General features: G+C 44.3%; 2 protein-coding genes across 5 annotated transcripts; one reads left to right on the forward strand and one right to left on the reverse strand.

The window, feature by feature from the left end:
- The first annotated feature begins 13,741 nt into the window (after positions 1 to 13,741).
- On the forward strand, positions 13,742 to 18,420 carry LOC139839247 (uncharacterized). Its single transcript, XM_071829299.1, has 4 exons — positions 13,742 to 13,808; positions 15,147 to 15,898; positions 15,940 to 16,183; positions 17,516 to 18,420. Exons 1-4 carry the CDS (start codon positions 13,742 to 13,744, stop codon positions 18,418 to 18,420), a joined length of 1,968 nt encoding a protein of 655 aa, XP_071685400.1.
- A 17,787-nt stretch (positions 18,421 to 36,207) lies between these two features.
- LOC127295246 (uncharacterized) lies at positions 36,208 to 44,337 on the reverse strand. 4 transcript variants are annotated; one of them, XM_051325161.2, is made up of 12 exons: positions 42,640 to 44,337; positions 42,412 to 42,519; positions 42,221 to 42,315; positions 39,533 to 40,882; positions 39,251 to 39,460; positions 38,574 to 38,801; positions 38,395 to 38,470; positions 38,059 to 38,204; positions 37,303 to 37,957; positions 37,092 to 37,184; positions 36,704 to 36,803; positions 36,208 to 36,442 (listed from the first exon to the last, which is right to left on the reverse strand). In XM_051325161.2, the coding sequence occupies exons 1-4, from the start codon at positions 44,128 to 44,130 to the stop codon at positions 40,732 to 40,734; spliced, it is 1,845 nt and encodes a 614-aa protein (XP_051181121.1). In that variant the 5' UTR covers positions 44,131 to 44,337; the 3' UTR covers positions 36,208 to 36,442; positions 36,704 to 36,803; positions 37,092 to 37,184; positions 37,303 to 37,957; positions 38,059 to 38,204; positions 38,395 to 38,470; positions 38,574 to 38,801; positions 39,251 to 39,460; positions 39,533 to 40,731. The 4 variants fall into 4 exon arrangements, with proteins under 4 accessions (XP_051181121.1, XP_051181122.1, XP_051181120.1 ...); XM_051325162.2 differs by having other exon boundaries at positions 37,405 to 37,971; XM_051325160.2 differs by having other exon boundaries at positions 37,303 to 37,971.
- Positions 44,338 to 72,089: the final 27,752 nt, after the last annotated feature.

A 72,089-nucleotide genomic window follows, 5' to 3' on the forward strand; every position in this document is an offset into this window, starting at 1 on the left:
AGTCGCAGCTTTAAGCAGATTCGTCGCTAGGCTAGGAGAAAAGGCGTTGCCATTTTACGCTTTGATCAAACAAGGAGAGAAGTTCCAGTGGAACGAAGAAGCAGACAGAGCTTTCGAGGACCTTAAGCGCACAATCTCGACACCGCCAATCTTGGTGGCACCTAAGGAGAAAGAGCCTCTCCTGTTATACATCGCAGCCACGCCTCAGGTGGTCAGCACAGTCCTTGTGGTCGAAAGAGAAGAAGGAAAACTCCACAGAGTGCAGCGGCCGGTATACTTCGTCAGCGAAGTTTTATCACCCTCAAAACAGCGGTACCCGCAGTACTAGAAGTTAGCATATGGAGTGTTTACAACCGCAAGAAAACTGTGACACTATTTTTTGGCGCATCCGATAATAGTGGTCAATAAGGCGCCTTTATCCAACATATTAAATAATCCAGAAGCTACGGGTCGTGTCTCCCTTTGGGGAATAGAACTTTCCCCTCGGGACATCACATATGAGAAAAGAAAAGCAATAAAATCACAGATCTTACCAGACTTCATCGCAGAGTGGATGGAGCTACAAAATACGAGACCTCCAGATTTGTCGAGAACTTGGACTATGAACTTCGACGGGTCCAAGAGACTAGAAGGAGCTGGAGCTGGCGTGATACTAGTATCACCTCAAGGCGACAATTTGAAGTACGTGCTACAGATGACGTTACCAAACGCATCTAATAACGAAGCAGAGTATGAAGCACTTATACACGGGATGAAGATGGCGAAAGCTTGCGGCGCAACTCGATTAATAATATTTGGTGATTCACAGCTGGTGGCTCAACAGGTGATGAATCAATGCGATGCAGTCAATGATAGCATGGTAGCATACAAGGAAGTATATAATGAGCTTGAGAGGCTGTTCGACGGGTGCGAGATCATATCAGTAGGCTCAGCAACGATGAAGCCGATGTTCTCGCAAACATTGGGTCGCAATGTCTCGCAATACCACCTGGCGTGTTCTGGGAAGAAATAGCTGAAAGATCAACCAAGGCGAAGAAACAGCAGAAGAAGGAGAAGGATGAGAAAGCCTCGGGGGCTCCAGTAGCACCATCGGAAGGTGAGGAGGAACCACACGTGATAATGATGGTACAAATTCCTTGGATGCAGGCGTACATAGCATACATCTTGAGGAAAAAACTACCCGACGATCCAGTTGAAGCAAGGTGAGTTATCAGGCATTCTAAAGCCTTTACAGTGATCAAAGGATAGCTATACAAACGAAGTATTTCGGGAGTACTACAGAGATGCGTCTTACCCGAAGAAGGAAGGCTTATTCTGAAGGATGTACACGAAGGGGTGTGCGGACATCACGCAAGCAGTCGAGCTATAGCGGCCAAGGTTTTCAGAGCAGGATTCTATTGGCTAACAACAATCGAGGATGCAAAGGACATTGTGCGTACTTGCGATGCGTGCCAAAGGTTTTCCGCGAAACCTCATTCTCCGGCAGCAGAGTTGATGCCAATATCGCTGTCATGGCCCTTTGCTCAATGGGGTCTTGATATGGTGGGAAAATTGCACGAGGCTTGGCCAGGAGGATACGAGTATATGCTCGTAGCTGTCGACAAATTCACAAAGTGGATAGAAGCGAAGCCGATAAACTCACCAGATGCAGCATCCGCAATCAAGTTTGTTAAGAGTATCGTTTTTCTATTTGGAGTGCCTCATAGCATCGTCACAGACAACGGCAGCAATTTCACATCCAATGAGTTCAAGGCATATTGCGCAAAGGTAGGCATCAAATTACAATTTCCCTCAGTTGCGCATCCGCAAACCAACGGCCAGGTTGAGAAAGCAAACGGCATTATCTGCAACGGCATCAAAAAGCGCCTGTTAACACCATTGGAAAAATCTCGACACACTAATACGCGTACAGCACGCGACCGTTGGGAACCCCAAGAGGAAGGTGTGATGCGTACAGCGGCAAGTTTTCCCTCAGTAAGAAACCAAGGTTTATCGAACCAGTAGGAGCCAAGAAGCACGTTGAAGGTTGATGGCGGCGGAGTGTAGTGCGGCGCAACACCAGGGATTCCGGCGCCAACGTGGAACCTGCACAACACAACCAAAGTACTTTGTCCCAACGTAACAGTGAGGTTGTCAATCTCACCGGCTTGCTGTAACAAAGGATTAGATGTATAGTGTGGATGATGAAGTTTGCAGAAAACAGTAGAACGAGTATTGCAGTAGATTGTATTCGATGTAAAAGAATGGACCGGGGTCCACAGTTCACTAGAGGTGTCTCTCCCATAAGAATAAGCATGTTGGGTGAACAAATTACAGTTGGGAAATTGAAAAATAAAGAGGGCATGACCATGCACATATATGTTATGATGAGTATTGTGAGATTTAATTGGGCATTACGACAAAGTACATAGACCGCTATCCAGCATGCATCTATGCCTAAAAAGTCCACCTTCAGGTTATCATCCGAACCCCCTCCAGTATTAAGTTGCAAACAACAGACAATTGCATTAAGTATGGTGCGTAATGTAATCAACAAATACATCCTTAGACATAGCATTGATGTTTTATCCCTAGTGGCAACAACACATCCACAACCTTAGAGGTTTCTGTCACTCCCCCAGATTTAATGGAGACATGAACCCACTATCGAGCATAAATACTCCCTCTTGGAGTTACAAGCAAAAACTTGGCCAGAGCCTCTACTAGTAACGGAGAGCATGCAAGATCATAAACAACACATAGATAATAAATTGATAATCAACATAACATAGCATTCACTATTCATCGGATCCCAACAAACACAACATGTAGCATTACAGATAGATGATCTTGATCATGTTAGGCAGCTCACAAGATCCAACAATGATAGCACAATTAGGAGAAGACGACCATCTAGCTACTGCTATGGACCCATAGTCCAGGGGTGAACTACTCACACATCACTCCGGAGGCGACCATGGCGGTGAAGAGTCCTCCGGGAGATGATTCCCCTCTCCGGCAGGGTGCCGGAGGCGATCTCCTGAATCCCCCGAGATGGGATTGGCGGCGGCGGCGTCTCTGGAAGGTTTTCCGTGTCGTGGCTCTCGGTACTGGAGTTATTATCGACGAAGGCTTAAGTAGGCGGAGGAGGTAGGTTTAGGGGCGACGCGAGGGGCCCACACAACAGGGCCGCACGGCCAGGGGGTGGGCCGCGCCGCCCTGGCGTGTCGCCGCCTCGTCGCCCCACTTCGTTTCTCCCCCGGTGTTCTGGAAGCTTCGTGGAAAAATAAGATCCTGGGCGTTGATTTCGTCCAATTCCGAGAATATTTCCTTACTAGGATTTCTGAAACCAAAAACAGCAGAAAACAGCAACTGGCTCTTCGGCATCTTGTTAATAGGTTAGTGCCGGGAAATGCATAAATATGACATAAAGTATGCATAAAACATGTAGGTATCATCAATAAAGTAGCATGGAGCATAAGAAATTATCGATATGTTGGAGACGTATCAGCATCCCCAAGCTTAGTTCCTACTCGTCCCGAGTAGGTAAACGATAACAAAGATAATTTCTGAAGTGACATGCCATCATAATCTTGATCATACTATTGTAAGCACATGTAATGAATGCAGCGATTCGAAGCAATGGTAATACAATGAGTAAACAATTGAATCATATAGCAAAGACTTTTCATGAATAGTACTTTCAAGACAAGCATCAATAAGTCTTGCATAAGAGTTAACTCATAAAGCAATAAATTCATAGTAGAGGCATTGAAGCAACACAAAGGAAGATTAAGTTTCAGCGGTTGATTTCAACTTGTAACATGTATATCTCATGGATATTGTCAATGCAAAGTAATATAATAAGTGCAATATGCAAGTATGTAGGAATCAATGCACAGTTAACACAAGTGTTTGCTTCTTGAGATGGAGAGAAATAGGTGAACTGACTCAACATAAAAGTAAAAGAAAGGCCCTTCGCAGAGGGAAGCATTGATTGCTATGTTTGTGCTAGAGCTTTGGTTTTGAAAACAAGAAACAATTTTGTCAACGGTAGTAATAAAGCATATGTATTATGTAAATTATATCCAACAAGTTGCAAGCCTCATGCATAGTATACCAATAGTGCCCGCACCTTGTCCTAATTAGCTCGGATTACCTGGATTATCATCGCAATACATATGTTTTAACCAAGTGTCACAAAGGGGTACCTCTATGCCGCCTGTACAAAGGTCTAAGGAGAAAGCTCGCATTGGATTTCTCGCTTTTGATTATTCTCAACTTAGACATCCATACTGGGACAACATAGACAAAAGATAATGGACTCCTCTTTAATGCATAAGCATTTAGCAACAATTAATATTCTCATGTGAGATTGAGGATATTTGTCCAAAACTGAAACTTCCACCATGAATCATGGCTTTAGTTAGCGGCCCAATGTTCTTCTCTAACAGTATGCATGCTCTAACCATTCAACTCATGGTAAATCGCCCTTACTTCAGACAAGACGGACATGCATAGCAACTCACATGATATTCAACAAAGTGTAGTTGATGGCGTCCCCAGGAACATGGTTATCGCACAACAGGCAACTTAATAAGAGATAAAGTGCATAAGTACATATTCAATACCACTATAGTTTTTAGGCTATTTGTCCCATGAGCTATATATTGCAAAGATAAAGGATAGAAATTTTAAAGGTAGCACTCAACAATTTACTTTGGAATGGCGGAGAAATACCATGTAGTAGGTAGGTATGGTGGACACAAGTGGCATAGTGGTTGGCTCAAGGATTTTGGATGCATGAGAAGTATTCCCTCTCGATACAAGGTTTAGGATAGCAAGGTTATTTGAAACAAACACAAGTATGAACCGATGCAGCAAAACTCACATAAAAGACATATTGTAAGCATTATAAGACTCTACACCGTCTTCCTTGTTGTTCGACCCTTACTAGAAATTATCTAGACCTTAGAGAGACCAATTATGCAAACCAAATTTTAGCAAGCTCTATGTATTTCTTCATTAATAGGTACAAAGTATATGATGCAAGAGCTTAAACATGAGCACAATAATTGCCAAGTATCACATTATCCAAGACATTTTACCAATTACTACATGTAGCATTTCCTGTTTCCAACCATATAATAATTTAACGAAGCAGATTCAACCTTCGCCATGAACATTATGAGTAAAGCCTAAGGACATATTTGTCCATATGCAACAGCGGAGCGTGTCTCTCTCCCACACAATGAATGCTAGGATCCAACTTTATTCAAACAAAACAAAAACAAAAACAAACAGACGCTCCAAGCAAAGTGCATAAGATGTGATGGAATAAAAATATAGTTTCATTAGAGGAACCTGATAATGTTATCGATGAAGAAGGGGATGCCTTGGGCATCCCCAAGCTTAGACGCTTGAGTCTTCTTGAAATATGCAGGGGTGAACCACCGGGGCATCCCCAAGCTTAGAGCTTTCACTCTCCTTGATCATATTGTATCATCCTCCTCTCTTGATCCTTGAAAACTTTCTCCACACCAAACTCAAAACAACTCATTAGAGGGTTAGTGCATAATCAAAATTCACATGTTCAGAGGTGATATAATCATTCTTAACACTTCTGGACATTGCACAAAGCTACTGAAAGTTAATGGAATAGAAAAATCCATCAAGCATAGCAAAACAGGCAATGCGAAATAAAAGGCAGAATCTGTCAAAACAGAACAGTTCGTAAAGATGAATTTCTAAGAGGCACCAGACTTGCTCAAATGAAAATGCTCAAATTTATTGAAAGTTGCGTACATATCTGAGGATCACTCACGTAAATTTTCAGAATTTTCTGAGTTACCTACAGAGAATTCTGCCCAGATTCGTGACAGCAAGGAAATCTGTTTCTGCGCAGTAATCCAAATCTAGTATGAACCTTACTATCAAAGACTTTACTTGGCACAACAATGCAACAAAATAAGATAAGGATAGGTTGATAAAGTAGTAACAACTTCCAAGACTCAAATATAAAATAAAAGTACTGTAGTAAAATCAACACATGGGTTATCTCCCAAGAAGTGCTTTCTTTATAGCCATTAAGATGGACTCAGTAATTTTAATGATGCACTCCCAAGGAATAAGAGTTGAAGCAAAAGAGAGCATCAAAAAGCAAATTCATAACACATTTAAGTCTAACCCACTTCCTATGAAGAGGAATCTTGTAAATAAACAAGTTCATGAAGCATAATGCAACAAGCATAGAAAGACTAGACAAGCGCAACTTCAAGATTTTCAGCAAAAAGAGAGGTGTTTTACTAACATGAAAGTTTCTACAACCATATTTTCCTCTCTCATAATAATATCCAGTAGCATCATGAGCAAACTCAACAATATAACTATCAAATGAAACATTCTTATCATGAGTCTCATGCATAAAATTATTACTCTCCACATAAGCATAATCAATTTTATTAGTTGTAGTGGGAGCAAATTCAACAAAGTAGCTATCATTATTATTCTCATCAAGTGTAGGAGGCATAGTATAATCATAATAAAATTTACTCTCCATAGTAGGTGGCACCAAAAGACCACTATCATTATAATCATCATAAATAGGAGGCAAAGTATCATCAAAGAAAATTTTCTCCTCAATGCTTGGGGGACTAAAAATATCATGCTCATCAAAACCAGCTTCCCCAAGCTTAGATTCTTCCATAGCTTTAGAAATAATAGTGTTCATACTAATAACATTGCTACTAGCATGCAAATAAGGTTCAATAGGTTTTTTAATTTTCGCATCAAACAATCCATGTCTTAACTCAGGAAATAGCTTCAAAAGCTCACTGTTACTTTCCATTATGCTTAACTAGTGAAATAAAAACATGCATGATATTAAGTAAAGTAAAACAAGTAACTATTTTTTTGTGTTTTTAATATGGAGATTGCAAACAAGACAGCAAATAAAGTAAAGCTAGCAACTAATTTTTTTTTGTGTTTTGATATAATGCAGCAAACAAAGAAGTAAATAAAATAAAGCAAGACAAAAACAAAGTAAAGAGATTGGAAGTGGAGACTCCCCTTGCAGCGTGTCTTGATCTCCCCGGCAATGGCGCCAGAAAACAGTCTTGATACGCGTACAACACGCGACCGTTGGGAACCCCAAGAGGAAGGTGTGATGCGTACAGCGGCAAGTTTTCCCTCAGTAAGAAACCAAGGTTTATCGAACCAGTAGGAGCCAAGAAGCACGTTGAAGGTTGATGGCGGCGGAGTGTAGTGCGGCGCAACACCAGGGATTCCGGTGCCAACGTGGAACCTGCACAACACAACCAAAGTACTTTGTTCCAACGTAACAGTGAGGTTTTCAATCTCACCGGCTTGCTATAACAAAGGATTAGATGTATAGTGTGGATGATGAAGTTTGCAGAAAACAGTAGAACGAGTATTGCAGTAGATTGTATTCGATGTAAAAGAATGGACCGGGGTCCACAGTTCACTAGAGGTGTCTCTCCCATAAGAATAAGCATGTTGGGTGAACAAATTATAGTTGGGCAATTGACAAATAAAGAGGGCATGGCCATGCACATACATGTTATGATGAGTATTGTGAGATTTAATTGGGCATTACGACAAAGTACATAGACCGCTATCCAGCATGCATCTATGCCTAAAAAGTCCACCTTCAGGTTATCATCCGAACCCCCTCCAGTATTAAGTTGCAAACAACAGACAATTGCATTAAGTATGGTGCGTAATGTAATCAACAAATACATCCTTAGACATAGCATTGATGTTTTATCCCTAGTGGCAATAGCACATCCACAACCTTAGAGGTTTCTATCACTCCCCCAGATTTAATGGAGACATGAACCCACTATCGAGCATAAATACTCCCTCTTGGAGTTACAAGCAAAAACTTGGCCAGAGCCTCTACTAGTAACAGAGAGCATGCAAGATCATAAACAACACATAGATAATAAATTGATAATCAACATAACATAGCATTCACTATTCATCGGATCCCAACAAACACAACATGTAGCATTACAGATAGATGATCTTGATCATGTTAGGCAGCTCACAAGATCCAACAATGATAGCACAATTAGGAGAAGATGACCATCTAGCTACTGCTATGGACCCATAGTCCAGGGGTGAACTACTCACACATCACTCCGGAGGCGACCATGGCGGTGAAGAGTCCTCCGGGAGATGATTCCCCTCTCCGGCAGGGTGCCGGAGGCGATCTCCTGAATCCCCCGAGATGGGATTGGCGGCGGCGTCTCTGGAAGGTTTTCCGTGTCGTGGCTCTCGGTACTGGAGTTATTATCGACGAAGGCTTAAGTAGGCGGAGGAGGTAGGTTTAGGGGCGACGCGAGGGGCCCACACAACTGGGCCGCGCGGCTAGGGGGTGGGCCGCACCGCCCTTGCGTGTCGCCGCCTCGTCGCCCCACTTCGTTTCTCCCCCGGTGTTCTGGAAGCTTCGTGGAAAAATAAGATCCTGGGCGTTGATTTCATCCAATTCCGAGAATATTTCCTTACTAGGATTTCTGAAACCAAAAACAGCAGAAAACAGCAACTGGCTCTTCGGCATCTTGTTAATAGGTTAGTGCCGGAAAATGCATAATATGACATAAAGTATGCATAAAACATGTAGGTATCATCAATAATGTAGCATGGAACATAAGAAATTATCGATACGTTGGAGACGTATCACACACATGGCCAGAAGAGTTGCCTAGTGTGTTATGGAGTATTCGAACAACACCAAATACAGCGACACAGGAAACCCCGTTCTTTTTTGTCGATGGAGCTGAGGCAGTGTTGCCGATAGAGATAGAACACAACTCCCCGAGAGTGGCGGAATTCAATGATGAAACCTCGAGAAAGGCACTGGAAGATGACGTCGATGCACTCGATGAAGCTCGAGATGAGGCATTGTCAAGGGTCACCAAGTACCAGCAAGATATGAAAAACTACCATAGTCGACGTTTGCGACCAAGATCCTTCCAGGTAGGCGACTTAGTTCTTCGGCTTACGCAAAATAGCCATGAGAAACTCGAGTCGCCATGGATTGGCCCGTACATCGTCACAGAAGTAATTGGAGGAGGAGCATACAGGATAAAGGACAAGAAGACAGGGATCGCCGAGCCAAATCCCTGGAACGTGGCGCAACTTAGGCGTGTTTACGCCTAAAGTCGAAATATAGTCCTCTTTGTAAACATACAATGTACTGAAACGCCCGCGAGTTTTCAGACGCACTCTTTTCCTTTCAGGGCACCGAGTGGGGCTGAAAGGTTTTTAATGAGGTGGACTCGCAGTGCTGCAATATAGTAAAGATATTGGTGATATACATCTTTTTCATCGACAAGCTCGGGGGCTCGTAACCCGCAATAACAATATATATGAACTTCCGCAAAATACAGTTATTTGCACTGGCGCAAAAATAGCTCGCAAACCAATAAAGATATATACACCGGCTAATAAAAAGCTCGGGGGCTTGATGAAAGAAAAAACATATAAGCTGTCTTACAATATACATTGTGCTTACAATATACATATTCTCACTATCAAGGAAAACTCGACAAGGAAAAAGAAACTTCCAGTTATCACCTATTATATCGTCTATGTTTACTCTCTCATTGCTTGCAGCACCACTCCTATGTTCAGCATAGCTACCTCTCACGAAGAATTCGGGATCTGGTCGAAGTAATTCATCCATCATCTCTTCGGCTACAGGGGTCACAACATCGTTGATTTTATCGATGTTCCTCCTGCTAGTTAGTTTGGCTTGACATTTAGCGACAATTTTGGTCATGACTAACTTCGGATAACAGTCAGTTGGGCCCTTACAAACTCATGGATTCGAGGAGCATCCCGGAATTTTCTCATCGGATCAGGAAGAGTTTCCGGCAGAGAGTTGCGAGGAAACATGGTGTTATAAACCAGGGCTAATGTCATTGTGCAGAAATCAAGAAAATCGCGGACTTGACCTGTGCGGTCTTGAAATTTGACGATTTGTCGGGTACGTTCAGGCGTAGCCCAAAAGTTAGAACCATGTTTCAATGCAAGTTTGAGAAGCACATTGGACCTAGCTTCAACACGTTGATCTTCGGCAGCAGTATCCAAAAAAGAACCTACCCAGCGGAAGCATCAGCGAGAGGTGGAAAACAAGTAGGATAAATTTGAAAAAGATCAAACTCAGGAAGTATACCTGCCATATCCAAGCTGGAGTCATTCATCAGTTGAAGCATGTAATCTTCCCGCGAAGTAGCTTTTGCAGCTTCAGTAACCGCGGCTTCCTTTAACGCTGGGGATTCCTGAGCATGTTGAAGAGCAAGTTTTTTCCTTCTCGAAAGATCTTCGAGACTGCTCCATTATCACGAGAGCCTGTTTCTTCATCGACTGAAGTTGTTGTCCACATTCGTTCAAATCTTCTATCTGATCAGCGCTCGAGGAACCTTCAATAAACTCGTCAACGGAAGCTTTCCTCGAATAGGACTTGGCCGGTAACGCATCCGAAGAACGAGGACCATGGTATAGTTGTCAAAAACCAACTGGAGATAAAAATTTCGACATCAATAACTTGGCAAAATAGCATTCCATTGATTCATTTGGATATTTACATGAGCGTTACAAAAGAGGGTTCCTAGTGAACCAATGATAAGCTGTCGGAAAAGCTACTACGGCGACAGCAACAAAAGAGGAAGAACAAAGCAAGAGCAGGGACAAGACGGTCTACTTGACCTCCGGCTTTGTAGAACTAGGAGAAGGAGTTGGTTTACATCCGAGGAAGGAGAGGATTTTCTTCGAGTTCGGCTTGGCAGCCTTAATCAAGGACTGCCACCTCTTCGTGTCCATCTTCTTCACATCACCAACTTTCGCCCAGTCGACGCTTTGTTGGCTTTCGGCAACCAAAGCGATGGTGCCTTCAACGCCAATCTTCAAGCCCTCTTGCCGCAGGGCCAGCCCAAGATCTTCTTCGGGAATGAAGTGCTTGGTTAGGGCAGCAAAAGTGTCGCGCTACTCTTTCTTCGTGAAGAAGTAGGGAAAAAGCCGAGAAAACGCCGACTTAGCATCAGAGATGCTCTAGCGCACTTCATCTCCATGAATCTCAAGGAGAGAAAGAGCGTCAAGAAGACGATCATCTTCGGGATTTTCGAGTTCAAAATCCTGGTGCATCCTCCCTGCTGAAACAAATTTCGGGTTGTCAACGTGTACACGGAAAAGCAAAGGTTCACGAAGAATCAAAGTGGTTGGGGCACTTACTAAAGAAGCGCCGATTTTGCGACTCCAAGCGGGCGATGATCTCTTCCTCGCGAGCAGTTTGTCGGGTTGTGTTTTCGCTCAAGGCATTTTCCGCGTCATGGAGTCTTTTTCGAAGACCCTCAACAGTGGCAGCGTCTAACTCAGCCTTTTCGCGAGCTTTTTCGCTTTTCTCCAGCTTGAGGGTAAGGTCATCGGCGCGTTGATTGGCCTTAGAAAGGGCCTCTAGCAAAATAAAGGATGATAATGTTATGACAAAATAGCAGAGGAAAATCTACTTGATGAAAAGAGGCAAAAGAGGAATACCTTTCAACTTATTAGCATAATCACGGTACCCGATAAATTGGGTACCAAGATGAATAAATTCTTTCATCAAAGGCTGAAAAGTAACACAGATAAGAAGATCAACATAGGGAAAAGGTTCGACAGCAAAAAGAGAATGATCAGAACCCTTACATCGTCCATAGGAGGAGTAGCCGAACTACCGGTCAAGAGACTCGACTCTTTGCCCAGCTCAATCCTCGCTCTCTTCGGTGACGGGGCACGGGGGCTCCCGACAGGAGTCGGATGTCCTATGTCCTGTTGAGGAGGCGAGGTTTCGTCCGTAATAGGGAGAGTCTCGGAAAGAATTAAGTACGAGACGTGCTCGTAAGAGCAGTCACGTTAACAGGAGGATCTTCTTCCTCATCGCCACTATACATCAAGAAATAGTATAAGAAACGCTTAACAGGTAGAATATCGGGTGCAAAAAGTGACAGAAACTTACGAGCTAATGAGGGCATCATCGTAAGGGTTGAAGGCTTTCCCCTCTTCTTCGGGTGAAGTCTCCTCGACAGGGGATTCCCCCGCTTTGCAGGTGCCAGAGTCTGTGACCTCATCCCTTTTCCTCTTGTTCATCGGGGAAGCAGCAGAAGGGAGAGAGCGTGTAGACTCGTAAGCCTCAGATTCAGCTTCTCTTTCAGAGGAAGCCGCGGATTTGCGAGAACCCGCAATTTCACTCTCAGGGCGAGAAGTGCCCTGGTTATCGCCGGTGACGACGGTTCGTTCCTCGACTTCCCCACCTTCAGGAAGGGGAGGAAGAGAAGATACAACTTGATGTTTCTACAAGGCGAAAAGATATGTCGACGACAAGTTATACCAATGAAATTCGCAGCATAGTAGCCGACAAAAGTTAAAATTTCGAGAACAAAGATAGTTTACCTTGGGGAGAGTGTTGGTGCCGCTATAAGGCTCCACGCGACACGAGGATGGAATGGTGTCCTTCTTGCTCAGCGAAAAAATCTTCTGAACAAGCTTCTCCAGGTCTTTTACCGGTAGATCCTTGGAGAAGCGGTCCACGTCTTTGTCGCCAGCATACATCCAGAGAGGTTTCTTGCGAGCCTGTAGAGGCTGCACCCTAATCCTAAGGAAGTATGCAGTAATCTGAATACCCGACAGCTCTTTGCCGCGGGTATTCTGAAGTTCGTGGATGCGCTTCATCAGCGCCTTTGTCGCCATTTTCTCTTCATCGGTAGCTTCAGCATCCCACGACTGACGACGAAAGATTTTCTCGCTACCATCAAAAGGAGCGACATTGAACTCTTGCGAGTCATTGTGCTCTTTATGGACATAAAGCCATATTTTGCGCCACCCTTGAACAGAGTCAGGGAACTTGACATCGAAATATTCGACATCTGGGCGGACGTAGATAACTACACCACCTACATTATAGGCGGTGATGTGGGAGCTGTTGCGGCGGACAAGGAATATGCGTTTCCACAGGCCCCAATTGGGAGGGGTCCCTAGAAAGCATTCGCAGAGGGTGATGAAGATAGAGATGTGAAGGATGGAATTGGGGGTGAGATGATGCAGCTGCAACCCGTAAACAAAGAGTAATCCATGAAGAAATTCGTGGATCAGAGTAGCTAAACCGTGGATGAGGTGGTCAACAAAGGTTACCCAGTATCCAATGCGCGGCGTGGGGTAGCTCTCCTCGCTAGGGAAGATCAGCGTCTTCTCCTGCTTCATGAACCCGAGCTTCTTGAGCAGTTTCACATCCTGGTTGGAGATCCTAGATCTCTCCCACTCGGAGAACTACAGGTTTTTTGTCGCCATGGGGGAGGTGTGCTTGGTGAGCTTTGATCGCGGCGGCATTCAGTGGGATTGACTGCAATAAGGAAGCAAGCACAGGCGCATGAGCGTTTTTTGGCAATGGGGGATTTTGGAGAGAGACAAAGCAAATGTGCGGCGCAGCGAAGGGGAGAACGTAGGAAGAAGAAGGTCCTTTATAGAAAACTTGCGAATCGACGCACCGTTGGATGCAGCAGTGATAGGCTTGATGCTTTACACGTGGTTCAGGGGGTAAAAACGTACTTTCACTGTGAAGGAACTGGATAGGCGCTACAGTGCGCGTGCCAGAAAAAAGAGGAGGACGTGTGCCCCCCACTTGCGTAACATGTCAAAATGCCGCAGATTTTCGGTCCACAAGTCAGTGACAGGACAGAACTCACGTTTTCCCGATACAGGGGTCATGGCTATCGTCAGCAATGATGTCACTTTAACAAAGGAAAATCTCGACGACGGTGTTATGCAGATTGGTGACAAACAATAAGTGATGATAATTTCGAGAGCTTTTGATCAAATGCTCGAGGGCTACTTTAAAAAGAAGGAAACCTCGAGTATGGCAAGAAACAAAAGGCGAGAGCCTATGATCAAATGCAAGCATTTGTCCATATGCTCGGGGGCTACTCCCATCAGGAGTGCTGGTCGCGCACCCGAATAGAATAGAAGAACAAAATATGACAATATAGCGACAAAAGATGTTAAAATGGTGAGCCTACAACCAAGTACAAGCACTTGGTTGTAGCCTCGGGGGCTACTCCCATCGGGAACACTGTTCGCGTGCCCGATGAAACTATAAAGAGTGTGATGAGCATATTTCGAGTTATACAAGTAACTCTTCATATACTCCCATCGGGAGGACAAGATAAAAATATACAAGTCATCCGATGACTCGGATAAATGTGCTATTCCAGCAGCCGAAAAAGTACCCGACAATATATTCTCATAGTGCCTCAGTCGCAAATTAATCTCTGAATGCCGCAATACTTTGCGAAGGTAAGTCCCCGGGATCCGTCCTGTGCGGCGTGGCACCGCCTCTGACGGCGCTTCGCTAATTTTTTCCTTGTCAGCAGATGCGAAGAAAAATCCTAACGGACGCGTTAGGTACCCGATAAAACAAAACTGGAATTCGACATTTGGTAAGACCTTAAGCGGCGCATGTCGAATTACACCAGTATCCCGAGATCATGTCCAGGGACGTGATCTTGAAGTAGGTTTTGGTGGATTGCCACAAGAGAAATTAACTAGTACCTTATCCGTCAGATGAACTAGCCCCAATTACCGTTATCCCTGCACAATATATGATTGATTTATTAAAAATGTATGTTAACTCGAAGAAGTTGTATTGTAATTATAAAGTTGGAGATTTTCTCTGATTCTTCTATTCAAGCAAAATCTCGGGGGCTACTGACATAGGCATCCCCAATGGGCCTGCCAAAGATGGTACCCGGGGTTTTACTGAAGGCCCACGACCCGAAGATTATAAAGCCCGGAAGCCCAGTTAGGAGAGAGTTTGGAAAGATAGAATTGTATTAGGAATATTGACTTGTAACTACTACGGTACGGACTCAGATTGCCTCCCGAACTCTGTAACTTGTGTATCACGAAACCCTCGGCTCCGCCTCCTATATAAGGGGGAGTTGAGGGACGAAGAGAGGATCGATTTCATTGTCAACACAACCCTAGTTTTCTAATAGTCGAGCACTTTGTCGGCTGAAACCCTCGAGATCTACTTGCCCTCTACTTCCAACTAAACCCTAGTCTACAATACATAGGCATTGACAAGTTAATCCCTTGTCACAAGGCCCCTGCAGAAACCATTGAAGTAGATACTGATGGTGTTAAAAGTGAAGTTGACAACCCTGCATATGATGTCTGGATAGCCCGTGACCAACAGGTGTTGCGCTATCTCCTCAGCTTCTTATCATCTGATATGCTCTCTCATGTTCTTGGACTCGAGACTTCTGCCGAAGTGTGGAAAACTATCAATTCCCTTACCACAACTCAGTCAAAGGCCAGGGCTCAACATCTCCGTTCTGCACTCAATGACACCAAGAAGGGAAATATGTCTGCTGAAAAATATTTTGCAAAGATGAAAGTTCTCGCCTCGGAACTCACAGCTGTGGGCAAGCCGCTTGATGATGATGAGTTAATCTGGTACATGCTTCATGGACTCGGTGAAGATTACAACAATCTGAAGACAGAAGTTCGTGCAAACCCATCAACTTCCTTGACAGATCTCTACAACCAGCTTCAGTCTTTTGATCAGATGCACAAACTTGGAGATTCAGTTGCAGAAGAATTTGTCTCCTCTGCTAACCTGGCTCGCCGTGCCCCTGACCGCCCGCCAACTTATGGTGCTCGGCAGGATGATTACCGACGTGATGATTACCGTGACCGTCGTGATCATCGTCGCCCTGATGACTACCGTGATCGTCGTGATGGCAGCCGTGACAGACGTGATGATCAACGCCCTCTCCATGATGATAGGCGTCCTCGCTCTGATGACCGGCCAAGCACCGGGATGATGGGCCAAGAGATGCGCCCCGTGATGATGGACGCCGCCGTGACAGAATTCCTACTCCTTTTTTTGATGTTGAGTGCCAGATATGCAAGAAGCATGGGCATCCTACTGAGGTGTGCTGGTGGAGGTTTCAGCGTGATAGGCACAATGGTGGTGGTCGCCGTGATGATCAAGACAACAAGGGCGCAAATCTGGCATCCTATGGTGTGGACACAAACTGGTACTCTGACACTGGTGCTAGAAATCATATTACAAGTGAGCTGAGCAAACTATCTACCCAGGAGAAGTATACAGGACGTGATCATGTGCACACGGCCGATGGCAACGGTATGCAAATAAGTCATATTGGTCATTATATTGCGTACTCCCCATAGTTCCTTTGATCTTAGAGACATCCTTCATGTTCCAAGTGCATCTAAAAATCTTATGTATGTTCATAGATTCACAATTGATAACCATGTATTTATTGAGTTTCATCCTTTCTTCTTTTTGATCAAGGATCTGGCCACCGGGAGCACTCTCTTTAAAGGTCCATGCCGTGATGGTCTATACCCACTAGTGCCTCTATCTACTGGGTCATCCAACAAGCCTTCATTACAATAAAGCCATCTTCATCTACATGGCATCGCCGCCTAGGACACCCATCCTCCTTTGTGGTGCAACAAGTTCTTAGAAAACATAGAATTTCTTTTTCTCCTGAAATAAACCCATACATTTGTGATTCTTGTCAACTAGATAAGAGCCATCAATTACCATATCCTGTCTCTACTAGTGTTTCCACTGTTCCATTGGAGCAAGTTTTTTCTGATGTATGGGGACCAGCACCTTTATCTGTTGGAAAACATTCATATTATGTAAGATTCATTGATGATTTTAGCAAATTCACCTGGATTTACTTGGTCAAAAAGAAGTCTGATGTCTATCAAGTTTTTCTTAACTTCCAACAGTTAGTAGAACGCAAGTTTGATAGAAAAATTGTTACTATGCAAACTGATTGTGGTGGTGAGTATGAAAAGCTCCATGGTTTCTTTCAAAAAATTGGCATTACTCATCATGTATCATGCCCACATGCTCATCAAAAAATGGCTCCGCTGAACGCAAACACCGTCACATGTAGAAGTTTGCCTTGCCTTACTCGCAAATGCATCTATGTCTCTTAAATTCTAGGATGAAGCCTTCCTTACAACCACTTTTCTCATCAATCTTCTTCCCAACAAAGTGATAAACCATGACACCCCAGTTGAGCGTCTTCTTAACACCACTCCTAATTATGAATCTCTTCGAGTTTTTGGCTGTGCTTGTTGGCCTAATCTACGCCCTTACAACAAAAGAAAACTTGCTTTCCGATCCACTAGATGTGTCTTCATTGGTTATAGTTCTTGCCACAAGGTTGTCAAGTGTCTTGATCCCTCCACTAGACGTGTCTATATTTCTCGAGATGTTGTGTTTGATGAGAATCTGTTTCCTTTTGCATCGCTCAATCCAAATGTTGGTTCTCGTCTTCGCCAAGAAATTCTGCTTCTACCCACAAATTCATCCCTCACATCCACTCTTGGAGAGACACACATTGATGACTATATGCCTTTACTGTTTGTCCCTGTTGTTACTAATGATACTTCTGTAGATGTTGCTCCTGCAAATGCTCTTGATGAACAACAGTTGACAGAAAAAAATTGAGTGAAAATCATGAAGAATTCAGATCAAGTGATGATTCTCATAGTGCTTCACAAAATGAGGAATCTGGCGGCAGATCCCAGGAGGATTCTCGCGCCCAGACCTCGGATCGCACGGTCTCGGATCACGCGTCTGGAGACGCAGCAGGCGCGTCAGGCGAGGCGTCAGGAGATCCGCCTCGTGGCCGGCGTATGCGGTCCCTGTCGCTGCAGCGCTCTGCGCAGCCAGCAGCTCGCCACGTCGCCTCCCCTGTGCGGTCCCCCTCTCCGGCGCATGCTGGCCACACGCCAGCTGCTGGTGACAGCCCGACAGCCTCAGCGTCAGCCAGTCCAGACGCGACAAGTGGCAGTTTTTCTGCTGCTAATGATGACCCTACTGATGACCCTCATGATTTGTCTGATTCTGCAGTTTCTTCAGGATCTTCTGTGCACACACAAGCTGAGGCCAATCCTGCTGCAACCAGTAATCCTCCTGCGACAACATCTATGCGTCCTCGCACACGTCTTCAACAGGGTATTCGTCAGCCTAAGCAGTACACTGATGGTACTATCAGATATGGAATGTTTGCAGCAACGGGGGAACCACAGACACTTGATGAGGCACTTAAAGATGCTAGATGGTGTGAGGCTATGTCTGAGGAATATAATGCACTTCTGCATAACAGAACTTGGCACTTAGTTCCTTCAAGTCCGAGTAAAAATATTATTGATTGCAAGTGGGTCTACCGTATTAAGAAGCATGCTGATGGAACAATTGATAGATACAAATCTCGTCTTGTTGCTAAAGGTTTCAAACAACGTTATGGCATTAATTATGAGGATACCTTCAGTCCTGTTGTCAAGGCAGCTACCATTAGACTTGTTCTGGCAGTTGCTGTTTCTAGAGGCTAGAGCTTAAGGCAGCTAGATGTCAAGAACGCGTTCTTACATGGTGTTGTGGAAGAGGATGTTTATATGAGACAGCCTCCAGGGTTTGAGGATTCTAAAAATCCACATTACATTTGCAAGCTTGACAAAGCTCTCTATGGACTGAAACAAGCTCCTCGTGCATGGTACTCAAGGTTAAGTGCAAAGCTACAGTCTCTTGGATTTTATCCTTCCAAAGCTGATACTTCACTGTTTCTGTACAATAAAAGGGGCGTCATCATTTATGTTCTTATCTATGTTGATGATATTATAGTCACCAGTTCTTCACCAAGAGCAATTACTGTGCTTCTTCAAGATCTCAACAGTGATTTTGCTTTGAAGGACTTGGGTGACTTACACTTCTTTTTGGGTATTGAAGTTAAAAAGATTTATGATGGACTGCTACTTACACAGGAGAAGTATGCTACTGAGCTTCTTGCAAAGGTCGGCATGACACAGTGCACCACTTGTCCTACACCTATGTCCTCTACTGAAAAGTTGTCTTTAACAGATGGTAATCATCTTGGCTCTACTGATGTTACCACATACAGAAGCATAGTTGGTGCTCTAGAGTATCTTATATTGACTACACCAGATTTGTCTTACTCAGTCAATAAGGTTTGTCAGTATTTGCATGCTCCTACAACAATGCATTGGACAACTGTGAAAAGAATTTTAAGATACGTTAAAGGAACTTTGAAACTAGGTCTCACATTTCAGAAGTATGCTTCTAGTTTGCTTAGTGCTTTTTCAGATGCAGATTGGGCAGGTTGTATTGATGACAGAAGGTCAACAGGAGGTTTTGCTGTCTTCTTTGGACCAAATTTGATATCTTGGAGTGCTCGAAAACAGGCCACAGTTTCTAGATCAAGTACTAAAGCTGAATACAAGGCATTAGCAAATGCTACAACTGTATTGATATGAGTTGAAGCTCTACTTAGATAACTTGGGGTAGCTCTCAGAGTAAGACCTTGCTTATGGTGTGATAACATAGGTGCCATCTTTCTGTCTGCAAACCCTATGTTCCATGCTAGAACAAAGCACATAAAGATTGACTTTCACTTTTTGAGAGAGCGAGTTGCTGACAGACTACTAGATGTCAAGTTCATCTCCAGTAAAGATCAATTAGCAGATGGATTCACCAAAGCCTTACCAGTGAAGAAGCTTGATGAATTTAAACGTAATCTCAACCTTTCTCGTGGTAGAGATTAAGGAAGGGTGTTAAACATATTTGAGTAGTACCTGTTTATTTCTGTTTAGTCTACGTATATGGAGTAGTACACCAATACGTGTAGGACTCTCCTTGTACAATGCTTGATGGGCTTTACATCTTATATCAACGTGGAACCGACGCCCTGGAGGGTACGTCGTTCAAACCTAGTTTTTGTCTTCGCTAATACTATATTCCAAGTTACACCTTTTATTCGTTATACGCAATGCATCTCTAATACAACTATAGACTTAGTTTGGTGTCTTTACTAAACTGGGGCCGATAATTTGTGTACTCGAGAATTTTGTATTAAAATTTTGCATGCTTATATGTTACATCATTTACTATACTATTACGTTAGTTTTCGGATATTCTTTTAGACTTATAAATATGGGTGTTGATGGAAAACAATTATGCGCTTGCATATCCTTCACAACAGAGGAATTTTCACATGCATTATGTTTATAAATAATGAGAAAAAAAGAGGAGCGTAGCAACACACGGGTATTCAACTAGTACTTTCATCATTTCCGTGTGTATAGGTAAGTGTGTATAGGTACAGTGCGGGGTGGCATTTCACGCATACTTTATTTAGAGCAGCCGGGCACAAGCTCTACTTCATCGTTAATAAGATAATTGACAAGTATAACGAAGATAATCGATAAGTTTATAAGAAAATTGACAGAAAGACGATACAACAACACACACTGACCGGTGAACTTCATTGGACACTTCATGCCTAAAAATTGTTGGATCGGATGAGATTCGGTTGCGCTTTCGCGTATCCATGTTTTTCCCAGAGAGAGGCACGTCTTTCTCGTTCCATGGTGAAGTTAGAGGCGGAGAATGGCATGTATATCGAGATATGAAAACTAGTAATGGTGATTCGAGTTTTTGTGGCGATGACACAGTTGCTTGATGGTTCGGGATTCATAGCAGCGCCATGCTAGTGGGAGCAACAACACACGAGAGGTTCAAAATCTTACCTTTCAGGATGAAAATCTAAGGTCTAACATTAATTGGTTGTGCCTACCAATAATCTTGTTGAAGGCATTGTTTTAAGAGAGGAGACTTTCTTCAGGGTGAAAACCTATGATCTATGTGTTAGAGTACGTCATGGGCCTGGGCCCGTTAGTCTTATGGTATGCTTAGGGGTCAAGTAAGTCTTGCTTGGGAGTCAAGTAAACCTCTCTATATATGGAGAGGAGATGTATCAATCTAATCAAGCAAGAATTAAGAAGGAAATCCCTTCCCTCTTGCCCGGCCGTGGGCAAAAGGCCCCCGTCTGGCCTTCTCGCGCCCTCGCAGCCCTCTCTCTCCCTCCCAAACCCTAGCAGCCACATAACATTTGGTATCAGCTTTCCCGGGTTCGATCATGTCCAGCCCTCCACCGAGTTCTTCCCACCCGCCGCCGCCGCACTCTGACCTCCCCGCCGTTCTCTCCCCAGCGGAGATCACCGCAGCCCTCCGCGATCTCACCACTGCTGTCCAGGAGATCTGCCTCTTCCTGGCCGGTCCCTACGGGCCGCCGCTGCCAGCGGCGCTGCTGCCGTGGCAGCCGACGCACCAGGCGGCCTCCGCCGCGATCGCCGGGCCGCTGCAGCCGACGCTGCTGCTGTCGTCGCCGCCACCCGACTCCGGGCTGCTGCAGTCCCCGCTGCCGCTATCCACCATCTCCCGGCCAAGCCCTAGCTCGGCGCCGGGGGTCCCTCTTCTCCAGCAGCCGGCAGCCTTCTTCCCCACCGGGACGCTACCGCAACAGCAGCTGCCGCCCCCACCAACGCTGCCACTGCAGCTGCTGTCCTCACCGACACTGTCCCTGCAGTTCGGTGGGCAGCTGCAACAACAGCAGCAGTTGCCGTCGCGGCCAACACCGTAGCAGCGGCTGCTGCCGCCACCGACGCCGTCCCTGCCTTTCGGCGGTGTGGGAGCGACCTTGGCCCCGGGCTCTACATCGACACCGCCCGGGATGCCCTTCCACCAGGTCTGTTTCCCTCCGTTGCCGTCACCGTTTCCGGCTTGGATCGCTATCCGCCACGTGTCGGCGGCGGTGAGGCTGCAGGCTGCTGCGCGCGGCCTCCTAGTGCGTCGGCGTGTGCGGGAGATGCGTGATCTGCAGCTGCAGCTCCTCCAAGTTGCGCTTCGTTGCGCTACGGACCTCGATCTCGTCCGCTGCGTCGGGGATCTTGGGCGTGCGGTTTCCCCCATGGGCGGTGGACATGCTGTTTTTCCCGCGGGCAGCGACCTCAAAGTCTGCGCCATCGACAGTCATCCGGCGGGGAGAAGGCATGGTGTCACCGACAGGAGCGCACCGCGTAGCACCACTGCATTCCACCGCCGCCCGCCGCGCGGGCTCCTTTTGTCCCGCTGGTTTCCATGGGATCCAGGTGGCTGTATAGGTGCACGTCCGACGGGCGAATGGTGTCCACTTTATTTTCAGGGGTCAACAATAAAGCGTCCCAGTCTATTTCCGGTTGAGAGTAATAAAACAAGTCGAGATGTAAAAGGCTCGTTTTTAGGTGTTAGAGTTGTCTTGCGTCGAGTCATGGTTTGTTTCGGTTGCAGCTCGAGGACGAGTTGCATGTCCAGGTGGGGTGTAGTGTTAGAGTACGTCATGGGCCTGGGCCCGTTAGTCTTATGGTATGCTTAGGGGTCAAGTAAGCCTTGCTTGGGAGTCAAGTAAACCTCTCTATATATGGAGAGGAGATGTATCAATCTAATCAAGCAAGAATTAAGAAGGAAATCCCTTCCCTCTTGCCCGGTCGTGGGCAAAAGGCCCCCGTCCGGCCTTCTCGTGCCCTCGCAGCCCGCTCTCTCCCTCCCAAATCCTAGCAGCCACATGACACTATGATTGGGCGGCGACGGCGCTTATGCGCTATTTCCTTCTTGAGGTATCGCTTTGGGACAATTTGAACTTCATGAGTTTAGGTGTTGCCTTAGTAGTGTTTGTGCTGCTACAAGAACCAAAACAATGTAGAGAGACTTGCATTGTTGTTTGGTTATGTGCATCCATATTACCATTAGGGAATTGTATTGTTGCAGAAACTAAATGTAACTGGTATCTTCCTTCAGTATAACCATTTTATGGAAAAGACAGAAAAATAACTCAAATCAGAAGGGAGTGACTCTCACAAAATGTACAGAGATAACGAGACTGAATAACATGTGACTGCAGTTTATGTTATGCAACCAATCCATATGGAAGGTACCTGCCGCTTCACTAATCATAAGGAAAAGGAAAACGCTTGTGATCACCCGGGGGATCACAGCGATTCCATCGTCCGGGTGCTCTGCCCACGCGTTGCAGTTCGGCGCACGCACATGGTGGGCCCCATTGAACCAGACAGCGATAGAATTATCTTCTTCCTCCATTCCCCGTTCCCAAATAGCTCTGCAACTTCGCCCGTCCACGGCCGCGCCGCCCACCTCCGGGTTCAGGCCGCCTACCCCCGCGTGCCTCCGACACCTCGCCTCCCACCTCCGGCACTTTCTCCTCCCGAAGCTTGCCCGCCTCGCCGTCCGTTCCCCAGCCGTAGCTCGCCCGCCTCGCAAATCAGAGCTCGCGCAGAGCCGCCGGCGGTGGAGACAACGGGGCCGACGAGGGGGAGCTCACCGCTGCCTCTCCTCTGTGGCCGCGTGCTCCGTCCCCGCCTCCAGGGCTCCGTAGTCCTCCACGCACAGCTCGCAGATGTGGTTGCTCAAGGGGCGGACATGGTTGCTACAAGGGGAGGCCGGTATTGCTACGAGGGGCGGCCAGACTTGCTACAATGGCGCGGCGGCCTTGCTGCCAGCGGCCGCTGGCGTTGCTACCAGTACACGTCGAGGCTGCTACCAAGGTGCATCGAGTTGCTACCAAGGCGCGGCGGCGTTGCTGCCATGGCGTGGTGGCGTTGCTTCCAGCGGCTGCCGGAGCTGCTACCAAGGTGCATCGGAGTTCCTACCATGGCGCGGCGGCGTTGATGCCAGCAGCCGCCGCGGCTGCTACATAGGTACATCGGCGTTGCTACCATGTACCATCGCGTTGCTGCGATGCCGTGTCGGGCTCCCCGGCGACGGCGTCCGTTGATGGAGCAACGCCGGCATGCACAGATGCAGGGGAGGCAGAGTGGTGAGGTGGGAATGGGGTGCGGCTGCTGCATCGGCGCACGATGGGTTCTTCGGCAACTGATTTCTCCGGCGATGCCACGGCGTGGTTCTCCGGCGACGTCAGGATGGAAGGAGTATCGGCGGCGGTGCTGCATGTGCGGTGCAGGCAACGAAAGTCCCACGAAGACGACGAGTCAGATTCCTTCGTGGGTACGGTTTTCTTTTTCTGGTTTTGTTTGCTATAGGTACTTTAACCGGGGATGGACCGTCTTGATCAACCGCATCCTACGGCTGGCTACCCGGGGGATCGGGGGATTTGATCCCCCGGGGGACGCTCAGCACGCTCCCTAATCATAATCATGCCGATAGTACGGTGCAGAAGGGACTTCAACGTCTGACCCATCCGATCTGGTGTTGGGGCAATATCATACAGAATCCTAAATTGCATATGTATTTAGAAAGAAATTTGCTTTAAGCAAATTGGTACAATAAACTAGTAGAAATTAATTAAAACATGGTAGAAGACTCCATCTTCTTCTTGCTCTCTCCTAGTCATCATCGTCTATGTGGTAGTGGCGATGGCACATGGTCTCGTCGAAGACCTTGACGGTGACAATGCCGTGCCCATCGTACTTGAAGACGACGAAGTGCGAGGTACATCTAACCTTGGCCGTCGAACAACACCTCCATGGACCACATGCCAGTCGCAACGCCGGCCACATGTAGTACGATGTTGTGGGTATCTTGCCCATCGACGATCGACGCGAACTTTCCTAGTCCATGCCCACGTGGATGGTGACGCCGAACTCGAAACCGAAGAGGTCCATGGTGATGGGCTCAGGTGATGATGGTGGCGATGGGGACGATGATGGTTGCGGGGACAGTGGCTGCTGACACTGGCCTCTCCTAGCACGCCTTCATCGGCGACCTCGTCCTCGCCCACGCCTAGGGCCCGGTGGCCGTCCTAGACGCCCACCAGCAGCGGCATCCCCAGTACGGGGGAGTTGCCGCCCTCGATGTGCGCGAGCACGTTCTCGAGGGTGTGGGCTTGCCTGCTCCACCGGCGGCGGCCGCCGGTGTTGTTTCGCGCGGGAGGAGGGGGAGGGCCATCGTAGGCAGCGAGTTCGCGCTCGTATCTTTTCCGAAAGAAGTCTGTCCAAGCCTCGTAGTTCTCGGGGAAGAACCGAGGCTCCGCGTGCTGCTCGTCGCTGAGGGTGACGAGCACCGCGTCGATCTCCGCCTCGAGGGCGGTGCGTCTGATTGGCGACGGTGGGATCAGGACGCCCCCTGCGCTCAGGCGCCAACCTCCGGGCGCGCGGAAGTCCGATGGCGGGCGTGCAGCAACCTCCCCTCCCATTGGTGGAGAGATCGCCGGCCGAAGCCATTGTTCGCCGCTCCATCGCTGAAGTTCGCCATTGTTCGCTCGAGGAGATTGGGGAGAGAGGTGGCGAATAGGAAGAAGGGGTGGTGATTGCGGCCAGACACGGTAGTTCCACGATAAATAGAGGGCGACACGCGTGAAACCGAGGCGACGACATTATCTCACCGCGTGGAAGCTACGCGTCCGGCGAAGACTGACCGGCAGTAGGCTTTTACAGCACACGGAAAATGATGCGATGAGGACGATGATCGGCCTTTCTCGCTGACAAGTCGGGATCACCAGCCGCTCGGGAAGTTTTCTTGATGTTTCCCGCGCTTTCGTTTCCTCCGGACTCCCCGAGCGCTCCCCGGGGGGCTGGGGATGACCTGGGCTCCCCGGATAGATGAAAGCCTAAATACGAACAAAAACGAGGATCCGGGAGCATGACTGGACCGTTTTCGTCCATCCAGATGAAAAAAGGGGTCCTGGGGGCCTTCCCGGGGAGATGGCTAGAGATGCTCTAAGGAAACTAATCATGATTATCTCTGTGAATGGTTCGGCTAATTATTCGGTCAATATATAAGGAAACTAATCATAATTATCTAAGATAAATTAAGGAAACCAATCCCGTAATTTTGGGGAACCGATCACGGAATTTCGGGGAACTAATCACGACCTTGTTTGTAAAGTTAGCAGGCATAAACTGCTACAATCCTTCAAGTTCGAGTCATTCGCCGCGGTAGAATCCGAAGCGGCGCGTGATGTTGGAATGAAGGCCCTGGTCGAAGGTGACTGAGGAAGGGGAGGGAACTCACCATTGTCGTGCCCTTGGAGGAGGGGAGGGAGTGCGCGTCATGGTGGTAGGGAGGGAGCTGTGCGTCATGGAGGAAGCCCCAACGAAGGTGTTCGATTGTATGCCTCTATGAAATTCGATGCAGTGGAATGTACCATCTAGTGCAAACTTTCATGGTAACTATGACTCAGTAAGGTCCTCTTGAGTCCATATCAATTGCTTCTCTCGGTTTATTTCTTTGGTGAATAGTTTAGATTAGGTGGAGTGAATAATACTATGACTCATTTTTTTGTGACTCGAGGATTTATTGTCACTCAGGGATGAATACAAGTTGGGTACTTTTCTCAGGGTTCATTTCAGATGTACTTCTTCAATCAATTTGCTGTTGCTAACAGATGCAGTATTCATGAAGTCATCATCAAAGGGAAGTGTTACCGTGTTTGTTCAGATATTGTTTGTTCAAATACACAATATTTGTGAGACTTATTTGATGCTGCCTAGATCTTCCATGAGCTCATATTCATCCAACTATTTAGACATCCTGATTTAATTGAGATCATCTATAAATAGTGTTACCTACATAAAGGAGACGCTTCAAGGATATTTATGTTGTCGTTGATCCGATGGATACAGATCTCACCAATTCAAGGCCAATATGACTTAACCAAAGAGGACCATGAAATATTTCTCTACCATGATCTGTTAAATTTGGTAGGTGGTTCTGACTGCATGCATACATTCATGCGGAAATTTCGTTTCATGCATGTTATTTTAATTACCATTCTTGTTTAATTTCTTTTCCATCCAATGAAAATTTAGTGTCATGCACATCTGATGAAGAATTTCCGAATCCGGTAAGCTAAAAGGAAATGTAAATTGCTTTTTTTTGTTAAACATAGTAGTCATAGATCTTATTTTTTGTGAAACATAGCAGGCCGTCGACCTCCTGGAACGATGAAGAGCGAGAGCAGGCAGTGTCCTAGCATGACGGCGTCGACGGGCGGGCCAAAAGGAGGAGAGGCGCGGCGAGGGGATCGAGCAGGGACAAGATGGAGGAAGAATCTGGGGCCCGTTCCTGCTTGCCACGCTCACGAGAAGAGGCGCTGGAGGGCCATCGACCTCCCAAAACGCTGAACAGAGGGTGCTGGCGAGACGGCGTCGACGAACGGCTGGGAGCTTGACCTGTCATGCACGCAGAGGGCGTGGTGTCATATAAAAATTGCTATGTAATTAAAAAACCCTATAAAAATTGCTAATTTTGGACTGAACTTTCGAAGCCAGCGACATGTTCTAGGCCTACAAATCTTTGGTTTCTGCTGCACTCACCTAGATCTTCACCGCGTCATGGATCTAGGCTTCAGCATACCGTTTAACGAGTGAGTTTTTAAGCTCACCTAAAGGCATCGAGCACTTCTAGGAGGCTAAGCAAGTTCTAAGGAACTATAAACGTGTATCATTTCTCCTCATAAATGCGACTATCATATTTACAATTACGAATTGATGACTTTAGTTTTTTCACCAATTTGTTGGCCCATGTACCAATTTCTGTGTTATTGACATATTTCAATGAACATGATGTATCAATTAACAACTGAAAATCAATTGAATTAAGAGTGAGTGTAGATAACAGAAAATGAACTACACATGTTGATTCATTTGTTGAAATTATCCCCGGCATGCAATAAATCGTTCTTAAAACTTGATTTTGGGTAGAGAAGGAATATGACATGTCGTTACAAGGTTGGGGTAAAGAGTTGTGAGGTGAAAACTAATTACATTCGTGCAACAAAATGACAGATGAATAAATTTAGGGTTAATTATTGGTTTGCCACTACAGCCTGCTCAACACTCAATTTTGCCACTAGATTTGAATTGTGCTCAGTTTTGCCAGTAGTCTGTGTGCAACGACTCGTTCCGTGAGTCTGCCGTTTCATTTAGGTCAACGTCCTTGACTTGGCTGTTTCAGGTGGGACCAGGCGGAGACGCGTTTGAAAAGAGGACCATTGCTGGCCGTTTCACGTGGGTCCCACAAGGCAACCATTGGAGCTCTTCCATTTTAAATCGCCTGAACGCGTGGCGGAGCTCGCAGCGGTGAGCAGAAATCGACGGGATTGGAGGCGGCCCCTCGCAGAGGTGCGGCGCAGGCGACTGAGAGGGACTTGTTGAGGGGGAGCGTCGCCGACGGCGGGAGCTGCGGAGGGCGCAGCCGTCTGCTACAAGCACCTCATGGTTCAGATCCCGCGCCACCTCCCTTATCCATGTCTTGTTCTAGCTCCCGCGCCACCTCTCGGTTCGAGCTTCCGGTGCGCATGGAGATGCCGATCCTCCTCTGTCCGCGGTGCTGGGCGGCCGTTGATCAGAGGATTTCGCGCACATCGAAGAACACCAATCGTCCGTTCTACGTGTGCAGCTGCGAGAAAGGGGTAAGAACAGGGAAAATTTCAGTATTTTGTGGATATTTTGTGCTCAATGTGGTCGATCTGTTTCGTGTGCTTGCAGATAAAATGCTTCTTCGTTTGGGTCGATGTTTTGGTCCAGACGCTGATGAATCAGCTGCTAGATGAGCACGAAGAATGGTTACCCATCTTGCCACAAACGACACGGGTCGCTGCGATAGCTAGTGCAGAAGAGACGGAGGGCGGAGCACGCATTGACAGAGAGGTAGCTTTTGAGCCAGACCTTTGCAATTACATTTTTGCATTTGTAGGTGGCATTATCATCGCACTAGGTTTAATGTTAACATTGTATGGAAAGGCATGACTTTGTCATGAATTTCTGATGAATTTGTAAGCTTCAAATTGTATGAACTTGTAAGCTTGAATTTGGCGTGAATTTGCAAGCTTGAAATAAATAAATCTGATCAAGATTCGCTAGTGGCAAAGGTTTAGCTTTGGGCAGATGAGAAGGGTCTTTAAAAAAAGGGTGAAAAATGAACAAACAAAAAGGGGTGCGGCTGGGACTCGAACCCAAGACCGCTTAGTATGGTAGAGTGAAGGATTGCTCTGGTAGCCAGTGGGGTGGATGGAAAGATATTGAAAAGCAAAAGGAAGAAATATAGCTATAGTTAGTTCTAGTTCGTGACTTGGTTTATGGTGTAAGGATGCATATGTTTGTACTTTGTGTTTATGCACGCTATTTAACAAAAAAAAGGGTGCGTCTTTGTTATTTTAACCATTACGTGTTTGTGGTTTAGGTTGGAAAAATGGTCAAACAAAAAAGGGTGAATCTTTCTCTTTTTCGCGGGGGAAAAAGGGTGCATTTTTCTGATTTCAAGCATTGCGTGTTTGTGATTTTTTGTTTCATAATTATATGGGTATCCTACTTATATTACATCAAAGTTCATACTTTGATCCATGTTTGTGATTTCATGATTCATACATCCTTGATATATTACATCGAAATCATAGTTTTTGCGGGAAAAAGGGTGCATTTTTATGATTTCAAGCATTGCGTGTTTGTGATTTTTTGTTTCATACTTATATGGGTACCCTACTTATATTACATCAAAGTTCATACTTTGATCCATGTTTGTGATTTCATAATTCATACACCCTTGATATATTACATCGAAATCATAGAAAACTAAGATATATGAGATGCAAATATTGGTAGCCAGATCATCACAAAATAACTTAGATAAAGTCGATATATAAGATGCTTAGTTCCACCGTTACACGGACATAACTTAGATAGATAGATGTGTACCCTAGATAGATAGATAGATGGGTACCCTAGATAGATAAGTTGAGTGACACGACTTGACACGACTCGACACGGAACCACATAGAAAAAAAACTTAAAGCTAAGAAAACATGACGAGTTTGACGAGAACACATCTTGGCCGCACCACCTGCGCCGCACTACCGTCTTCACCAGCGTCTTCACTTGTTGTACGGGAGGCAGTGCATACGTTTCCCGGAGAAGAAGATGGAGTCGCAATCGGTGAAGATGTTGTAGTTGGTGAAGAAGATTGACTCGCAGCCGCACCAGAAGACCACGCCGAGGATGGCGTACGCGTCAACTCGGTTGGCGAAGGTGACCATGAGAAGCTTGAGGGAGACGCCTTCACGAGACTCGTTGAGGCGGTACATGATGGGCGAGCCCCGTGGGAGGTGGGAGAAGCCCTCGTTGAGGAAGTCTCGAGTGAGCTCGACCTCGGTCCTCCACCTCGACTTTGCCCACACACGGAGCGTGTTCTCGATGAGGACGTCCGTCGGATAGAGTAGCTCCGGCGCGGTGCGTGGACGATGGATGGTCGCTCCCGTGTACTGCATCTTCGGAGAGGCAGAGAGGCTCGCTTGGGTGTGTGGTGCTTTGGAGAGGGAGAGGAAGAGAGGCTCACTCGGTTGGTGTGTGGGAGAGGAAGAGAGGCCCCTTATAAAGAGGTTGGCTCATAATTAGGGTTCCTAATGAATCAGGGCTACGCGTGGCTAGCCGTTTTCCAAAAATAATTAAGGGTATTGACGCGTGAGACGATGGCATAGCCTGAGACGATGGCAAAACTGATGCTGCTGCAATGCTGCGAGAGCTGAGACGATGGCAACGCTGAGACGCTGCGATGATGCATTAAAAGGTGTCGGCGAGCGAGGTACGTGGAAAGGGGCATTAGCGAGCAAGCTTCGTGGCGCATGCATGGCGCATGCATCGCAGGCCTAGACACGCGGGATGGCCCAACGGACATTTCAGTGTTCTTATAGCCCACCGTACGCATGGAGAAAGGAACCAATCATGTTGAAGAACGAGGGCGTCCACGGATCGGCCGCGAAACCTTCTAGAAGGCTAGATCGGACGGCTGGCGTTACCGCAGTGAACGGTCCACAATGCAAAACAGAGCAACCCACGGATCGGTCCGGAAAGAAAAGGGTTAGCTTGTCAAAATTAGGCTTTGACCAAACTTGAAATGAGCATAAAAAATTCAAAAAAACGAAAAATGGAAAACCTTCTCACATAGACTTCTTATGTCATATATTACCGATTCTAGTTGATAAACATGGTCTACATACTGTCCAGCAAAAAAACCATGTGTCTAATGTGATATCTCAAACACTGGGGTACAAGTTCGAGGGTGAAGACAAGAGGTTTAGGGTTTGGAACATGAAAAATTTCAAAAACCTCACCAAAGCTTCATTTTGGAGTGAATAAGAAGGATCCATGCTTAGTTTTTCAATTCCATATTTCAAACTTGCTAAAATGATGGTCAAAGTTAGGTTTGACTAAATTTGAAATGAGCATAGAAAAATCAAAAAAAAAATCAAAAAATGGATATCCTTCTCACATAGTCTTCTTATGTCATATACTACCGATTCTTGTTGATAAACATGGTCTACATATTGTCCAACAAAAAAACCATGTGTCTAATGTCATATCTCAAACACTCGGGTACAAGTTCGAGGGTGAAGACAAGAGGTTTAGGGTTTGGAACATGAAAAGTTTCAAAGACCTCACCAAAGCTTCATTTAGGAGTGAATAAGAAGGACACATGCTTAGTTTTCCAATTCCATGTTTCAAACTTGCTAAAATGTTAGGGGTTAGGGTTTACGGTTACGAGATCGAGGGTGAAGACAAGAGGTTTAGGGTTAGGGGTTAGGGGTTAGGGTTAGGGGTTATGGGTTAGGGTTTGGGGTTAGGGTTAGGGGTTAGGGTTTGGGGTTAGGGTTTAGGGTTAGGGGTTAGGGTTTAGGGTTACAAGATCGAGGGTGAAGACAAGAGGTTTAAGGTTAGGGTTTGGGGTTTGGGGTTAGGGTTAGGGTTTAGGGTTAGGGTTTAGGGATTAGGGTTTAGGGTTAGGGTTAGGGTTTAGGGTTACGAGATCGAGGGTGAAGACAAGAGGTTTAGGGTTTGGAACACGAAAAGTTTCAAAAACCTCACCAAAGCTTCATTTTGGAGTGAATAAGAATGATCCATGCTTAGTTTTTCAATTCCATGTTTCAAACTTGCTAAAATGATGGCCAAAGTTAGGTTTGACTAAATTTGAAATGAGCATAAGAAATTCAAAAAAAATGGAAAACCTTCTCACATAATCTTCTTACATGGAATAGATGTGTGTAAACTTATTTGGCCAATTTAGACAAGATCAAAAAAACTTGCTTAGAAATGAGGCCATTTACCCTACCTTTGGAGCTCTTTTTTAGCACATTTTGACATGAGTTCCTCAAAACATGTAATCTCATCATTCCAACATCATTCAAACATAGTTCTAACATGTACTCTAATCAATTGGTTCCTACTCAATCATCTACAAAGCGTTGCGGCTTCTTCTTGGTCCTTGTGCTTCTTACCACCACTTTGCTCCTGGTGATCCTTGTGCTTGTTGCCACCACTTTCTCCTTGTGATCCTTCTGCTCATTGCTTCTTTTCTTCTCTTCTTGGTTGTCGGCACTTTAACTACCTCAGAGCTCACTGCCACGACTTTGTTCGAACCTACAACAGAGTTGTACAAAACAAAGGGCAGGGCGGTAAGATTGTGTCAAGTGATAAATGTACACTAGTATTGGCAAGATTTACATACCAAGTAGAACTCACAACCACAGAAAGTTGGACACCAACATTTGGAGCCTCAATTTGCTCCTCAATTGGATCATCAATTGGACCCGCATTTTGATCATCAATAGGATCATCAATTTGATCATCATTTTGATCATTTTGTGGCCCATCAATTGGATCATCAATTGCATCATCAATTGGATCATCAATTGGATCATCATTTTGATCATCATTTTGATCATCACTTGTAGCCTCCACTGGATCCTCATTTTGATCATCAGTTTGCTCATCATTTGAAGCATCGAAACACTCTCCGAACACTGGATCTTCTACGTTATCACAGTACTTAGCGAAATGACCAGACCCACCACACCTTGTGCACTTACGTATCCTCGGTACAAGTCCAGCTCCTTCGTTGCGAGGTCTTATTCTACTTTTCCTCAGTCTACCTGCTGCTCTCTTCAGAACTGGAGGGCAAAGCTTAAAACCAGGATCCACTACGTCCCATTGTCGTTTTCCCTCCAAAGCAGGTAAGGCATGTGCATATGTGGCTTTGAACTTTGCAACAGAGTAGTAATCATGCACATATTGTTGTATGTTCCCTGCTTGACCTGACAGAGTAGTGATGAAAAACAAGGCATGAATGCATAGCAACCCGGTTATTTGTCATTGCCTACAACTGCAAGTTCTAGCTTCTAAATCCACTGGATATCTCCATTCCCTCTTCTCTTTATCCACAAATGATACCTCTGCCATCGTAGCCGAGCAACGAGTCATGTCCATTTCCAAGCCTCTTGTTTTCTGCTTCAATTCATTCATCACGGAAGGGATTATAATGTGTCCCATGGATTTTTCCTCGGCTATTCCTGCACGAACAAGAAATTTCTGCATGTATTCTATCCTTATCTTGTCAAGCAAATCAGCCAAATTAAGACCCTTTAGTTTTCGGATCGTTGAGTTGAAAGACTCTGCAAGATTATTATGCACATAGTCAACTTTACGCACTTCACTGAATTGGCTTCTGGCCCATAACTTGGAGTGGTGTGTTTCCAAGTATTCCTTCACTTTTTCATTTTTGTATAACTCCCTCATGTGATAGTTGTGCTTCTTCACACTGCAAGTTAAAGATGCTGGCCACAAATTGTCGGCATACACCTTTCCTTTGAATTTCTTCCTAAAATTTGCAGCAAGGTGACGCATGCATTACCTATGCTCTACTCCAGAGAACACATTGTCCAAGGCTACTTCTAAACCCTTGCAAACATCTTTATGAATTACCAACCCATTGGGATGTGCAATAGCCCGGCGTAGATTCTGCAAAAACCAAGTCCAGCTCTCCTCAGACTCTGCCTCCAGCATGCCATAAGCAACTGGAAATATAAAATTGTGCCCATCAACTGCACAAGCTGTTACTAACTATCCTTAAACCTCCCTTTGAGAAAAGTAGCATCAATAGCCAAATAGGGCATGCATCCTTCCAAAAAAAAACCAACGACAAGCCTCAAAGAAGACAAAAACCCTTCTAAAGCATTCGTTGGTCATTGTCATTCCCATCAATGTGTACTCCATGGTGTGGTGGTCAATATCTACAATACTACCTGTGCTGGTCTTCTCCACTTCACCCTTAAATGAATACAACAGTTTAAAACTTTCCTGGTAATTACCATAAATAGAATCCATAGCATGTTGTTTTCCATTGAAAACCCTCATGTATGGTACCTCTATCTTGAAATTTTCTTTGAGCTTCTTCTGCAACTCCTTTGTACCCACTTGATGGTCTTCTATCACCCACCGTTTTACTTCTTCAGCCACCCATCTTGACTTGGCTCTAGTGATTGTTTCCTTCCTCAGGGTTGATTCTAGGCATGTGTGTCTAAAAGGGTTCGCTTTGACTTGAACATTCGTGCTATTTTGCATTTTAGACGCGTGCATCCTCCATGGACAATCTTTAGTCGGACAGTGCACGTTGTAACGTACTCTGTTGCTCTTGTCAACTTCAAATGTACGTTCCGCCTTGATGCAGTACGTCACAAGTGCGATTCTACACTCACTCATGGATGCAAAGATGGTACCTTCTTCCATCTGAGGGTTTGCGGGGTCCCATTCAATAGCTGGAAGGTCTTTGTCCTCAACCTCCTCATCATCAATCACAAAAGCCTCATTGTCATACTCATCTCGGTTTTCAGCCCGACATGGCCGTCGTAAATTCTGCACAACATCAGAATATAGCCTCTCTTCATCATCGATGTATTTAGGCTCCACTTCTCTTGGGACCCTACTGCCGGTGCCCATGTTTGACGAGCCACCACGTCGCCGTGCACTAACTGAAGCTCCCCTAACTGAACCGTTCTGGCTAGAGCTGCCATTACGACGACATGAATCTATCCGAGAAGGTCCAACTGCCGGCACAACCACATCATTTTGCAGCCTCGCATGAAATTGCTCTTTCTCCTTATGCTTAGCAAACATGGTAGCGAGCTCTTCATCATTACTAACTTTCACCCAATCACTTCCCCCATCGTAGTATTTGAATTCCCCTTCATCATGCAAACCCCAAGGATATGGGCCGCAAATTACCTCCCCAAATTATCTAAAACTCAAATTAGAATCCATTGGCAACCGATAATCAAACCATCTTTGGAATTTCTTTTGATCATTTGCATCCACTATTAATCGCTCCCTTCTAATGTTCACCAAGAAAGCAAACCGTAATTCCATCCTAACCAACCAAAAACAGAGAGGCAATGAGCACACCAAAAGCAAAATCAAACGCAATGAGCACTCCATGTCAAATTGATTGTTGCACTGCACAAGAAAGCTCAATTGGACCCTCGGGAATCCAGTCGTGGACGTGGCGGGTCTCCGGCCCGACGCCTGCCTCGCCAAGGTCGTCGCCGCCACTAGCCATTTCATCGAGCAGGTGGAGGGTGCAGTGGCGGAACGAGCGACTACGTCGCAAGACGGTGGGGGCAGAGCAGGTGCTGCTGGAGGCGGCGACGGTGGAGCAGGTGTCCACGCGGGATGGCCGCGTGGCGGCGGAGGTGGTGGCGGCGCAGGTGGTGCCGGCAGGGGCGAGGGTGGTGGCGGGAGCAGCGGAACGGTGTGTGGCTGTGTGGCGGGAGCAGGGGTAGTTCGGTCTTCACCCAATTTGTCATTGTGCGGTCCTACCTGTAAGATTCGGCTCCACTTTCAGTAACGGCACGAGACGAAAACGTTTGAAGCCTGGCCGTTTGGCCTCGACAGAGCAGCTGCGCCAAAAGCGGTGGTAAAACCGAGCACCATTCTGCTCTAGTGGTAAAACTGAGTGTTGCGCGAGCTGTAGTGGCAAACCAATAATTAAACCATACACTTATGCACCGCACTCGTGGCAGCACGGCATTTGCACTAGTTAATCTCACAAAATTAAATCATCTGCTAAGCGCCCTGACTCCCATCGGTAGACGCCAATATCAGACGCATAACTGCTCGGCTGCTTGGCCCGTTGCCCTGCCCTGTATGTTTCAAAGAGTAGAAACAAAGCCAAGCGTCGCTGCCTCTTCTTGCGTCGATGCTGTAGGGACGCTAGGAATATTAAACTGAACTGCCGATCGAGCAGGGAACTAATCCTGGCGCCCAGGCCTAGCGCCTCCCGTTGTACATGCCCTAAGCTGCCCCCTTGTAGCCTGACAACGAGCCAAGGACATGAGTGCAAGCAGCGCCCATTTACGAGACGAGACGTCCCGGCCAGGGTAACGACACCATCACATATTCACATGCGTTTGTTCAAAAAAAAATTCACATGCGACATCTCTCACCGAAACATACGAGCAAGAGCAACCGAATAGAGTCCAGATCATCATATACACCGAACAAACAAGAATTATCTCGTTTCTCGTCCATGATCAGCATCCAATTAAGGTTCAACGCCATATTCCCACATTACCAGCCAAACCGGGTACCACCAAGTGGTATGTAATAAGCTTCCTAAGAAAAGGTGGGATCTAAACTCTTTTCTCCTCAGATGTTGGTCCCACACCACTGGAGCTAAGAGGTTGGGGAGCATGTCTTTGTGCAGAAACACAATCTCTTTGGAATCCTGCTTCATGTAATAGCAATTTACTGATCATATGGAACAAAGGGTTCAGGGAGAAACAAAAAAAAAAGTAAAACTGTAATTGGTGGGGTGCAAGCAGGGCATATCAAATCAAAGCATGCCTAATTGCCTATCTTTCGAGTTTGGAAACAGAAGCATTATTCAAGCTTCGACTGTCCTTGCTATGGCCACATGAGCATTACAAACAGAAGCTAACATTTTTCTGCAACTCCCGATCTCAGAGTTATGGCAATGCAACCATACCTGTCTATTTGATGATGATCTTGATGATCTCGAAAAAGTAAACACAATGTTGTATCTCATGGTCTCCATAACCATGTAGCAAATCTTCCCAGGAATTAAACTGCATGGCAATTGGAAGGTATTCAGATCACCATCCAACAAGGCAACAACTACAGCAGCCCAAAAATCTCAGAGCCTGTTTGCAACGCAGGAATTACACAAGATTTTTTTAGGAATCATGAATGAGCTCTGCCTTTTCTATCAGAAGAGGGTGGAACAGTTACAAAATTCCAGGTAGTTCTTAAGAATCATGAAAATCCCCACAGTCCGATCTAGGCCTTAGATCAACTAATAGAACAGTCCAGGATGAAAAGGCAAACTTGCTACACTGATTAAGAGGGCAAGTTACCTCCGTAGCCACAGCATCGTTATGTACGAATACGAGCCACTTATTCTGGTACTCTCGAACAATACCGAGAAGCTTCCCTTCATGATAAAAGATCTGTAATAGGATTTAAACATAATATGGATCAGTGTACGCTTAGTGTTATGATGATCCTATAAGCATGCAAGAAACTCATGAATGACGAACAGTGCATGGCAAGTAAAGAAATGCTTACATTTCCTGCAGCTAATACATGCCATTGTATGAAACCATTTCATGAAAGATACAAAAACCAGGAACTGTGACTATCCGAGCTTGCAAGTTCTGACAAGATTACCTATTCACACAGTACTTCTCCAATGACCACTCAATTACGTTCAGTTCTGTTGTTTCCTTTACTGCCCATACATATGCTTGATTACCGCACAAATTCTTGTCTTGCAATCATCCACAATGTAATTACATATGAATTACAGGTGCATCTTAAGTGTCACATGCAAACCATTTGACAGTTCGCAGCCCACTAAGATTTACTTGACAAAAAAAACGCAGCCAGAAAACTTCCCAAAATATATTGTAATATGAGACCAACTCTGGCAACGGTAGCTTTAAGAACCTTGAACAACCTCCTGTAACATTGCTATAAACGATCTCAGAAAATACCTCGATTCAGACTCCAGAGCAACTCCAGCTTTCTTAATACAATACCTTTCTCATATACATTGTTTTATTCCAGCATGTATTGAGGGATTTAACATACGTGGGTGCACCTTAAAGGAACGTAGCATCCAACACCAGTCAAAACAATAACACAACGAACTGGTAAATTTGCTGTGAAACACTCAGCGCAATTTGTATCAACCAATAATACAGACTACCTCATTGTTCACCTTCATCAGAAAACCTTAACATCATCATTTAAGGACAAACATTAAGTGGTCAGTTCCATCTGCAATTTAATTCGGTAGAAGCAAAGGTTCTATGTACATACCATTGAGACAAATGTACATTTCATTGTGTCAGGACTTATATTTGGATCATCAAGGAAGAAGAAGTAATCAGGGTCCAATGTCAGGCTCTTTATCACTTCGCGGAGGGTGCGCTGGTTTTCCCTCTCAGCCATTGCACAGTGCATGACTGCAACATAATAAGCAAGAGAAAACAAATTACCTTTATGACGTGAACTAGTGGCAAGTTATTTTTTTTTTTTGCTGCGGCAGCCTTTTGAGTAGTTTAAGTATGGAGGGAAAATTAGATTTACCCAAGAACTGTGAAGTGACCAGAGAGTTTAAAATTGCAATGTATTGTTCCTGGGGAACATATTTACCTACTGTAGAGAACTCTGGCGTGCTAACAGAAAGCGGATCAACTTGCCTGCATTTGTCATCTGCAATTGACTTTCCCTGCACAGGACAAATAAAAACTCGACATTTACTAGTTGCCGGAAAGCTACATCCACCTATACAATGTTGACTACACAGTAAATCTACAGCATATGCTACACACCTTTTCTATTTGAAGTGGCTCTGCATTGGGTTTATCGCCACATGCAGTAGAATTTTTAATGCCAAACCCCTCACAGATTATTGCTTTATTGCACAGCACCATTGCTGGATTGGCTGGCTGTTTCAACGTCTCAACATCCTTAGGATAGTGTACTTCCAGAAAAACTTCTGGCATTAGCAATGCGTTAAGAATGGTGGTTACAATGTAAGAAGATGTATTTACTTTAACCTGCAAAGGAATGAAAGTCAGTCACCAGTTTTACACTTCTCCAGACATGTTCAGATAGATTTAGATGTCAGTAGTTTCAGATGGATCAGTTGACATTTCACATATAAGTCAAAGGAGCAGATAATGTTATATGGAAAAGAAAAATATCTGACAGAGATTACAAACAAAAGGACATATCAGTTGTGTTCATTATAGTGCATATGCAGACATGCCTAGTATATCAATGTGCATACAGAGCAAGAAACATGATTAATTCTGGCACATGAAAATTCAAACTGAAGACTTTCGTTTAAATGTTAGGAAGTTTTTTTCTTAAGTGAAAATATATGACATCCATATTTTACTTGGAAACATTCTCACTACATAATTACAAGTAAGGAATGAACAAAGGTAAATAAACCAAGGAAAATAAGGGGCGTGCAAGTATGTACGAGGTATTGTAACCATACATTTTGAAATACAGTGCTGTCACTTAAAACTTGGCATATTGTGTCCCTGATAGAAATCAGTGAATAAGTTCTGTGGTGATCATCTTTCTGCCAGCCAGAGAAGATAGTGTATAACATTTGACTAATGCAGGGGCCTTGATGGCTTGGCAGGGTGCACACAGGTCGTCTCTTTAGAAATTCATCTCTGAAACCCCTCCAATTCCATAATATCTGCACATATTTATACAATATTAGAAGCAAGTGTGCGTCAAAGCACATAGCCATGCGCCAACTTTCAGCTACCTGAATGATGAAATTCAAGACAAAGATGTCAGTATCTTTGCCGAGAACTTCGATACTCTTTCGATAAAGGGAAATGCTTGTTTCCTGAGAAGATTGGCTAGAAGACCCTGGATAAGATTGCAAGATCAGAACAAATAACATTTTTCTGCATTACTAAACAGATTTGAAAGATGACAGCACTGAGAAGTTTGAGTTTGTTTAGCACTGACCAGTTATCACTTGACTTGCCTATACATACTTACTTGATTAAGTTACAATCGATTGTAACATAGTCATCCAATTATCGAGGGATCTCCTTTGCACCACAGAACCCCATAAATGTAAAACCTGCTTCTTAGTTTTATTCCATTTGCTAGTTATTACAATCGACTAATGTTATATCAGTACAGAGTTATCTAAGTAAACGACCGGCGAGTAAAAAGGATGTTCAAAGCCAGTTCTAGAGAGAACTTTCTCCTAAGAATCTAAGATAACCTGTACAGCATGGTCCTCTCGGTAATGCAGAACTTCTGTCCAGGCTAGACCTAATTCATGGGTGGCCTGACCAGTACAGTTTTCTGAGGTGTGGGTCAAATTTCAGATCAATGACCAAAAAAGAAATAAAATAATAAGCCAACACTGTATTGCAAGAAATTGTAAAATGCTGAACTTTTTGGTTTCGGGCTGATACAGGCTCAGGCCTAGCCTTTCGAAAGGTTTTCCAGGTGCTGAAATCCAGACCGACAAATGAGTTGGTCTAGTACGACACGCAGCTGAATTTATGCAAGAAGATTTGTTAATAGATAGTACCCATCAAAACCTGGGATAACCAGAATTTAGGCATCTAGCACCTAACTTTCTATGGATAGGAGTGGAAGAGTAATTTAACGAGTTCAATGATACATTTAAATATCTGCAAATATTGATGGAATGTCAACTACATAGTGCTCCTGCTAGAAATTCTTACAAACCCAGAAATGGAGCTCCACCAAGAGAGATGCATTAGTGTAACTTATGAAAACTTATGATCCTTCCTTTTGCTTGCTGCACAGAGTATGACATATTGAATATGAACTGCATAGTGCCACTACTAGAAATTCTTGATAACCCAGCAAGGGAGCTCCATCTATGAGCCATGCATTGGTATAACTTATAGAAATATACTTACGATCCTACTTATTCTTGCTATATGGAGTACAAAATTCCTTTGGCTGTTTAAATTACAGGTGAATACCTAAAAGGTTTGAGGCACTATTCTCATTTGCATTGCTGGGCACATATTTCAGGCCTGCTGCGCCACTTTGAACATCTGCAATGCTAGAATTTGGATGTATCTCCAATCTTCCCACATTATCTTCAGCATGAACCTCACTAAAACAATAATGAAATTTGTGAGCTGTACATAGGATAAATCCCATAATACTAAATATGATAAAGGAAGAAAAGGTGCATATTTGAAATAATATAATACTATATACAGAGAAAGGAAATCATTTCAAGTAGACTTCAAAAATAGCCAGTTATGCAGGACCTTTTGTGATCAAATAGTTAGTACCACTCTGTTCATTTCTTCGTAGCCAGAAATCAATATGATCAAGTGAAAAAATAACCCAAGGCTTTCTAGAATCGCATAAGATGAAGAAACTTATTGCAAGTGTTCGAAAAAAGTTCACCAAAAATAAATATTGAAAATGTGAAAAAATAAGAAGCTCCGCTTGATTTGCTGAAAGTCAATTACCCCCTCCGATCCATAATAGTATTAAATCCCAACACTTGCTATGGATCGGGAGGGAGTAATAAATTTTATTGGACTAATTGCCTACAATTATTATTTCAATAATTATTTTCTCATTTATCATTGGGTTTTCATAATAAATAAAAATTGATAGCACAAGAGGACCATGAAAAAAGTTGGGTGTGTGGGAATCATGCAGAATTTATTCAAGGGTGTTACATTTATGCATATCGATTCACAATATACAGGTGCCATTTTATTTGAAGAGTACTCAAATATGGAACGAAATTTCCAGAATATATTGATGCATTGACCGTTTGGCAGAACATGCATTAAATAATGCATATTCAAGTGTCTATAACATCAGGACATAATTTTGATTTAATGTAAGGCTAATGCTATTAAAAAAGAAATTGACAATAACTCCAATACTGCATATCTTGCTTTGCATGAAGAAAATTATGTATTTTTTTTGTTAGTCTATCTTATAATAACGAACTAAACTTTTGTCTTAGTTAATGTTTTTCCGTATGTCCGTTCTGCTTACTGTAAATTCACCTCCCTAAGAAATTGACAATAACTCCAATACTGCGCATACTGGCATGTACAGAGGATACTACATGTCTATCTGCTACTCTCACAAATTAATCCTCGGTTAAAAATTAGCTTTGCCATTTTTAATGGAATTTAGATCATACACATAAGTATACCATACGATATAAAACTTTAATTATCTAATATTTTATAATTAAATATTGTGGTCTGCTTTTATCTTTTCAATGTTGCAAACACAGAAAGTTCTGTTCAACTGTAGAAATCCTTCCATTATGTTATGTAGTAAAATCAAGAACAAAAACAATTTGTTTCAGAAAGAAACGCGGGTGAATACCACAGGTAGCAAAATAACCTTTCTACGTAAAATGTGAGTTAAAAATGTAAATGCAGGATAAAAAGAGAAGTAGCTTTTGACATACCGCACATCGACAACATTAGGGAATATCACATCAATATCAGCATTGGAAATCTTACTGGCAGCTTTGTCTTCACTCAAGGATTGTAATAACTTAGTCTGCGGAGATGGGCTTATATGTCAGTGCACATTAGGAGAAAACAAACATATACCTAGGCATAGTTTATGAACAAGCAGCTGCAGTTGTAAACGCACCCATATGAAGGGTCTTGCCAATTTCTTGATGAGAATGCGATAATCCAAAAAAGAGTTCCTGAGAAAAGCATCCCACAGGTGTTGGATTTCAGAACAAGCCGTATCAAACTGCAATATACAAACAAGTTGAAGGTTAGCCTGATAAATTAAGATGATAGTCAGCAAGAATGCGCAAGACTGAACCTACTAAGTCGAAACAAGTAGATGCAAGAGCGAAAATTTCTAGACCTCAGCGCTTAATTCGTCTGCAGGCAAGCTCTTCAACTTGACCTCGATATCTTGTAGGATCTCCTTTCCTCGTTGGCATATCTTGTCTTGTACTCCAGCAATTGACAGTTCTTGAGTCGGAACAGACAAGCATGCAAATACATAATCCTTGTTATTGAAACGGAAGAAGTGGTGGCCCTCTGAATCTTGGTAGATGGTTATGTCATCCAAAACATCATCCTCAATGAAATATTGAGGGAGCACTGAACCAAACAATGAGCGAAGCTTCCGGAGGTGCTTGCTGTTGATGTGTTCCAGGAGAGAATCTGTATTTGGTAACTTGTTGCCAGCACAAAAGGGGCAAATCCAAAACCTCCATGACCTGTTTTGGCTGACAAAGGTGAGTGCATCAGATATGGTTTGTGCCACAGCCCATTGGTAGCTTCCAAAGTTTTGATGATAGTAGTCTTGCAGTTGAAGGAGTCCCAGTGATAGGAAGCCGGCCTGCCTGTCGCGTGCCATTGAGCACCGGAAAGCATCGGCCACCGAAAAGAGCTTGTTGACCAAGCGTCCGAGCTCCTCGTCTACAGACCGTAGCCTAAGCTCAAGCGTGTCTCCTTGGACAGAACGAGGAGGGACGTCCTCCAGCCTGGGGTCAACAGGCTCCGGCATGTCGAATGCCCGTACGCACTCAAAGTGCGCATCCGCATACAGGCCCAGGACGAAACAGAGCTTGGCGTGGAACATGGCGAAGACGAGCGAGTTACCGAAGGTGCTCGCAATTGCCTGTTTCACGTCTGCGCGGATACGATCCAGAAAGCCTCGCCTGTCCATGTCCGGGTGAAGGAGGCGCACGCGCTGAAGCTGCATGTGTGCGAACAGTAACTGCGCGCGCGACGAGGAGGGGTAGCTCTTGGCGAGTTCTTTGGCCTTGGTGAGCGCCTCGCGCGACCCGTCATGGGCGCCGGTGTCGAGCTTGAGCACCTCGCTGACGCGGGCGGGCAATCCGGAACGACCAATCTCCCCGAGGGTCTGGCGAGCCAGATTCCTGCAGTTCAGCACCCTCTGGTCCCTGGTGGTGTTGGCTGCACGGGAGGCGTAGGCGACGTTGTTTTTCGCCGGGTCGACGGGGTCGGCGATCCCGACGGCTTCACGTGCCACCTTCTCCGCCTCGTCGACCTCGCCGGACCTGAAGAGCACCTTCGCTAGGAAGTTGGAGATGGAGATGCAGTTGGGGACCAGCTCCCTGGCCTTGATGAGGTAGCCGCGCGCCGTGCGGTAGTGTCGCGCCGAAGCGTCGTCGTCGCCCGCGCGGTAGGCGCGATTGGCGGCGGCGTCGTGGACGTTGGCCGCGAGGTGGAGCACGGGAGCGGATTCCTCGTGCCTGGCCGCGAGATCGTCGACGCGCGCGATCGCCTCCTCGTGGCGGCCGTCGAACTCGAGCTTCAGCGCCGCCTCCGCCTCCGCGCGCAGCTTCGCCTCCGCCTTCCTGTGATCGCTCTTCTTGCCCATCGGGGCGCTTTTTCCGGCCGGAACGCAGCGGCGGCGCGGCGGCGGGCGCACGAGAGGTGTTTGCGATTATGCCGCAGAGCAGGGTTGGTTTGATTTGGTGCGGCGGAGGTGGGCGGGCGGGCGGAGGCGAAGAGTATATACTAGCGCGGGCGCGTAGAGATTTTGGAAGGCGATGGTGGTGCGGGCGGAGATGGATGATTCGGGCGGGGCGGTTGCCGTGCGCAGCGCAACCAACTCTGAAACGACCAAGATTACAATCAAGCCCAGAGGTGATCGATCTTGGTGGGACCCGTTTGTTATAGTTCCTAAAATGACGGAAACAGCAAGAACAACTTTATCAAAAATTTAGATGTATATTTTGAATTTCGATAAAGTTGAGATACTTTTGGTGGGACGGAACAAGTATTTCTTTTCCCCTCAAATGGTTGCACAGTTTGTTGTTCGAGGATACTCAAAGTTTTAACCGTCGAATCACTCTACGGACGGGCATTTGGTAGCCTGGATCTTTTTTAGGCTTCACTACTCAATGGGTTTATAGCATGTTGTAAATAATTTTTAGACCACTTTTAGCATTTTGTTTGGTGGCGAAGTTGCATCACCGGAACCAAAAAGCTTCCAGTGATTAGTTTTATGCATCCTACCCCAAATGGTGGCCGCGAGAACTAGACACGAGCGGCAAGATAACTAATGGATTTTTCAAACGAAGGCGGTACTGCATGTTGCCGATGACGTTGAGAACCGTGTTCACGTTGTTGGGATCTCCGCAATCGATAGCCAGCTGTACGTGATGTGGATCACCAGGTTCTTCTCCGGCAGGGTCACCTGCATGTCGATTGTAACATCCCATGTGTTTAGTGGCAGAGCATGGAACAATTGTAAGACCGGGCCACTCATCAAAATAGAACTAAACATCACACATATTGCCCGGTTTTTTTACTAGTGGGCTGGAATAATACGAGTGAAAATCAAATGTAAGGACGGGCCCGGACCAGGTTGGTCCACTAGTAGTGCCGCCCCTGCATGTGTTAGGTCAAGTGGGGGTAGATTTAGAAGGGTTGTGCATCTGCATCTCAAGACAGGAAAAAAATCGCGCTTTAATATTAAAACCGAGTGGGCTCGAGGTCTCTCCCTTGCTGTGAACTAGGGTTTATCCATGGCGATAGTGCGATAGATTTTAACATGACCTCCCTCATACTTGTGGTCTCGAGGGAAGAAATTTGGATTGTATTCAAATACAAATTATTGGAATTTAAATTTGAATTTCGACCAAGGAATTTTTAATTTAAATAATTACTTTTAAACTAGAAGTCATACAATAATTGAATTAATTGCAACATTAAAAAATTAGAGAAATTGCAATTTTATTCATAGACACACATAATACATTATCTTTACATAATACATTATCTTTACGATATATATATATATATTTACAATAGTAAAAGATAAAGGAGAAATTACAATTTATAAAACAGGAAATATAAAAAACTAAATCTAAAGCCCTAGCTACATCGTTTCTTCTCTATTATCTTCACTATCTTCTATCTCTTCCTCTTGGACAACCTGCAACATATAAAAAAACAAGCAAAACAAATGAAATTGCCAAATGGCATTCCAAAATTAAGTGCAAATGGAGATAATCATCCCCGCACCTAAGTCTATCCTCAATAGCTTAGGCTCTCAGCAACCTCAAGCATGCAGGCTGCTCACATTAAAGGTAGAAGGGGAGTCACATGGCACATGTCAAGCAGGCCTAGCAATTTAAACTGATATACATTGAACTTGGGCTGCATACCAAGCCATCCATCGACCAACACCTCAAGCAGATCAACATCAGAAACACAGAGCATCACCATTTCAACTTAGAACCAGTAGATCATCAAGTTCATCCAGCAGACATTCCCAAAGACTCAATAGCACCAAGATGATCACATAGTAGCAGAGCAGCAAGCACCAGAATCTAGGAGGAGCAAGCATAGCTCAAGGAAGTAAATGTGGTGACCCTGCATACCACTGCATGTTGTAGTATGCCAGTCGTTGATATAACATTCACGAAGTACCATTCCGCAAATATTACATCCCTCAGAGTAGTACAACAGAACATAGCAGGTCCATATCTCATTCATTTAATATTACAATAGTCATACATATATCGTCTCGGAGCTCCTCTTGGGTCCTAAGAGGAATACTCCTGGGTTCGAGGCGAACCCAACATAGCTTACAATATAAGAGTCTCATTAAGTTATACATTTATTTTCTCGAGCAGCTAAATACTAAGAGTTCGGGTTGCTCGGCTACTACTACTTCTGGATGTTTCTAGGCTTGATCTCCTCCGGAAGCCTCCCCGGATCCATAGACGATGAGGTAGTCTACGCCTTCGATACCTCCAGAGAGGTCGGGTTCTTCATAGCCGATGATCTCGGCTCCTTCATTGTTGTCGTAGTCCTCCTCCAGACGATTCAGACAATCTAAGCAATGGATTTAAGATTGGGATGAGTACGAGCGTACTCAACAAGTTCATTATAGATAAGAGGTGTTTAATGCTCTAGCTACGATATTAGACCAGAAAGTCTAATACCAATGCAAGTTTTGATAAACATTTCTTCAAGAGATTGCTTTTATTCCAAAGAGCTATGTCCGTCAGCCTTCACCGGTTTACTAGAACTTCATGGAGCTCCTATCCGGTCGTGTTCGCAGTTCCTTATCCCGGCACAGGGAGTGACAGGTCACGGTTCTTTACACTCTGCAGAGGTGTGTTGCTTTACCCATAAGAGATCTTAACCTTGGTGCCAACCGGGCAGCTTTCCCGTCCACACTTCCTTCGGTGTGAGGCCCGGTATAAGGTCTAGCCAATCATGTTCCTCCGCTACCTCGAACACCCACCCTTTGTTGCATGCCCCGACCCTGGGTCCACGCCGGTCCCATTATTCCCATATATTTCAGGGTGAACCCCGACCACGACGACAGTCTGGGATCGAACCAAACTCCTTCGCCGGTAGCTGCAACCCATCATAGACCGCAATACCGTGGGGACTTAGGACTCCCCAGCCTCACCATCTTGCTCCTTCGGGTGACAAGTGTACTACGGACAATGCCGTGGGGACTTAGGACTCCCCAGCCTCACCAGCTTGCCCCCTTGGATTACAAGTGTACTACGGTAAAGCGCATCCGTTGATGAACGAGAGGTGGAAACACTTTTGACTACTCCGTCCCACTCCGGATCTTATGGTTAACACGGGTATCACGGCACAAGAATCACTGGCGACATTTGTTGTTTAATCCTAGATGGATATAAACCCTTGCAATGGAACCTCCACCATATCAACACAATCCATGGTTCCATTGCCCACCACATAGTCATATTCATAGTTATGAAAGTAGTGATTTTGGTTTTTATGCAATAGTGATAACCATAGTACTTTGCAAGTAATTTGATAGAAATACACAATTGACATGAGCAAGTGATGAACTTGCCTGAACACTGCAAAGTTTTGCAGTTGGAAGGTGTGGACTGACCCTTATCCTCTGTCTCTGAAAAATAGCATCATTGTCCGATAAGGGCAATGGTTAAAGAAGCAATTATGCATGATTCCAGTTTTAGGGTTTGTTCCCCCCTTCCGATGTCGTTGTTATTTCATGTGAGAGGTTAATACTAAGAACAACTTGAAGATACTTGATTTAGGGTAAATACAACCTTGAAATATTGTCAAGGTGTTTTTAAAGTCCAATTGCATTAATGGACTTATTTTCATCATTGAAAATAATATGTGTGATTTAAATTATTATTTAAATCATCAAATTAAGACTTATTCTTAATTATCTCTAAAAATTCTCTTTGATATTTTATTTGGATAGAGAATTTTATGCTGATTGTTTTTCATATTTTTAATTATTTTTTTAATGCTCTTATCAATTTTCTATTGAATTTTAAAGTTACTGGTTTTTAATTGAATTGTGAAAAGTCACAATTGCCCCTGGGGCCACCTGTCAGTGGAGCCCAGTGGGTTGGGCTAGACCAGCTCGGGTCCAACCGACCCGAGCGGTCGCTCGCTCACTCTCCACCTCGCGCCGCTCGACCTAACCCTAATCCCCTTTCTTCCTCTGGCGACTTGCGTCGCCCTCACCGTCGCCGGCCGATTCCGGCGGTCTCCGGCCGCCATGGCCCTCGCCCTGGGGCGCAATCGAATCGCCTGGTGACGGCGATCCCTTCCATCCGCGTTGATCTGGAGCAAACGCCGTTCCCCGCTCGTCATCGATCCTCTCCGCCATGGCTAGGGTTCGGGATCCGCTTGATCCCGCGGCTCCCAGAGCTCCTGGCGTGATGGCGCCGCCGTGGCTGTGATGGTGGTCTGCCTGCTCGACCCTGGTACGTTCGCCACCTCTTCTTCTCTCTCGTGTGCTTGTTCTTCTTCCTCTCTCCAGTAGTTCTAGCCATGGCTTGCTGTTCCTGGTGCCTATGCTGCTCTATGGCTGGCTTGCTGCTGCCGCGCTGCTGATGTACTGCGTGTGCTGCTGTGCTAGTTTGCTAAGCTATGTGCCTGTTAAGCTTGCAGTCCTTGCCAGAATTCTTCCCTGTGCCCCTGTCTTGTTTCTATGATTGCCTGCCATTCCAGTGTATTCATATGGCTTCAATGGCTTAATTGCAGTATGCAATTCTTGCAAATTTGCAAGTGCCAGAGCTCATGTGGCTAGTTCTTGTGCTCAAATTCATGAGCAGGCTCATCTGAGCATTGCTATTGGCTTGATTGTGTGATTCAGTAATTAGTGGTAAGTGTTGTATTTGTTTAGCAAGATTCAGTGGTTCATCAAGCCCTTGATGTGCTTCTGGATACAATCATATATCATCTATTTGATTAACTGTGAAGCAACTGTTGATTATGTATGGCTATTTAATTATCTATGGTCAGTGTGATGCTAGAATTGGGTGCTAGCATGCTTTAGCAAGCTCTGGTGATCCAGTGATCATCAGCTGCTTGATTATTGCTTGCTTTACTTACTGCCTATGCCTGTCTGGGCTTATTCTGGTGACTGTGCATCATCATGCCTTGTGCTGGTATGTGCTGTGATTGGCTCAGGTAATTGCTGTTGCTTGCTGTGATCACTTGGATCCACTGCAAGGCTCTGGTGTGTGGATTTCTTGGATATTCATTTATCTGTGTTGTCTTGCTTGACTAAGTGGATAAATGAGATGAACTGCTTGCAGTGATGATTCTTATAATGAGTTGCATTGAGCTAGAGGGATGCCAACAGTGGTTGGGGACCCTAGCTCCTCTTTGAACTCAATCTGAGTAATGATACAATTGCTTTGGCTTAGTGTGTGGTTGTTTTTTATTTATCTATGCTTGTCAGTGAAGCTTGGCTTCCTATTTCTGGCAATAGACATGATCTACTTGATACTGTAGTAGACTGGTGCATCCTATGCCCTATCTGGATGGAAACCAACATGTGTTGGCACCTCCTGTGATGCATGAACTCCTTGGAGTGATGATATGCTTCTCTTTTGGCTTTTCTGTGTGGCTAGGTAGTTGTTGTGACCCTAGCAATGCTTGATGTGCTAGTAAAGGTTGCTCCTACCTCTTACGTATGCTCTTTGTGCAATATTACTGGTAGTCATATGGCTTCCAGTATAATTGATGTTGAAATGAAAATAGACATATAAGTGTCTATATTCTGATGGTCTTAGAAGGGCTAGTGTGGTCTGGTTGTACTTGGATAGTCTCTGGGATTGTTTACTTTCCTGTTTCCATTTGGATGATGCTACCACTATTCTGGTTGGCATAACCATGGTATAGGCTTGATTGATCCCTGGTCCTTTCCACTTCTTCCAGGTTTCACTTGGTCTCTGACCAAATGATGATCAAAACAGGGTTACCCCACCCTTTGTGTGCTTGTGATCATGCCTGTGCAGTTTATGAACAAAACCATCTGGTTTGTTCATGATGATATGTATACCTCACTCCAGCTCCTAGAAATAGGGTTGGTGTAGAGGGTTTGCTTCTGGATGGATTGATGTGCTTGCCCTGCTCCTCCTTGCAAACCTTGATTCCTGATTTGTTTCTGGGTTTTGTGGAATGGTTGAACAGCTGTGGCTGTTCTTCTGTTCTTGCTGTTCTTGTGTTCTTACTCTATGAGGCTGTTGTCGATGGAATGAGCTAGGGTTTGCTTCAGGAAACCCTTTATACTTGCCCTCTCCATTACCTTCATGGTCGACAGCCTTGCTGTACTCCTCCCCTGGTCCCTGAGTGTGTGTAAAGCATGCAGCAACCTTGGTGTGCTGTTGAGCATGCACACCAGCCTTGTGTGCTGCCTGGTTGTGTGTGTGTGCAAGTCCAGCTTGGGACTTGTGCTGTGGAGAGATCAGCTCCGGCAGTGTTGAGCATATCTGCTCAATTTTCTTTCTTTCTAACCTGCCAAGTGGCTATGCCACTTGGCATAACACTTGTTTTATTTTCTTTGTGTTTGTGTGCAGGGATCAAGTTGATGCTCAAGATGAACTCAAGATCTTAAAGATTTCATGAAGATCACAATGTAGTTTAGGTCATTTTAATACCTTGTAATTTTTCCTTTTTCTTTTTCTATTTATTCAATTCTTGTAATGTGTTGTAATTCCATAATTCAAATCTGAATATTGTAAAGACAATGTATTATGTGTGTGATGATCAATAAAGCTCAAGTTTTCCTTATTGAGCTTAATGTAATTGTTGTATTACTTATATTCTTGCTTAATGATAATTGTTTGTGAAATTATCTCAAATTTGAATTATATGATGATCATTTGATGTTTGAATTTGAATTTCAAATTCAAATTTGGTTTGAATTCATTCAAACAACTTAACTTGTAATTCAATCATGCAACTTATGATTTCAATGCAATTCCACTTCTCTCTTCTTAAAACCCTAATTTAGACAAGTAGGAACAAGTTCATCGCACTCTCGAAACCCTAACCCTGTAGGATGTCGAGAGAGAAACCTGTCCCCCTTCGATGCAGTTTTGTTTTAAAAGCGCGAAATTTCCCCGGAATTTACAATGTAATGCACATCCCTTTCTAAAATCTACCCCTCGATCGTCTCTAAACCTGGGACATTACAGCCTTTCCCCCTTAAAGAAAACTTCGTCCCGAAGTTGTGGTTGTAATACCTGAAGAGGTCGGGGTATGTTTTCCTCAGGTCTTCCTCCTTTTCCCAGGTGGCTTCCCTTTCGGGATGATGCTTCCATTGTATCTTGCAATACTTTATAGCTCGATTCCTGAGTTGTTTCCAGTTTTCCTCGAGAATCTTCGCTGGCTTCTCGATGTATGTCAAATCTGGTTGTAACTCAAGCTCTTCATGTGATACTGGCTCATCTGGGGTCTTTAAACACTTTCTGAGTTGTGACACATGGAATACGTTGTGAACCTGAGATAATCTTCCCGGTAGTTCCAATTCAAAGGCTAACCCTCGGTTTTGACTCAAAATCTTGAAAGGTCCGATGTACCTAGGGCTTAGCTTTCCTTTTACTCCAAACCTCTGAAGTCCTTTCATCGGGCTCACCTTAAGATATACCATGTCTCCAACTTGTGGCTCCCATGTCCTCCTCTTTTGATCGGCATAACTCTTCTGTCGGCTCTGGGCTATCTTGAGCCTATCTCTGATATTGTCAATGATTTGTTGCTTTTCCTTGACATAATCAGGGTTGAACTCTTTGCTTGCTCCGGCTTCATACCAACATATCGGTGATCTACACTTTCTTCCATACAGAGCTTCAAAAGGTGCCATCTTGATGCTGCTTTGATAGCTATTATTGTATGAAAACTCTGCTAGTGGTAAGTGCTCCTCCCATGATCCTCCGAAGTCTAGGGCACAAGCCCTTAGCAATATCCTCTAGAATCTGGTTAGTTCTTTTCGTTTGTCCACCTGTCTGAGGATGGTAGGCGGTGCTATAGTCCAACTTGGATCCTAAAGCTTCGTGTAGTTGCTTCCAAAATGTTGATGTGAACACGGATCCTCGATCCGACATGATCTTCTTGGGTACTCCATGTTTACTCACGATCTCTTTGATGTAAAGATCGATGAGTTTCTCTCCTTTATCCTGATGGTTTACCGCTAAGAAGTGTGCACTCTTAGTCAACCGGTCCACGATTACCCATATCATGTCCTTCTTTTTATTGGTCATGGGTAGTCCGGTGATGAAATCCATCCCTATCTCCTCCCATTTCCATTCTGGAATAGGTAAAGGTTGTAATTTCCCTGCCGGACTCTGATGTTCAGCCTTCACTCTTTGGCAGGTATGGCATTCCGCCACGTATTGTGCTATTTCTCTCTTCATGTTATTCCACCAGAATAGCTCCTTTAGGTCCATGTACATCTTTGTACTACCCGGATGAATGGAGTATGGTGTTTGATGGGCTTCCCGGAGTATTACTTCCTTGATTTCAGCAATATCCGGAACGCAAATTCTTTTCTGCAACCATAATGATCCCGATTCTCCTCGATGAAATTCTGATGGTCTTCCTTCATCTATCCTTCTCATCTCCTCCACGATGAATGGATCATCCAACTGACCCATCATTATCTCATTCTTCAGATTGACATTTAGCTCATCGGCTACTTGCAAAGCCGATAGTCCTTCATGAGCTTTGATACGTCTCCGACGTATCGATAATTTCTTGTGTTCCATGCCACATTATTGATGTTATCTACATGTTTTATGCACACTTTATGTCATATTCGTGCATTTTCTGGAACTAACCTATTAACAAGATGCCGAAGTGCCGATTCTTTGTTTTTGCTGTTTTTGGTTTCAGAAATCCTAGTAACGAAATATTCTCGGAATTGGACGAAATCAATGCCCAGGGTCCTATTTTGCCACGAAGCTTCCAGAAGACTGAAGAGGAGACGAAGTGGGGCCACGAGGTGGCCACACCCTAGGGCGGCGCGGCCCAAGCCCTGGCCACGCCGACCTGTAGTGTGGGGCCCTCGTGTGGCCCCCTGACCTGCCCTTCCGCCTACTTAAAGCCTCCGTCGCGAAACCCCCAGTACCGAGAGCCACGATACGGAAAACCTTCCAGAGACGCCGCCGCCGCCAATCCCATCTCGGGGGATTCAGGAGATCGCCTCCGGCACCCTGCCGAAGAGGGGAATCATCTCCCGGAGGACTCTACGCCGCCATGGTCGCCTCCGGAGTGATGTGTGAGTAGTCTACCCCTGGACTATGGGTCCATAGCAGTAGCTAGATGGTTGTCTTCTCCCCATTGTGCTTAATTGTCGGGTCTTGTGAGCTGCCGAACATGATCAAGATCATCTATCTGTAATTCTATATGTTGCGTTTGTTGGGATCCGATGAATAGAGAATACTTGTTATGTTGATTATCAATTTATATCTATGTGTTGTTTATGATCTTGCATGCTCTCTGTTACTAGTAGATGCTCTGGCCAAGTAGATGCTTGTAACTCCAAGAGGGAGTATTTATGCTCGATAGTGGGTTCATGTCTCCGTGAATCTGGGGAAGTGACAGAAATCTCTAAGATTATGGATGTGCTGTTGCCACTAGGGATAAAACATTGGTGCTATGTTCGAGGATGTAGTCACTGATTACATTACGCGCAATACTTAATGCAATTGTCTGTTGTTAGCAACTTAATACTGGAAGGGGTTCAGATGATAACCTGAAGGTGGACTTTTTAGGCATAGATGCATGCTGGATAGCGGTCTATGTACTTTGTCGTAATGCCCAATTAAATCTCACTATACTCATCATAATATGTATGTGCATGGTCATGCCATCTTTATTTGTCAATTGCCCAACTGTAATTTGTTCACCCAACATGCTGTTTATCTTATGGGAGAGACACCTCTAGTGAACTGTGGACCCCGGTCCAATTCTCTATACTGAAATACAATCTCTCGCAATACTGTTCTCTTGTTTTAGCAAACAATCATCATCCACACTATACATCTAATCCTTTGTTACAGCAAGCCGGTGAGATTGACAACCTCACTGTTTCGTTGGGGCAAAGTACTTTGGTTGTGTTGTGCAGGTTCCACGTTGGCGCCGGAATCCCTGGTGTTGCGCCGCACTACATCCCGCCGCCATCAACCTTCAACGTGCTTCTTGACTCCTACTGGTTCGATTAAACCTTGGTTTCTTACTGAGGGAAACTTGCCGCTGTGCGCATCACACCTTCCTCTTGGGGTTCCCAACGGACGTGTCAACCACACGCATCAAGCAAATTTCTGGCGCCGTTGCCGGGGAGATCAAGACACGTTGCAAGGGGAGTCTCCACTTCCCAATCTCTTTACTTTGTTTTTGTCTTGCTTTATTTTATTTACTACTTTGTTTGCTGCACTAAATCAAAACACAAAAAAATTAGTTGCTAGTTTTACTTTATTTGCTATCTCGTTTGCTATATCAAAAACACAAAAAAAATTAGTTACTCGCATTTACTTTATCTAGTTTGCTTTATTTACTACTGCTAAAATGAGTAATCCTGAAGTTGAAGTTCGTACGTTTAAGCAACGAGGGGGAGAATGTTTAAGAGATGCTTGGTATAGAATTAGTGATGCCCATAATAGGTGCACTAAGAAACACTCCACCACTATCTTACTCAGGAATTTTTATGTTGGTATCTCTAGCTGGAATAGGTATGTTCTTGATAGTCTCGCGAAAGGTAACTTCCTAAGTACTCCTGCATTAGAAGCTAGTTGCATTATTGAGAGTCTATTTGGAATACCCCCTGTTGATGAAGTTAAAACTAAAATCTCTCTTGAAGATGATATAAAAAAAATTGGAAACCTTAGAGAAAATTTTTCCAAGTATTGAAGCTAAATTGGAAATGTTACTTGATAAAACTGATGAACTTGATAAATCCTTAGGAGGAATTGATGAAAGAATTAGTGTCCTAGGAACTTGTGCTGTCCATGATGATCAAATCAATAGGATTGACGAACTTGAAAAAGCTATGGGAACCTTGGGTTCAACATTTTCTTCTCTTAAATATAAGGAAAAAGCTTATGTGGGTAAGGAGCAAAAGTTTATGTATGTCTCTAAAGTGCCTAAACCAAAGAAGTATTATTATAGGCCTAAAGTTGACAAAGCCCTTAGTACCACTACGGATGGGGGAGCTCATGATAAAGATGCAACATCCTTCGATAATACTTGATACACACTTTCTTCGCCTAGCTGAAAGGCGTTAAAGAAAAGCGCTTATGGGAGACAACCCATGTTTTTACTACAGTACTTTGCTTTTATTTTGTGTCTTGGAAGTTTTTTACTACTGTAGCAACCTCTCCTTATCTTAGTTTAGTGTTTTGTTGTGCCAAGTAAAGTCGTTGATAGTAAAGTTCATACTAGATTTGGATTACTGCGCAGAAACAGATTTCTTTGCTGTCACGAATCTGGGCTGTTTTCTCTGTAGGTAACTCAGAAAATTATGCCAATTTACGTGAGTGATCCTCAGATATGTACGCAACTTTCATTCAATTTGAGCATTTTCATTTGAGCAAGTCTGGTTCCTCGATAAAATTCGTCAATACGAACTGTTCTGTTTTTGACAGATTCTGCCTTTTATTTTGCATTGCCTCTTTTGCTATGTTGGATGAATTTCTTTGATCCATTAATGTCCAGTAGCTTTATGCAATGTCCAGAAGTGTTAAGAATGATTGTGTCACCTCTGAACATGTTATTTTTTATTGTCCACTAACCCTCTAATGAGTTGTTCTAAGTTTGGTGTGGAGGAAGTTTTCAAGGATCAAGAGAGGAGTATGATGCACTGTGATCAAGGAGAGTGAAAGCTCTAAGCTTGGGGATACCCCGGTGGTTCATCCCTGTATATTCTAAGAAGACTCAAGCGTCTAAGCTTGGGGATGCCCAAGGCATCCCCTTCTTCATCGACAACATTATCAGGTTCCTCCCCTGAAACTATATTTTTATTCCATCACATCTTATGTGCTTTTCTTGGAGCGTCGGTTTGTTTTTGTTTTTTGTTTTGTTTGAATAAAATGGATCCTAACATTCACTTTGTGGGAGAGAGACACGCTCCGCTGTAGCATATGGACAAGTATGTCCTTAGGCTCTACTCATAGTATTCATGGCGAAGTTTCTTCTTTGTTAAATTGTTATATGGTTGGAATTGGAAAATGATACATGTAGTAAATTGCTATAATGTCTTGGATAATGTGATACTTGGCAATTGTTGTGCTCATGTTTAAGCTCTTGCATCATATACTTTGCACCCATTAATGAAGAAATACATAGAGCATGCTAAAATTTGGTTTGCATATTTGGTCTCTCTAAGGTCTAGATAATTTCTAGTATTGAGTTTGAACAACAAGGAAGACGGTGTAGAGTCTTATAATGTTTTCAATATGTATTTTATGTGAGTTTTGCTGCACCACTTCATCCTTGTGTTTGTTTCAAATAACCTTGCTAGCCTAAACCTTGTATCGAGAGGGAATACTTCTCATGCATCCAAAATCCTTGAGCCAACCACTATGCCATTTGTGTCCACCATACCTACCTACTACATGGTATTTCTCCGCCATTCCAAAGTAAATTGCTTGAGTGCTACCTTTAAAATTCCATCATTCACCTTTGCAATATATAGCTCATGGGACAAATAGCTTAAAAACTATTGTGGTATTGAATCTGTACTTATGCACTTTATCTCTTATTAAGTTGCTTGTTGTGCGATAACCATGTTTCTGGGGACGCCATCAACTATTCTTTGTTGAATTTCATGTGAGTTGCTATGCATGTTCGTCTTGTCTGAAGTAAGAGCGATCTAACACCTTATGGTTAAGCATGCATATTGTTAGAGAAGAACATTGGGCCGCTAACTAAAGCCATGATTCATGGTGGAAGTTTCAGTTTTGGACAAATATCCTCAATCTCATATGAGAAAATTAATTGTTGTTACATGCTTATGCATAAAAGAGGAGTCCATTATCTGTTGTCTATGTTGTCCCGGTATGGATGTCTAAGTTGAGAATAATCAATAGCGAGAAATCCAAAATGCGAGCTTTCTCCTTAGACCTTTGTACAAAGTGCATAGAGGTACCCCTTTGTGACACTTGGTTAAAACATGTGCATTGCGATGATCCCGGTAGTCCAAGCTAATTAGGACAAGGTGCGGGCACTATTAGTATACTATGCATGAGGCTTGCAGCTTGTAAGATATAATTTACATGATACATATGCTTTATTACTACCGTTGACAAAATTGTTTCATGTTTTCAAAATAAAAGCTCTAGCACAAATATAGCAATCGATGCTTTTCCTCTATGGAGGGCCATTCTTTTACTTTTATGTTGAGTCAGTTCACCTATTTCTCTCCACCTCAAGAAGCAAACACTTGTGTGAACTGTGCATTGATTCCTACATATTTGCATATTGCACTTATTATATTACTCTATGTTGACAATTATCCATGAGATATACATGTTATAAGTTGAAAGCAACCGCTGAAACTTAATCTTCCTTTGTGTTGCTTCAATACCTTTACTTTGATTTATTGCTTTATGAGTTAACTCTTATGCAAGACTTATTGATGCTTGTCTTGAAGTACTATTCATGAAAAGTCTTTGCTTTATGATTCACTTGTTTACTCATGTCATATACATTGTTTTGATCGCTGCATTCACTACATATGCTTTACAAATAGTATGATCAAGGTTATGATGGCATGTCACTCCAGAAATTATCTTTGTTATCGTTTTACCTGCTCGGGACGAGCAGAACTAAGCTTGGGGATGCTGATACGTCTCCGACGTATCGATAATTTCTTGTGTTCCATGCCACATTATTGATGTTATCTACATATTTTATGCACACTTTATGTCATATTCGTGCATTTTCCGGAACTAACCTATTAACAAGATGCCGAAGTGCCAGTTGCTGTTTTCTGCTGTTTTTGGTTTCAGAAATCCTAGTAACGAAATATTCTCGGAATTGGACGAAATCAACGCCCAGGGTCCTATTTTTCCACGAAGCTTCCAGAAGACCGAAGAGGAGACGAAGTGGGGCCACGAGGTGGCCACACCCTAGGCGGCGCGGCCCAAGCCGGCCGCGCCGACCTGTAGTGTGGGGCCCTCGTGTGGCCCCCGACCTGCCCTTCCGCCTACTTAAAGCCTCCGTCGCGAAACCCCCGCACGAGAGCCACGATACGGAAAACCTTCCCAGACGCCGCCGCCAATCCCATCTTGGGGGATTCAGGAGATCGCCTCCGGCACCCTGCCGGAGAGGGGAATCATCTCCCGGAGGACTCTACGCCGCCATGGTCGCCTCCGGAGTGATGTGTGAGTAGTCTACCCCTGGACTATGGGTCTATAGCAGTAGCTAGATGGTTGTCTTCTCCCCATTGTGCTTAATTGTCGGGTCTTGTGAGCTGCCGAACATGATCAAGATCATCTATCTGTAATTCTATATGTTGCGTTTGTTGGGATCCGATGAATAGAGAATACTTGTTATGTTGATTATCAATTTATATCTATGTGTTGTTTATGATCTTGCATGCTCTCTGTTACTAGTAGATGCTCTGGCCAAGTAGATGCTTGTAACTCCAAGAGGGAGTATTTATGCTCGATAGTGGGTTCATGTCTCCGTGAATCTGGGGAAGTGACAGAAATATCTAAGATTATGGATGTGCTGTTGCCACTAGGGATAAAACATTGGTGCTATGTTCGAGGATGTAGTCACTGATTACATTACGCGCAATACTTAATGCAATTGTCTGTTGTTAGCAACTTAATACTGGAAGGGGTTCGGATGATAACCTGAAGGTGGACTTTTTAGGCATAGATGCATGCTGGATAGCGGTCTATGTACTTTGTCGTAATGCCCAATTAAATCTCACTATACTCATCATAATATGTATGTGCATGGTCATGCCCTCTTTATTTGTCAATTACCCAACTGTAATTTGTTCACCCAACATGTTGGTTATCTTATGGGAGAGACACCTCTAGTGAACTGTGGACCCCGGTCCAATTCTCTATACTGAAATACAATCTACTGCAATATTGTTCTACTGTTTTCTGCAAACAATCATCATCCACACTATACATCTAATCCTTTGTTACAGCAAGCCGGTGAGATTGACAACCTCACTGTTTCGTTGGGGCAAAGTACTTTGGTTGTGTTGTGCAGGTTCCACGTTGGCGCCGGAATCCCTGGTGTTGCGCCGCACTACATCCCGCCGCCATCAACCTTCAACGTGCTTCTTGACTCCTACTGGTTCGATTAAACCTTGGTTTCTTACAGAGGGAAACTTGCCGCTGTGCGCATCACACCTTCCTCTTGGGGTTCCCAACGGACGTGTCAACCACACGCATCAAGCTTCCCTCTCCCAAAGTTGTATTTGGGCTTGACTTATTTCCTTCCTCAACTCCGGTGATAACTCTTGTTCCACTCCTCCGGTGCTCTTCCTACTCAAGGCATCTGCTACAACATTGGCCTTTCCTGGAGTGTAATTGATGGTCAAATCATAATCCTTGATCAGTTCAAGCCATCTTTTCTGCCTCATATTGAGCTCCTTCTGAGTGAAGAAGTATTTGAGACTCTTATGATCTGTATAGAGCTCACACTTAGCTCCATAGAGAAAATGTCTCCATGTTTTGAGTGCAAATACAACTGCTGCTAATTCTAGATCATGTGTGGGGTAATTCACTTCATGAGGTCTGAGTTGCCTCGATCCATAGGATATTACCTTCCGGTCTTGCATGAGTACGCAACCCAATCCATGCTTGGATGCGTCACAGTACACGGTGTAATCCTTGCCAACTTCAGGGACTGCTAACACCGGTGCAGTGGTGAGTTTCTCCTTTAGAGTTTGAAAACTCTTTTCACACTCCTCAGACCACACGAATGGTGTGTTCTTTCTTAACAGCTTCGTCATGGGTCCTGCTATCTTGGAGAATCCTTCAATAAATCTCCGATAATATCCTGCCATTCCTAGGAATCCTCGGATTTCTTTGATAGTCTTGGGTGCTTCCCATTCTAGAACTGCTGCTACCTTGCTCGGGTTAACAGCTATTCCATCTTTACTAATGACATGACCAAGAAATTCTACTTGATCTAGCCAAAATTCACATTTGCTAAACTTGGCATAGAGTTGATATTCCCTTAGTGTTTGCAACACTAGCCTCAGATGTTCAGCATGTTCGGCCTTGTTCTTGGAATAGATCAAGATATCATCGATGAATACGATGACAAACTTGTCTAGATATGGCATGAAAATCTTATTCATGAGATTCATGAATATTGCTGGGGCATTAGTTAATCCAAAAGGCACTACAAGGTATTCATGATGTCCATACCTTGAGACAAAGGCAGTTTTCGGAACGTCTTCCTTCTTGATCTTTATCTGGTGATAACCGGATCTTAGATCAATTTTGGAAAAGACTCCCGCGCCTCTAACTTGATCGAATAGATCTTGTATTCTTGGAAGTGGATACTTGTTCTTGATTGTGACGTTGTTCAGATTCCTGTAGTCTCCGCACATCCTTCTTCCTCCATCTCTTTTATCCACGAAGATCACAGGTGATCCCCATGGTGAAACACTCTCTTGTATGAATCCTTTCTGTTCCAAGTCATCCAGTTGCTCCTTAAGTTCTTTCAACTCCTTGGGCCCCATCTTATATGGTGCTTTAGCAATCGGAGCTGTTCCTGGAATTAGGTCGATAGTGAATTCTATCTCCCTATCTGGTGGCATACCTGGTAATTCCGCAGGAAACACATCCTGGAATTCATTCACTACAGGTATATCCTCTAACTTTACCTCCTTCATGCTATTCAACTGTAGCTCCACTTCAATCTGTGTATGTTTGTCGCCTTGGTAGATCATTCTACTTCCATCGGAGCTTTTCAAGGATACCGTCTTGTTCACACAGTCGATCAATGCTCCGTTAGCTTCGAACCAGTTCATACCAAGAATGACATCAATGTCCTTCATCGGTAAAATGAACAGGTCCGCATCAAACGCGCACTTATTGATCATGATGACTTGTTTTTGTTTGGTATGGGTTACTACTATTGTTCCCCCCGCGGAAAGTATAGTTATGGGTGTATCTAACTTAGTGCAACTAATCCCATGTTTGATGATGAATTGTTGAGAAATGAATGATGTAGTTGCACCAGTATCAAAAAGTACTTTGCCAGGATGAGTGAGTATCTGGAGCGTACCTATCACCGCCTGATCGGAGTTGACCACCTCCTCCAGACTAGTGCAGTTCAGCTTGCCGAAGGGCTTCTTATTCTTCCAATTCCCTCCGGTGTTTCCTCCTCGGCTTCCTCCTCCTCCAGACTGACCTCCTCCATTCTTCTTATTGGGGCAATCCTTCATCATGTGCCCCTCCTGACGACACCCGAAGCAAATGATTCTAGGTTTGCGACAGTCCTTCGAAGTATGTCCTTTAATTCCACAAATACGGCAAACTATTTGGTTTGCAGTCTGAAATGCTTGATTCTTCCTACTACCGTAGTAGTTGCTGCTGTTGTTGTTGTTGTTGTATCTTGGCTTGAAATTCAAGCTGGTATTGGGCTTGTTACTGGAAAATCTTTTAGGCTCAAACTTGGCCTTCTTCCTCTTTTCCTCCTGCAGTTGTTTGAAATCATCTTCCAGAGTGATGGCGGCATCCACCAACTCTTGAAACTCCGTCGCTCTCATCATCCGGAGCTGTACCTTGAACTGGGGACTTAACCCCCTCAGAAACCTCTTCTTTTTCTTGTCCTCGGTGTTGACTTCTTCAACAGCATACCGGGACAGCTTTGAAAATTCCCTGACATAAGACAGGATTGCCTTGTCCTTCTGCTCGAGACTTTCAAATTCTCGACGCTTCAGTTCCACAATACTTTCAGGGACATTGGATTCCCTGAACTTCCTTGCGAATTCCTCCCAGGTGAATACTTTTCCAGCCGGATAAACGGCTACGATATTATCCCACCATGATGCGGCGGGTCCACACAGCAGGTGTGTAGCATAACGGACCTTCTCCTGGTCATTGCAACCAACCGTGTTGAGCTTTTGCTCAGTGTCCATAAGCCAATCTTCCGCGTCCATTGGCTCGGGCGCGTATGCGAAAGATATAGGCTTGGTATTCTGGAAGTCTGCTAAGGTGACTCCCGGATTCTCGGGTCTCTCCACCCTGTTCTGCTGCAGCAACTCTTGGAAGAATTTGTTCTGCTGCTCCAACGTTACACGTTGTCTTTCCTCCACCAGCTGCATGTATTGGACGAAATTCTGCTACGTCATGGGTGGTGGTGGTGGTGGTGGTGGAAACTGATTCCTGGCTGCTTCATCAGCCTCTTCCTTTTGCTTTGCTTCGCGCTCCATGCGCTGCGCTTCGGTCTCCTCTCCTAACGCTCCCGACATAACCCCCTAGTTCTGCAACACAAGATGATACTCATAATTACTCCATGCGCAAGTTTTCTGAGCTCAACTTTGTGCACAGAACTAGTCACGCAATGGAAATCAAGAAGCAAATCCAAATCATACAAAACATATACCATGTATATACATACTTAAGTGGTCTTATTACAATACTCAAGTCGATGTGAGTATGCAAACTCACTTATTAAAGTATATGTACAAATTTCTACATATATTACACACTACAATACACGTGGTACTTGTGTATTGTAGTCCTGCCTTCCTTGGTGGACTCTAGTCGATCTTCACTCCCGGTACATCCCAGGCTTCCATCCGGTTGAACGTGTCGTCCTCCTGATAGACCCTGGAACATAAGGTCTCCCCGTAGGCTGGTAGTCCGAATCAGATGATGATCCTAGGGAGAAATCAGTGTTCACAAACTGGTCATTAAGTGCATCATAGTCCACCCATCGGGTGTACTCCCCGGTAGCTCCACCATAGGTATTTCCAACATTTGTATCCGACTCAACCTGTGTCGGATACCCTCCATCCACTCCTTCATTACTAGGATAACTCTGGTTCTGGGTTGTGGCGTCCTCATTCATCTCTCCGTCATAATACACAGAAGTACTATGAGTTCCCGTATCAGATCCCCAACGCCAACCCGTGGAGTTTTCTATAGGAGTCACGGAACGCTGATTGTTTCTGGATTCCTCTCCACCCTCATATCCCCCATAGGAACTACCCAGATAGTTCCCAGGTGTAACAGGTGTAGGTTCACGCTCAAGAGGATCAATACTAATGTAGTCACCAGCTGAGTAAACTGGTGTGTGCACCACATTCTCCATAGGTTCTTTCCCCCTAGTCTCCTCCTTGGGTTCAGTAAACTCCTCTAGCATCGTATCAATTGCTCCCGTCAGGTGATGGTTCAACTGAAAGAGCAATGATATGAAGTTGCGGCTATTATCCATGTATTTTGCAGCTGCTATTGGTTTGCGTTTTGCATATTTGTAGTGGTTAAGCATGGGATCATCTTCCTCCTGATTATGAGGAATGTGGGTGAATTCGGAACCCATAAGCTCTTTCGTCTTATGCTCCCGAATATCGGTGATGGCTCTCATAACGGCTATATGGTAGGCTGTGTTGATAGTTCTGGCTTCACCTGCTGGCATTACTACGCTCATTCCCAAAGATTCGGGAAGTCGCAGTCCTACCCTACAATTGGCTAATACAGTACCATTATAGTACATGTATTTCTTTACTTGGATCTGGGGATCACACCCAAATTCAAGTAACATGGCTCGTAGAATATCTGCAAGTCCTCCTTCGTATTCACTCAGTGTGGAATCCATCACTTTCACGTTTCTTCCCGGGCGTGAACTTGCCATGTTGGCTGTAGAAATAGAAAGATTATAAGATTAGTAATAATGCATCATAATAGAGATAATAAAGAATCATCGCACTAAAAGATATGATTGTTGTATTCTCAATTGAATATACACCATATTTTTAGAGAATTCTTTACTAATCCTATTTGACTCCTAACGTTCGGTCCTATTTACTAGGTTCCAACCTAAGGTCAAAGCTTTTGCTCTGATACCAACTGTGGTGACCCTGCATACCACTGCATGTTGTAGTATGCTAGTCGTTGATATAACATTCACGAAATACCATTCCGCAAATATTACATCCCTCAGAGTAGTACAACAGAACATAGCAGGTCCATATCTCATTCATTTAATATTACAATAGTCATACATATATCGTCTCGGAGCTCCTCTTGGGTCCTAAGAGGAATACTCCTGGGTTCGAGGCGAACCCAACATAGCTTACAATATAAGAGTCTCATTAAGTTATACATTTATTTTCTCGAGCAGCTAAATACTAAGAGTTCGGGCTGCTCGGCTACTACTACTTCTGGATGTTTCTAGGCTTGATCTCCTCCGGAAGCCTCCCCGGATCCATAGACGATGAGGTAGTCTACGCCTTCGATACCTCCAGAGAGGTCGGGTTCTTCATAGCCGATGATCTCGGCTCCTTCATTGTTGTCGTAGTCCTCCTCCAGACGATTCAGACAATCTAAGCAAGGGATTTAAGATTGGGATGAGTACGAGCGTACTCAACAAGTTCATTATAGATAAGAGGTGTTTAATGCTCTAGCTACGATATTAGACCAGAAAGTCTAATACCAATGCAAGTTTTGATAAACATTTCTTCAAGAGATTGCTTTTATTCCAAAGAGCTATGTTCGTCAGCCTTCACCGGTTTACTAGAACTTCATGGAGCTCCTTTCCGGCCGCGTTCGCAGTTCCTTATCCCGGAACAGGGAGTGACAGGTCACGGTTCTTTACACTCTGCAGAGGTGTGTTGCTTTACCCATAAGAGATCTTAACCTTGGTGCCAACCGGGCAGCTTTCCCGTCCACACTTCCTTCGGTGTGAGGCCCGGTATAAGGTCTAGCCAATCATGTTCCTCCGCTACCTCGAAAACCCACCCTTTGTTGCATGCCCCGACCCTGGGTCCATGATGTCTACGTTCCCCCTCCTTTCCTGTAGACAGTGTTGGGCCTCCAAGAGCAGAGGTTTGTAGAACAGCAGCAAGTTTTCCCTTAAGTGGATCACCCAAGGTTTATCGAACTCAGGGAGGAAGAGGTCAAAGATATCCCTCTCATGCAACCCTGCAACCACAAAGCAAGAAGTCTCTTGTGTCCCCAACACACCTAATAGGTGCACTAGTTCGGCGAAGAGATAGTGAAATACAGGTGGTATGAATAAGTATGAGCAGTAGCAACGGTGCCAGAAAATAGCTTGCGGGCGTGTAGTTGATGGTGGTGGTATTGCAGCAGTAGTAACGCAGTAAAATAGCAAACAAGCAGTAGTAAACAAGTAGCGATAGCAGTATTTAAGAACAAGGCCTAGGGATTACACTTTCACTAGTGGACACTCTCAACATTGATCACATAACAGAATAGATAAATGCATACTCTACACTTTTGTTGGATGATGAACACATTGCGTAGGATTACACGAACCCTCAATGCCGGAGTTAACAAGCTCCGCAATAATGCTCATGTTTAGTAACCTTATAGTGTAAGATAGATCAACAGACTAAACCAAGTACTAACATAGCATGCACACTGTCACCTTCATGCATATGTAGGAGGAATAGATCACATCAATATTATCATAGCAATAGTTAACTTCGCAATCTACAAGAGATCATGATCATAGCATAAACCAAGTACTAACACGGTGCACACACTGTCACCTTTACACACGTGCAGGAGGAATAGAACTACTTTAATAACATTGCTAGAGTAGCACATAGATAAATTGTGATACAAACTCATATGAATCTCAATCATGTAAAGCAGCTCATGAGATTATTGTATTGAGGTACATGGGAGAGATGAACCACATAGCTACCGGTACAGCCCCGAGCCTCGATGGAGAACTACTCCCTCCTCATGGGAGCAGCAACGGTGATGAAGATGGCGATGGAGATGGCAGCGGTGTCGATGGAGAAGCCTTCCGGGGGCACTTCCCCGTTCCGGCAGCGTGCCGGAACAGAGACTCTGTCCCCGGATCTTGGCCTCGCGATGGCGGCGGCTCTGGAAGGTTTCGTGGTTTTCGTCGAACGCATCGGGGTTTTCGATCCAGGGGCTTTATATAGGCGAAGAGGCGGCGCAGAGGGTCGAAGAGGCGGCGGCACCATAGGCCAGCGCGGCCGTGGCCAGTGCCGCGCCACCCTATCATCTGGGGCCCACAGGGGGCCCCCCCTCACAGCTCTCGGGTGTTCTGGATGCTTCCGGTGAAAATAGGAACCTGGGTCTTGATTTCGTCCGATTCCGAGAATATTTCGTTACTAGGATTTCTGAAACCAAAAACAGCAGAAAACAGGAACTGGCACTTCGGCATCTTGTTAATAGGTTAGTTCCAGAAAATGCATGAATATGACATAAAGTATGCATAAAACATGTAGATAACATCAATAATGTGGCATGGAACATAAGAAATTATCGATACGTCGGAGACGTATCAGCATCCCCAAGCTTAGTTCTGCTCGTCCCGAGCAGGTAAAACGATAACACGGATAATTTACGGAGTGACATGCCATCATAATCTTGATCATACTATTTGTAAAGCATATGTAGTGAATGCAGCGATCAAAACAATGGTAATGACATGAGTAAACAACTGAATCATAAAGCAAAGACTTTTCATGAATAGCACTTCAAGACAAGCATCAATAAGTCTTGCATAAGAGTTAACTCATAAAGCAATAATTCAAAGTAAAGGCATTGAAGCAACACAAAAGAAGATTAAGTTTCAGCGGTTGCTTTCAACTTGTAACATGTATATCTCATGGATATTGTCAACATAGAGTAATATAATAAGTGCAATAAGCAAGTATGTAGGAATCAATGCATAGTTCACACAAGTGTTTGCTTCTTGAGGTGGAGAGAAATAGGTGAACTGACTCAACATTGAAAGTAAAAGAATGGTCCTCCATAGAGGAAAAGCATCGATTGCTATATTTGTGCTAGAGCTTTGATTTTGAAAACATGAAACAATTTTGTCAACGGTAGTAATAAAGCATATGTATCATGTAAATTATATCTTACAAGTTGCAAGCCTCATGCATAGTGTACTAATAGTGCCCGCACCTTGTCCTAATTAGCTTGGACTACCGGATCATCACAATGCACATGTTTTTACCAAGTGTCACAAAGGGGTACCTCTATGCCGCCTGTACAAAGGTCTAAGGAGAAAGCTCGCATTGGATTTCTCGCTATTGATTATTCTCAACTTAGACATCCATACCGGGACAACATAGACAATAGATAATGGACTCCTCTTTTATGCATAAGCATGTAACAACAATTAATAATTTTCTCATATGAGATTGAGGATATATGTCCAAAACTGAAACTTCCACCATGGATCATGGCTTTAGTTAGCGGCCCAATGTTCTTCTCTAACAATATGCATGCTTAACCATAGGGTGGTAGATCTCTCTTACTTCAGACAAGACGGACATGCATAGCAACTCACATGAAATTCAACAATGAATAGTTGATGGCGTCCCCAGTGAACATGGTTATTGCACAACAAGCAACTTAATAAGAGATAAAGTGCATAATTACATATTCAATACCACAATAGTTTTTAAGCTATTTGTCCCATGAGCTATATATTGTAAAGGTGAATGATGGAATTTTAAAGGTAGCACTCAAGCAATTTACTTTGGAATGGCGGGAAATACCATGTAGTAGGTAGGTATGGTGGACACAAATGGCATAGTGGTTGGCTCAAGGATTTTGGATGCATGAGAAGTATTCCCTCTCGATACAAGGTTTAGGCTGGCAAGGCTTATTTGAAACAAACACAAGGATGAACCGGTGCAGCAAAACTTACATAAAAGACATATTGAAAACATTATAAGACTCTACACCGTCTTCCTTGTTGTTCAAACTCAATACTAGAAATTATCTAGACTTTAGAGAGACCAATTATGCAAACCAAATTTTAGCAAGCTCTATGTATTTCTTCATTAATAGGTGCAAAGTATATGATGCAAGAGCTTAAACATGAGCACAACAATTGCCAAGTATCACATTACCCAAGACATTAATAGCAATTACTACATGTATCATTTTCCAATTCCAACCATATAACAATTTAACGAAGAAGAAACTTCGCCATGAATATTATGAGCTAAGAACACATGTGTTCATACGAACCAGCGGAGCGTGTCTCTCTCCCACACAAGCATTTATTCAAACAAAAACAAAAACAAGAAACATACAGACGCTCCAAGTAAAGTGCATAAGATGTGACGGAATAAAAATATAGTTTCAGGGGAGGAACCTGATAATTTGTCGATGAAGAAGGGGATGCCTTGGGCATCCCCAAGCTTAGATGCTTGAGTCTTCTTGAAATATGCAGGGATGAACCACCGGGGCATCCCCAAGCTTAAACTCTTCACTCTTCTTGATCATAGTATATCATCCTCCTCTCTTGACCCTTGAAAACTTCCTCCACACCAAACTCGAAACAACTCATTAGAGGGTTAGTGCACAATAAAAATTAACATGTTCAGAGGTGACACAATCATTCTTAACACTTCTGGACATTGCATAAAGCTACTGGACATTAATGGATCAAAGAAATTCATCCAACATAGCAAAAGAGGCAATGCGAAATAAAAGGCAGAATCTGTCAAAACAGAACAGTTCGTATTGACGAATTTTAAAATGGCACCAGACTTGCTCAAATGAAAATGATCAAATTGAATGAAAGTTGCGTACATATCTGAGGATCATGCACGTAAATTGGCTTAATTTTCTGAGCTACCTACAGGGAGGTAGACCCAGATTCGTGACAGCAAAGAAATCTGGAACTGCGCAGTAATCCAAATCTAGTACTTACTTTTCTATCAACGGCTTTACTTGGCACAACAAAACACAAAACTAAGATAAGGAGAGGTTGCTACAGTAGTAAACAACTTCCAAGACACAAATATAAAACAAAGTACTGTAGCAAAATAACACATGGGTTATCTCCCAAGAAGTTCTTTCTTTATAGCCATTAAGATGGGCTCAGCAGTTTTAATGATGCACTCGCAAGAAATAGTATTCGAAGCAAAAGAGAGCATCCAGAGGCAAATTCAAAACACATTTAAGTCTAACATGCTTCCTATGCATAGGAATCTTGTAAATAAACAAGTTCATGAAGAGCAAAGTAACAAGCATAGGAAGATAAAACAAGTGTAGCTTCAAAAATTTCAGCACATAGAGAGGTGTTTTAGTAACATGAAAATTTCTACAACCATATTTTCCTCTCTCATAATAACTTTCAGTAGCATCATGAGCAAACTCAACAATATAACTATCACATAAAGCATTCTTATCATGAGTCTCATGCATAAAATTATTACTACTCCCAACATAAGCATAGTCATTCTTATTAATTGTAGTGGGAGCAAATTCAACAAAGTAGCTATCATTATTATTCTCATCAAGTGTAGGAGGCATAGTATAATCACAACAAAATTTACTCTCCATAATAGGTGGCACCAAAAGACCACTATTATTATAATCATCATAAATAGGAGGTAAAGAATCATCAAAGTAAATTTCCTCCTCAATTCTTGGGGGACTAAAAATATCATGCTCATCAAAGCCAGCTTCCCCAAGCTTAGAATTTTCCATATCATTAGCAACAATGGTATTCAAAGTGTTCATACTAACATGTTTCATGGGTTTTTTAATTTTCGCATTAAACCATTCATGTCTTGACTCAGGAAATAGAATAAAAAGCTCACAGATGTTTTCCATTATGCCTTACTAGTGTAAACAAGAAACAAAAAGATGCAATTGCAGGATCTAAAGGAAATAGCTTCGAGCACAAACACAATGGCGCCAGAAAAGTACTTTACCTGGAACCGGAGTATGAGTGCCTTTTACCTTTCCTCCCCGGCAACGGCGCCAGAAAAGTGCTTGATGTCTACGTTCCCCCTCCTTTCCTGTAGACAGTGTTGGGCCTCCAAGAGCAGAGGTTTGTAGAACAGCAGCAAGTTTTCCCTTAAGTGGATCACCCAAGGTTTATCGAACTCAGGGAGGAAGAGGTCAAAGATATCCCTCTCATGCAACCCTGCAACCACAAAGCAAGAAGTCTCTTGTGTCCCCAACACACCTAATAGGTGCACTAGTTCGGCGAAGAGATAGTGAAATACAGGTGGTATGAATAAGTATGAGCAGTAGCAACGGTGCCAGAAAATAGCTTGCGGGCGTGTAGTTGATGGTGGTGGTATTGCAGCAGTAGTAACGCAGTAAAATAGCAAACAAGCAGTAGTAACGCAGCAGTAGTAAACAAGTAGCGATAGCAGTATTTAAGAACAAGGCCTAGGGATTACACTTTCACTAGTGGACACTCTCAACATTGATCACATAACAGAATAGATAAATGCATACTCTACACTTTTGTTGGATGATGAACACATTGCGTAGGATTACACGAACCCTCAATGCCGGAGTTAACAAGCTCCGCAATAATGCTCATGTTTAGTAACCTTATAGTGTAAGATAGATCAACAGACTAAATCAAGTACTAACATAGCATGCACACTGTCACCTTCATGCATATGTAGGAGGAATAGATCACATCAATATTATCATAGCAATAGTTAACTTCGCAATCTACAAGAGATCATGATCATAGCATAAACCAAGTACTAACACGGTGCACACACTGTCACCTTTACACACGTGCAGGAGGAATAGAACTACTTTAATAACATTGCTAGAGTAGCACATAGATAAATTGTGATACAAACTCATATGAATCTCAATCATGTAAAGCAGCTCATGAGATTATTGTATTGAGGTACATGGGAGAGATGAACCACATAGCTACCGGTACAGCCCCGAGCCTCGATGGAGAACTACTCCCTCCTCATGGGAGCAGCAACGGTGATGAAGATGGCGATGGAGATGGCAGCGGTGTCGATGGAGAAGCCTTCCGGGGGCACTTCCCCGTTCCGGCAGCGTGCCGGAACAGAGACTCCTGTCCCCCAGATCTTGGCCTCGCGATGGCGGCGGCTCTGGAAGGTTTCTGTGGTTTTCGTCGAACGCATCAGGGTTTTCGATCCAGGGGCTTTATATAGGCGAAGAGGCGGCGCAGGAGGGTCGAAGAGGCGGCGGCACCATAGGCTGGCGCGGCCAGGGCCCAGGCCGCGCCACCCTATCATATGGGGCCCACAGGGCCCCCCTCTGGCGGCTCTCGGGTGTTCTGGATGCTTCCGGTGAAAATAGGAACCTGGGTCTTGATTTCGTCCGATTCCGAGAATATTTCGTTACTAGGATTTCTGAAACCAAAAACAGCAGAAAACAGGAACTGGCACTTCGGCATCTTGTTAATAGGTTAGTTCCAGAAAATGCACGAATATGACATAAAGTATGCATAAAACATGTAGATAACATCAATAATGTGGCATGGAACATAAGAAATTATCGATACGTCGGAGACGTATCAGTCCACGCAGGTCCCATTATTCCCATATATTTCAGGGTGGACCCCGACCACGACGACAGTCTGGGATCGAACCAAACTCCTTTGCCGGTAGCTGCAACCCATCATAGACCGCAATACCGTGGGGACTTAGGACTCCCCAGCCTCACCATCTTGCTCCTTCGGGCGACAAGTGTACTACGGACAATGTCGTGGGGACTTAGGACTCCCCAGCCTCACCAGCTTGCCCCCTTGGATTACAAGTGTACTACGGTAAAGCGCATCCGTTGATGAACGAGAGGTGGAAACACTTTTGACTACTCCGTCCCACTCCGGATCTTATGGTTAACACGGATATCACGGCACAAGAATCACTGACGACATTTGTTGTTTAATCCTAGATGGATATAAACCCTTGCAATGGAACCTCCACCATATCAACACAATCCATGGTTCCATTGCCCACCACATAGTCATATTCATAGTTATGAAAGTAGTGATTTTGGTTTTTATGCAATAGTGATAACCATAGTACTTTGCAAGTAATTTGATAGAAATACACAATTGACATGAACAAGTGATGAACTTGCCTGAACACTGCAAAGT

The sequence above is a fragment of the Lolium perenne genome, chromosome 4 (genome assembly GCF_019359855.2).
Source record: "Lolium perenne isolate Kyuss_39 chromosome 4, Kyuss_2.0, whole genome shotgun sequence".
Taxonomy (NCBI): domain Eukaryota; kingdom Viridiplantae; phylum Streptophyta; class Magnoliopsida; order Poales; family Poaceae; genus Lolium; species Lolium perenne.

Coding starts and splice junctions, on each gene's coding strand:
- LOC127295246 (XM_051325161.2), bottom strand. CDS start 44,130: ATGGGCAAGAAGAGCGATCACAGGAAGGCGGAGGCGAAGCTGCGCGCG. Junction 42,316..42,411: donor TGGCAAGACCCTTCATATGG/GTGCGTTTACAA, acceptor CCATCTCCGCAG/ACTAAGTTATTACAATCCTT. Junction 40,883..42,220: donor CCTAATGTTGTCGATGTGCG/GTATGTCAAAAG, acceptor TTATTGTTTTAG/TGAGGTTCATGCTGAAGATA.
- LOC139839247 (XM_071829299.1), top strand. CDS start 13,742: ATGGCTATCGTCAGCAATGATGTCACTTTAACAAAGGAAAATCTCGAC. Junction 13,809..15,146: donor CGACGGTGTTATGCAGATTG/GTGACAAACAAT, acceptor AGGCCCCTGCAG/AAACCATTGAAGTAGATACT. Junction 15,899..15,939: donor CCGTGATGATGGACGCCGCC/GTGACAGAATTC, acceptor GTTGAGTGCCAG/ATATGCAAGAAGCATGGGCA.